Source organism: Terrapene carolina, unplaced genomic scaffold (genome assembly GCF_002925995.2).
Source record: "Terrapene carolina triunguis isolate 2854851 unplaced genomic scaffold, T_m_triunguis-2.0 Scaffold49, whole genome shotgun sequence".
In the NCBI taxonomy this organism is placed as follows: Eukaryota; Metazoa; Chordata; order Testudines; family Emydidae; genus Terrapene; species Terrapene triunguis.
In genome coordinates this window covers 4,299,066-4,370,702 of record NW_020664400.1, presented here as the reverse complement: position 1 = coordinate 4,370,702, position 71,637 = coordinate 4,299,066, and the positions used below count along the sequence as shown (strand labels likewise).

Sequence of the window (71,637 nt, the reverse complement as noted above, 5' to 3'; positions counted from 1 at the left end):
GATTATGATTTCCAATGTGCATTACCTTGCATTTATCAACACTGAATTTTATCTGCCATTTCGTTGCCCAATCACCCAGTTTTGTGAGATCCCTTTGTAGCTCTTCACAGTTTGCTTTGGACTTAACTATCTTGAGTAGTTTTGTATCATCTGCAAACTTTGCCACCTCACCATTTACCCCTTTTTCCAGATGATTTATGCTCTGGTCTTGCCTCCTCTGCAGCGCTCTTCCTCCCCTACAATTAACCTGGTCCTGCACACATATATTCCAGCACGGTGTGTACCTTATCTAGTGCCCCATTAGCAACGATATGGGTGAAACCAGACAATTACAATGCTCTTGAATGAACTCACGCAGAAAAATGATAAAAAAGACAAATACACCATATCAGCCCTGGGCGAACACACGTAACAGAATGATCACTCCATAGCTGACCTTTCAGTCCTCGTCTTCAAAGGAAACATTCACAGCACCTTCAAAAGAGGAGCCTGGGAGCTCAAATTCATAACTTTGCTAGACACTAAAAACCATGGAGTTAATAAAGACACTGGATTTATGGCTTATTACAACAATCTGTAACCCACTAACCACCACCACCACCACGTTTTCTGTCCTGTACCTACAAGGATGTTAACAGGCCACTTCACCTTGAATGGTCCCTTAAAATATGTGCTCACTACTTCTTCTAAACAATCTGTTCCACCTTGTGTTTAGCTGTGACACTCTCGGTACCTTTCCCAGACCTTTCCCAGGGAGGGATAACTCAGTGGTTTGAACATTGGCCTGCTAAACCCAGGGTTGTGAGTTCAGTCCTTGAGGGGGCCATTTAGGGATCTGGGGCAAAAATCTGTCTGGGGATTGGTCCTGCTTTGAGCAGGGGGTTGGACTAGATGACCTCCTGAGGTCCCTTCCAACCCTGACATTCTATGAACCAAAGAAGAGCTCGGTGTGGCTCAAAAGCTTGTTTCTCTCACAACAGAAGCTTGTCCAATAAAAGATATTACTTCTCCCACCTTGTCAGTTAACCGCTGTTAGCATTGTTACTGATCCTTACAAGCACAGCAGTAGAAGGTGGTATCAATGGTTATAAGAAACATATTGCATTGTTGTACAACCCATAACAATTCACTAACCCTTTATTCTATTGCTGCTATTATTCTACTAGCCGAGCACCTCACCCTCTGAAATGCATTTGTCCTCCCAAACCCTTGTGGTACAGAGCAGTGCTGGTCTCCCCACTGAGCAGATGGGAACTGAGGCGTCACACAGGACATCTGTAGTGAAACAGGAAACTGAACCCAGGTCACCCAAACCCTAAGCTAGTTCCCAGACCACTGAGCCACCTGTCCTCACTGAGCCTTTTCTGAACTATTTATAACTAAATGGACTCTTAATATCAAGTATGACCACGACTGTGATTGTACCAAAGCACTGGACAATTGAGAGAGAGACAGGTGGGTCCTGGCTACATTACATTCAAACCATGTTTTAAGGAGATTGATTTTGTTGTGCAGATGGAGCTAAGCAGCACAGAGCCAGTCCAGCCCTATTCTCAGCCAATTCCACCCACACAACTCTCTAGCAAGGTTGTTAATTTGCAAGCTCTGACTGATCAAGACAAACTGGCATTGGCTGCTCGTTGAGCCCAAGGGCAGGGCACCACGGACCAGCACTTACAAATTAACACTTTCACCAATGTCACGTGCTGCACAGCCTCCCAGCACAGCTCGCTCGCACCAGGCTCACTGCTCGGGCGGGCGAGAACATGTACCTGAGAAATTCTCCTCGGTGGGTGAGAGCAGGACCCAGGTCCCTGCCCCAGGCAGGACTCTCTGGACACTCAGGGTTCAAGCAGTAGCTGCGGGGAAAGGACTCTGGTCTAGGAGGGAGCATGGCCCAGTGTAGACAGTCCCAATGGCTGGTCTGTGGAGCATCATAACTCCATGGAGCATTTGCTACTGGGATGCAGGGAGCTGACTGGTCATATTGTTCTGGCTCCTTCTCCTTGTTCCCAGCTGCTAAATCACATTAGAAAGAGCTCAATCAACCACTCCCCGAACGTTACCCATCAATGTCAGCAGTATGTCATTGCCACAAAGGAGCCCTGGAACAGGAACTGGAAGGAAAATGGCCCACAGGATGGGGAGTGGAAGGGCAAGGACATCCAGGAAAGGATAAAGAGGAGGAGAGGGAGGTGGTGGCAGGTGAGGGGGAACAGGAGGGAAGGCTGGGCCAGGCGAAGGGGAACAGGAAGGGAGGCAGGGCCAGGAGAAAGGGAGTAAGAGGAGAGGTGGGGCTGGGTGAGGGGGGATAGAAAGGGAGGAGAGGATGGGCAATAGGCAGCGGCAGATGACGGGGAACAGGAGGGGAGGATGGGCCAGCAAAGGGGAACAGGAGGGAAGGTGGGGCCAGGTGAGGGGGAGCAGGAAGGGAGGCTGGGCTAGGCGAGGGGAAACAGGAGGGGAGGTGGGGTCAGGTGAGGGGGAACAGGAGGGGAGATGGGGCCAGGAGGGGAGGAAAGGTGAGGTGGGACCAGATAAGGGGAACAGGAGGGGAGGCAGGGCCAGGTGAGGGGGAGCAGGAGGGGAGGCTGGGCCAGGTGAGGGGGAACAGAAAGGGAGGTGGGACCAGATGAGGGGAACAGGAGGAGAGGTGGGGCCAGGAGGGGAGGAAAGGTGGGGCCAGGGCTAAGGTGAATGGGAGGGCTCTGAGACAATGTCTGTTTTAAGATGTGGTCCATGCTATGAAAGAGTTGCAGAAAGCCTGGTGTGGTGCTCAGATCTTTGGATTAAACAGTTTGGGTTCTAGTCCCATCTCAGCCTCTGACTCATGATGCGACCTTGGGAAATCACTTAATAACTCTGTGTCTCGCTTTTCCCCTGTACAGTGTGGGTAATGATACTGCCCTGCCTTTTCAGGAGTGCTGTGCGGCTCCATTAATTAACGCTTGCACTGGGCTGGGCAGTCCACACCTGAAAGGCACGAGGCAAGTGCCATGCATTATTATTATCTCTGACACACATTCCAGAGCCAATGAATTCCTGGGGGGTTTGGCGAGTGCAGAGGTGGATGTTACACCCTGAAAGGAACAATCCTTGGACATGACAACAGCATTTGTATTGTACAGATCCTCCATTGGCCTAAGTATTGATCATCTTTAGCGTTGCCAACGGTGGACAGGATTTTAGCCCACTCTGGTCATCTCCTGTGGCATATCACTGAGCAGGCATATCGCTGGGAGACCTCCAGGGAAACGCCGAACCAATGCATTGGGACAGGGCTAGAGGACATTGTGGTACAAGAGGCCATGGTAGATCTAGATAGATGGCCTGCAAGATCTACCGGGTCTCTGCCATACAAAGAGCACATATCCCCAGGACAAGCTCATGACGTCTCTACTAATTCTATCGCAGCGGCCACCTCCAGCTAGCTGACATCTCCCATAATAGCACTGATCTAGGCACTCGTCTGGTCCTCCGTAGCATAATATCCAAGCTCCCCACAATAGCCCCATTGCCCAGAGAAACTGATGGACATTACACAGGGCTCCTGAGTCCCTTAGCAACACCTGAACTGTCAGATCAACCTTCCACTTCAGGGATGCGCCTGAACTCCTGCCCCTGCTGCTCCTGGCTTGGCCTCAGTTCCATCCCCATCCAACCAAGGTCTGCCAATGGCTCCGCACCAAAGACCTTCCCTGACTGGCTCCAGCCGGCCTCAGACCCAGCAGCCTTGGTGCTCACGCACATTCGCAGAGGGTGGGAGGGCAGTCATGGATAAATGGAGACTGGGGGCCCAGCCGCAGCTTCAGAAGGAGCTAAATGGCTGACTTTGTCCAGGGCCCTGCTGGGACCCTAAGAGCCTCTCAGTGCTCAGTGGCAAAGGGTTCACTGCCATGTTACAGCAACTCCTATCGAGCCTGACAAACTCATGACACCTAACACATTGCTGTCATTAGGTTTATCAATCATGCGAGATTTCATATGAAAGCTGGTGATGCATTGGTCGTTAATATCATTGTGAAATGTCTGTATTAACACTATCTGAGGAATTGTGGATTCTCACTGATATTATGCTTTAATGTCTATAACCAAACAAAGGGAGAAACAGGTTATCTTCCAGACAAGAGGTAGGCCAGCTCTCTCCCCGTCTCTAATGTAAAGTGAGCAGGGTGATGCCAGAGACAGTGGGCAGTTCATTTGCATCGGAGATAAACCGAAGAGACAAATTAACATGAGGATGTGAAATCAGCAAAGGAAAACAGTGGAGTCTGAATCCACGGGGTCTGGTGACAAAGACAGTAGCTTTGGGGAATATAAAGAGAATCAAAAGGGCATGTTGGTGATCCATCCCTGAGGAGAGAAAGAGGCCAGTGCTCTCTGTATCTTTGAATGGTGGATCCCCTGTCATGTGGGTGGGTGACGCAGAAGGTAAGAAACGCATCTTAGCCATGAATTGTAGCCTGGTAAGTTTTAGTCACTTAGAAGTGTGTTATACTTTTGTTGTATTTGGAATCATTTCTGTCTCTATTATTCTTGCATAGTATCAAGGCCAGCTCCAGGGTTTTGGCCGCCCCAAGCCGCAAAAAAAAAAAAAAAAAAAAAAAAAAAGCCGCGATCACAATTGCGATCTGCGGCGGCAATTCGGCAGGAGGTCCTTCGCTCCTAGGCGAAGTGAGGGACCGTCTGCCGAATTGCCGCCGAATACCTGGACGTGCCGCCCCTCTCCGGAGCGGCCGCCTCAAGCACCTGCTTGACAAGCTGGTGCCTGGAGCCGACCCTGCATAGTATCAGCTAAATCTCAGTTCTTGGTTAATAGACTTCTCTTTGTTTTACCATAAGTATAGCTCAGTGTTTTATATTAAGCAGAGTGTGTACACTGTCTCTTTAGAGACAGCAGACTTGGTAATTTCTGTGAGTCTCCACTCATCAGGGGCCAGATACTGCAGGGAGATGCTTCTGGGGAGTTCGGGAACTGATGTGCACCAAAGATTAAACTGAGAAGCAAAGTTAGGACTAGCAGAGTCCTGAGGAATCTGTGGGGCTGGTCAGCAGCTCAGAGTTACAGAGAGTTGTCACTCAGGGTAGCACCACAGATCCCTTTCATGCCGAGGCAGAGAGGTAACCAGGTGACTTATAGTTCTGGACACCCTGAAAAAGCATCACATAAGAACATAAGAACATACGAACAGCCATACTGGGTCAGACCAAAGGTCCATCTAGTCCAGTATCCTGTCTACCGACAGTGACCAATGCCAGGTGCGCCAGAGGGAATGAACAGAACAGGTAATCAGCAAGTGATCCATCCCCTGTTGATCATTCCCAGCTTCTGGCAAACAGAGACTAGGGACACCATTCCTGCCCATCCTGGTTAATAGCCATTGATGGACCTATCCTCCATGAATGTATCTAGTTCTTTTTTGAACCCTGTTATAGTCTTGGCCTTCACAACATCCTCTGGCAAAGAGTTCCACAAGTTGACTGTGCATTGTGTGAAGAAATACTTCCTTTTGTTTGTTTTAAACCTGCTGCCTATTAATTTCATTTGGTGACCCCTAGTTCTTTCTTCTGTTATGAGAAGGAGTAAATAACACTTCCTTATTTACTTTCTCTATACCAGTCATGACTTTATACACCTCAATCATATCCCCTCTTAGTCATCTCTTTTCCAAGCTGAAAAGTCCCAGTCTTGTTAATCTCTCCTCAAACGGAAGCCGTTCCGTACCCCTAATCATTTTTGTTGCCCTTTTCTGAACCTTTTCCAATTCCAATATATCTTTTTTGAGATGGGACGACCACATCTGTACGCAGTACTCAATATGTGGGCGTACCATGGATTTATACAGAGGTAATATGATATTTTCTGTCTTATCTATCCCTTTCCTAATGAGTCCCAACATTCTGTTTGCTTTTTTGACTGCTGCTGCACATCGACTGAATGTTCTCAGAGAACTCTCCACAATGACTCCAAGATCACACTTGCAAAACCCAGCACCAGCTCTGCCTGATTCATAGCCTTTAAGACAAGACGGGACCATTAGCAAATCCAGTCTGAGCTCCTGCATAGCCCAGGTGTTATGGTGCAGGTGCTGCACCTGGGATTGCCCTCCATGAACTCTCTTTCAAAGGGACAGCTAAACTTTTCCCAGAGTTCAGCCCCGTGGCTCAGCCCACTTTAGACTGTATCACCAGGCTACCACCCCCTGCCCGATTCACCAGCTGTACCTCAGCCAAGTCCACTCGGTCTGGGTCTGGTTATAGAGCCCTCTCTGGGAGCTTGGACCCGTATGAAATGCAGTGACTCAGGACAGTCTGTGCCAGAACAAGCATGATTTAACGGTTCATAGAAACTTACCAAGTAGAGAGACCCAGGGTTAAAACAATAAATGCCTCTCGGCGTATTTCCTCTTACCTAACTCTGAATGTTTCCTAGCAAGTTTGAGAGGCACTGGCTTATTCCAGAGCCCAGAGTCCTTTTCTGAGGCTGAGGATCAGCAGCTACGCTGTGTCTCCCAGAAACCCTCTGTCTGTTTGCCAGGCCGCTTTTATCAGAACCAAGCTCTTTGTTTTCAGATCTATTAACCCCCCTGGCTGGTGCTTGTCAGCTGTGGAGTGTAGACATCTGGCTCAGGCTGGAATCCTGGCGCTGGATCCCCATGAAGAAGGAGAGTCCCTAGCCCGAATGTCTACACCGCAATTTTACAGCCCCACAGCCCAAGCTCCTGGAGCCCAAATCAGCTGACGTGGGCAGCTGCAGGTGTTTCATCCCAGTGTGGACATAGTGTCCTGCCAGGATTGATCCTGCTTTGAGCAGGGGGTTGGACTAGATACCTCCTGAGGTCCCTTCCAACCCTGAGATTCTATGATCTCTCCCCATCCCCTGCACTGCCAGCCAGAGCTGAGGGGAGGTCAGACTTCAAAGGCAATGACAACTGCATAGTCTGGCTGAGTACTGATAATAGGACTTATCTGAAACCTAAGTGCAGCCAGTCCTGGCAGAAATTAACTCTTTGGTCATCACGTAGCAAGCAATGCAACAACCATCAAATACACATGGACATGGAATATTCCTAAAGGGAACACAGACAGCTCCCTGTTGGTCACAACTGGCCAGAGAATTTCACCCAGTTAGCCTTTGTGTTTGACTAAAGCATCTTCCAGAAAGCCAGACAGTCTGGATCTGAAGCCTTCAAGAGATGGAGAATCCACCACTTTCCTGGTAGCTTGTTCCAGTGCTTAATCACCCTCCCTGTTAAAAATGGGTGAGTGCTTTTCATTTGAATTGATCTGAGGGCCAGCCAGTGGTTCCTCTCCTGCCTTTCTCAGCAAGCTTAAAGAGCCCTTTAGTGCCCAGGATTTTCTCCCCATTAAAGTAATTATACACCATGATCAAGTCACCCCTCAATCTTTTTTCATAAACTAAACCCATTGAGTGCTTTAAGTCTCTCCCTCTAAGGCAATTTCTCCAGCCTTCAAATCGTTTTTGTGGCTTTTCTCTGCACCCTCTCCGATCTGTCAGTGTCCTTTTTGAAATGTGGACACCAGAACAGGATGCAGTTTCCCAGTATCAGTCCCCCCAGTGCTGTCCTCCTCCGCCCCTGGTTTATATCCAAGGATTGCACTAGCTCTGTTTGCCACAACATCGCCCTGGCAGGTCATACAATGAGTGGCTTGTCCATTTATAACCCCTAACTCCTTTTCCATCCCTGCCTTCCAGGGTACAGCCCCACTCTGTAGGCATGGCCTGCCTTCCGTTACTACATGTCTGACCTTGCATTAGGCTATATAAAAACACATTTTCTTTGAATGGTCCCAGTCCACCAGGTGATCCAGATCGCCCTGTAAGACTGCCCTGTCCTCAGCACTATTTACCACACCACCAATCTTTGTGTCAGCTGCAAATTTTATCAGGCGCATTTTCAGATCATAGATGAAAACACTGACTCCCCTAGGCATAGAACCAAGCTCTGCAGAACCCCATTAAAAATATCCCCGTTCAGTGACAATTCCCCATACACTGCTTTTGGTTGAGATCAGCCAGTTCTTAATCCATGCAAGGTGTGCTCTATTGATGCTGTGTAGTGACAGTATGAGAATGACAATGTTGTGCCTCACTAAGTCAAACATCTTACCAAAGTGTAGGTACAGTACAGCTACGCAACTACCATTATCAGCCAAACTCACGAGCTCATCAGAAATGAAATCAGGGTTGACTTCACAAGACCTATTTTCCATAAAACGATGTTGATTGGCATTAATTATATCCCCATCCTTTAATTCTTTTTTGAGTGAATCCCATATTAGCTTTTCTATTATTTTTCCCAGGATTGAGTTCTGGCTAACTGGCTTATAAGTTCATGGGCCATTCCACTCGCCCTTCTTAAATACAGGCCCAGCGTTAGCATTCTTTCAATCTTCTGGGATTACCCCAGTTTTATTAAAAAGTAACAACAGCAGGCCAGAGATCTCCTCGGCCAACTCTTGCAGGACTCTTTAACTCTCTGATGGCCCCGGAAGTGTCCTCTCCACAGCAGGGAGTTTGTGCTGCCACTGCCCATGACTGGGGGATAATTCAAGGATTTGACTCAAGTGCAGGATTGAGGGATATGGCTGCAGGTGCAGGAATATGGTGCTACTGCTGCGCGTGCTGTACTGGAGATAAACAGTTCACTCTTCCAGGCGGGGCTGAGACACATTGGCAGGGGCAGTGTGGGATATGCATGGATCTAGGAATGTAGGCCTTTGCCCTCTGGGGCTTCCGATCAGGCACCCATCCCGAGCACAAAACTCACCTACAAACAAATCAGCACACAGGGCATGAGCCACCCAGCCAGCCTGGAGACATCCCGTGGGACCAGCCACGGCATTCAGATCGGAGCCACCAGCCAAGTGTTCCAGCTGCTAATTATCAGCACCTCCCACCCATGTGGCTGCAGCATGAGACGTACTGGGAGCCTCCTAATTCTGCCTCTGTGTGCCTTTTGCACTGAGAGCCAAAGGTCTTTAATTGCTCTGCTTTAAGGTGGGGAAACCACGGTGACCTGGCATGATACAGGCAAGAAGCCAAAATACCCTGCTGAGGATTGACTTTAGAGGGGAGGTGATGACGCCCAGCTCCTGCCCATTCCCACTGAAACATACATCTTGTCTAGAGCTTGGCACGCGGTGGGAACCTCTGGTGGGTCTCAGCCAGTTCCTAGCAAACACAGGGGTTTACCAAGGACACCACCTCAGCTGGGGCATTCGCATCCAGGGGATCGGTTTGGTCAATCATACAAATAGGAGCCACAGTGAGATTTGCTCCCAGATCCAAGTCTGAACTGAGCCAGAGCCCAGGTTTTGTTTTCAACCCATATGGAGCTTCTCCACCATTAACACTTAAAAGTCCTGCTGGCTGGCAGCTGTGGGGTAGCTTCTGTGCGATGAGTTTTCTGGGTCTCAGTCCAGTGCCTGGTGGACGTGTGTCCTCATCTCTAAAGCCGCCACCACAGTGGGCATTGATTTAACCCCACGATGTGTGCTCAGCTGAGAGGCCAAGCACTGAACTGCGTGTCCCTTTTGCAGGGGGGCTGGAACAATTTGTACAGTGGGGGTGCTGAGAGACATTGAACCAAACTGTAAACCCTGGATATGATGAAAACCACTTCCAGTCAGTGGGTGAGGCAGCCCCCCCCCCAACCCCCGAAGTTCCAGCACCTCTGCCCTCTTGCTCCCCTTTAGTTAGGAGCAGGGCACAGGAGTGGGACACTGCCCGTACTCTGTGAGCAGACAGCCAAGCCAGACTGTTTCATCAGCCAGTCTATAGCACCTAACCCATAGAACGATCCCCAAAATGCCCCAAGCAAACAATCAAAGTATTAATATACGGCACAAACCCCGCTGTCCCTGCCTGTAATTATCCCCACACTGCATGTGAGCAGCCACTGTGCCCGCATGAGTCTCCAGGGGTGGGATAGAAATCAACAGGCTCCTCCCAAGCTCAACACTTTGAGCCAAAAGATCGCCTCTCCCGAGCGGAGCCAGCCATTGTCACCATGGGCAAATCCCTTCCCCCACCAGCTGCTTCTGCAGGGGTGGAATTCTCCTGAGCTCCATGGCTGAAAGGGGCTGTGTTGTATTATTATTGGGGTGGTGTGACCCCTGAACCCCTCAATGCCAGCTAGAAAGGGGGTTACAAGAATATCCTGATCATGTATGTATATTCTGGTTCACCAAAGAATGTTGTGTGCCGTCTTAAATGGAAACCAGAGCCACACTGGTCATTACTAGCATTGTGAAATGTATATGCAGATACTGTGTAAGGAGTTACGTATGGGTACTGGAAATATGTTCTTAGCGTCTGCATCAAGGCAGACTCAACAAGCAGGTTTTCTGCCAGACAGAAGATGTTTATTCTCCTATCCCTCTGGCGTGTAAATGAAGCACTGTACATTAACACAATGGAGAGTCACTGGGATACAAAATCAACAGGGAGCCAGCACTCCGGAGAATCAGACACGGTGGTGGGTCGGGGGGCGGAGGGGTTAGTCTGACTCTGGGAACAGACAATGAACTTTGGGGCAATATAAGGAGAAGGCAAGGACAACCCCTCTTTATCCTCCACCTAGAAAGTAAGCGGGCAGTGCGATTACATTCATGACAATGGGATTACAACCAGCCTTAGCTGAAATGTTGCAAAAGACATTTGGGATGAGATGAACTTCTTTACATAGAAGATTGGCCTGTTAAGTCTCTAGACTGTGTGTTATTATTTTGTTAGACTGTGTGTTATTATTTTGTTTTATATGTAGCCCTCTAGTTTCCATGATCCTCACTCACTAGCTCTTGAATCTTTGGTAATAAACTTATTCTTGTTGTCACTATTAATATATCTCAGTGCTGTGATATTAAGCAAGATGCTGATTCTGAGCTGAATCAGACAGGCGGATGTGTACACTGGTCCATTCCTGGTATTTCTGTGAGAGTTCAGGGGATAAAGGGCTGGCCACAACAGGGAAATGCTTCAAAGAGGCTCAGGGATTGCACCTATTGTTAACCTGCAAGGCAAAGCAAGGGCTGGCAGAGCCCAGAGGAGAGTGCCCGGGTGGCTAATGGGCTGGTGGAGTCAGGGAGCTGACACCCAGTTAAGCACAAGCACGACTCCCTCTCGCTGGACTCATGGGGATAACAAGGTAACTCACAGTCCTGGGCACCCCATGAGCCATCAGTGGCGGCAAATTTATATTGTGTGCACTAGGAGGTGGGCTGAGATCCACCAAACTCATCACCCGTCACCGAAAAGTCTTTGGATGTAAACTGTTTTCAGTCCCTACTAATCGGTGTTAGACTCAAGATGGCAGCCAGGAAGCAAGATGCTCCCTAGCCTGTTACTAACCACCGAGGTCATCCACGGTCTCCACAGTGCTGGCTCTGCACACACACAGCTGAACTTCCACACATGCAAAAACCCAGGGGAGATGAAAAATTTCAGGTGTTTTTTAGCGGCTGGTTAGAGACACATTAGAAAATGTGACTCTGGCTGGTCTGCTGGCAACAGAAATGTAAATACTTCTCTACTGCCTAGAGAGATTATAATCCTCATGATCCTTCAGCCCCCACGTCCAGTGCCTTTAACATCACTTAGAACAATAGGCAGCATGTCAAGAAACTGAGAGGCCCCAAGAGCAGAGCAATGGGGAGACAGAACACAGGCCCTGTCACAGACCCCCAGGTCTGGTGCTGCCCCCACACTGTCCCTTCCCCCGAGGCCCCACTCCCAAGCTACCTCTTCCCCCCAGAACCCTGCTTGCTCCTCTCTGCCCCCACCCCCTGTCACTCACTCTTACAGCTGGTAAAAAGTGGGGGACCATGGCCCCCTATCCCCCTGTTCTGGTGCCCTTGCTCTGAAATAGTCCCTGGGAGGACCCCGTTCAGTGTGTCAGCCCCCTTAGGGTCAAACTCTCTCACTGGGGTAAGCCCTTTGGCTTCACAACCTCCTGGGACCGACTCTCGGAGCCTTCAGCATGCCATGTCACGCCATGAGTTCCCTGCAGTGAGTCCACCTGGATCGGACACCAGAGGGAGACTTGCACGTTGAAAGGGAGCAATGCACCCCCAGTTTCCTTAATCTGGAGTGACTTTTGGTCAGCGTTGGAACAGCAGTCGGGATTATTAGATGTTTGGAGCACAGCATAGAAAGACCTCAGTTACCATGGCGAATAGCAGGGCACAGCATGGTCCATCTGGGTCAGTCCCCAAGTCCAGAAACCTCCTTGCTTCCAGCAGCTCCACCTGGCCTCCTCCTCAGCCCTTTGTTCTCCAGCTGCTCATACCCAGCTGGCTTGTTGCAGAGGCTCGGCCATCCAGAGTCATCATTTGCTAGGTACCAAATGTCCAAGCAATTGTCTTCTGGGACTTTCCATGGGAATAGGTGGCCCAGGCCCCAGGCAGCCAAGCATCAGGCGCGCTTGGATTTCTGGGTCTCTGCACATGCCCCCAACATCACTCTGCGCTAGCTCAGCCATGATTGGGCAGGGTGCAGGGTTCACGGGCTGAAATCTAAGACCTGGGCTATAAGCAGGTCCAACTAGGTGACCTAATGGTCCCCCAAGTACAACAAATAACTTCTACCCCCACCACCATGGCGCACACCCCCAAAGGGATGCTGACCTGGCCACTGGCACCTCTCATGGAGACAGGAATTTCCTAGCCCAGAGCTTCCCAAACTGCTCTCCACATCTTTGGCATCTGACTGACTGTCCCAGCTCCCTTTCGTTCCTGGTGCTACCCAACTCCCCAGCCAGCAAGGTGATCGCTCACGCACAGTGTGTGCAAGGTCATGCTCGGAGGAGGAGGACACCATTCTGAGAACAAAACAGCATCCTCCGTGCAGCAAAAGTGCCGGAACATGGCCCTGGCTCCAGGGACAGACCCCCGCATAACCCACAACTAGGGGTATCATATTTTCCCAAAGGGGAAACAGGATATCCCCAGGCCGGCCTGAGCTCTCCCCCCTGACCCCCCCCCATGGGCCTGGCCCAAGCCCTCCCTGCCTCCCACCCACACAGGGCCAGGCTGAGGTCCCCCTCACAACTGGCACCTGGGGCTGGCCTGAGGGCACACACACACACACCTGGCGTGCCGGCAGGCCTCCGAGCCCCCATGCTGCCCGTAAGCCCCCTCCCACCTCCATGGCCCCCTTTCTATCCAAGTGCGTGGCTGGTGGTCTGAGCCCCCCCACTGTCTACGGGGCTGGTAGTCCAAGCCCACCTGCCACCTGCTCACGGGACCCCCCGAGGCTCCCTGCCCTCCTGCACGTGGGACGGGGCGGCTGGCCCAAGCGGCTCTCCCTAGCCCTCCATCCAGCACAGGACCCCACCCCACCTGTTCCTCTGTGCCCTGCTAGGGGTCCCACCCCACTTGTTTGACAAAACTGGGCCATTGTCCCCTTTGCTCTTGCCAACTGATGACGAGTTGGGACGGCCGGGACAGGGTCTAATAAAGGGACTGTCCTGGCCAAAACAGGATGTATGGTCACCCTACCCACAGCAGCCCCCCAGGGGCCTGGGGTCCCCACTTTGGGAACCACTGCCCTAGTCAATGTAGGGGACCCATTCTGCAGGAGTGACTAAGAGCATCAGGATCAGGTTCCTAATCAGCTGCCTAAAGGCGTGTGGGTGGGGGAATTGGCCGGCAACCCGGTGTGGGGGAAGAACACAGCCACACGCTGGCTAGGAGGGAGGACTCGGTTGTTATCCTGCATGTCCATGTGCGCTGGCTCCCGCCCCCACAGGTGCTGCAGCAATGGGAACCATGGGCCTGTTCCACACCACGGCTCCAGGGAGCAGCCCCAGCAACAGACTCCTGGGCTCCTGGCCAGCAGTTCAAGGCCCCCAGGGGTAGCAGCTGCTTTGGAGCTGGTGATTGTAGCATTTACCTTGGCATGATGATGATGAGTTTTTTAATTACAGGCCCAGGCCGTGGTTTTCACTTGCTAGGCCTGGTGGGAAAAGCAGGGGAGTCACCTTTACTGGGGCGGGTTTAAATCAAGCAAAGCAAAACAACCTGAGTCATTCCAACCTCCACTTACCGTATATCCCCAGGTGTCTCACTGGGCCTCAGCCCCCGCCCCTGCTGCCAACGTGGCCACTCCCATTCTGTGGCACACACACTGGAGGGAGGGAAGGAGGAGGCCGTCGGAAGCTGACAAGGGGCATGGGCAGGTAGGCAGGGCCAAGGTGGCTTCGAGAGGAACCCACCCAAGTCAAATGGCCTTGCAGCAGATATTGAAGACAATATGTTCTCTGATGACCAGCCTTAGGGAGGGAGTTTCACACAGAGGGTCGAAACCCTTCATGGCCTCCAGGTGAAACCTGGAGAGACGGGGCAACGTCACCGTGGGGCTGGAGAGGGATGAGAGGACACAGCAGTTCCATGCCGCAGAGAGGAAAATTCCCGGTGCAGGGGGACTGGTTTCTACCTGAAAGTGATTTAGTCATTTATTTCAAAAGACTTGTCAGCAAAGACTTGAAAATGGCCTGATTATATTGTGTTATTTTGACAAATAAAATATGCAGAATTTTAAATGATTGTGTGCATACTTTTTAGGCACTGAATTCCCCCCAGAGTAAGAGACACCCGGGCCTGTTGTGTTCCACCCACCCCACCCTTGCAGCGCTCTGGCAGGATGCTCAGTGAAAACACACTCACCTAATGGGAAGGAGAGTTTGCATCATCAGGGCAAACTCTCATTGGCGGGGTGTACCCTGAGGGCATGACACAAATCTTAATGGCTTCCAAGGAGTTCTTTCCCACACCACAGATATATGGTCCCTTCACATGTACACTAACAATCAGCTTAAAGAGATACCATGGTGCTGGATGCCATAGATAGATAGCTAATGTCACTTCCTATAGGCCTTATCTTCACTACTACGAAAGCTGTGTTTTTTACCTTGTGTAACTAACACACATGAGCTGTTCCAAGGGGCAAACACAATGGAGCCAAGGCCCACAAGATAAACTAGGAAAGATTCACCGGCATAGGGCTGACCTCAGCTGTTTAGACCAGAGTGAGGGACTGGCAGCCGGGACTCCTGAGGTCTGTTCCCAGCTCTGGGAGAAGAGTGGGGATCTAGTGTATATGGGGGGTGGAGACAGGCAATCATGGCTGCTGGGTTCGGCCACTGACTTGCTGTGTGACTTTGGAGACTGTGCCTCGGTTTCCCCTTCTATAAAATGAGGATAATGACCCTGGCCCACCACGCTGTGGCACTGGGGGGTACCCCGGTACAAGCTGCCTTTGCCCTCACCCATTTCTTTGTCTGCATTTCAATTCAGAAATGATTGAAACTGACTAAATCCATTTTTTCTGTATCCCAACCAAATCGTTTACATCTTCAGGGCTGGGGGGAGAGGCAGGGGCCCCTTGAATTGCCCTCTCAAGCTGCCATGAACCCAGTGAAGGAGCCATAAGGACAGGCTCGGGGGGGGGAGGGCGGGGGGAGGGAGCAGCACTCAGCACGCTGCGGACAGGCTGACTCAGTGCATGGGGGACAGAACCCCCCCGGCTCCCTCGCTTCCCTTCCTCTCTGTTTGCCTCCTCTGTGCCTCCTCCCTGCTGCTGCCCCAGTTTGGGTGAATGTGGGGCAGGCAGCTGGGCCCCAGCCAGAGGTGTCCGATGCTCCAGCCGTGCCGCCTCCCAGCCTCTTCCTGTCCCCAGGCACCAGGGCACAAGCCTCCCTCTGGCCTCACGGGCTGCAGCCCCGGCCTCACGCCAAGGGGGCGGGGTGGGGGTGTCGGGCCTGGCTGGAGACCCAGGGGATTCCTGGCCTCTGCAGGGTGAATGCTGGGGATCTGGATGCAGCTGATTTGGCTGTGATGGGCTGTGGGGGGAGGATCAGGAGGGCACAGCCTGTGCCCAAGCCAGAGGGCAGGGTCAGCCCCCACACAGGCCAGATCTGCCGGCTGACAAGGCCTTTCAGGAGAGTCCGTGCGGCGGGAGCAGGGAGGGGCACCTCAGGGCAGGGAGCCTGGGCTGCGTTGTGTGCCGTGGAGGCTCAGGCTGTAGGTGCTCCCCCAAAGCAGCTAGGCCTGAGGGAAGAGGCAGCTCAGAGCCTCAGTGTGCTTCACAGGTGTTCATCGCTCCTCCTCCTGACACTGCCCCTGCTGACCTCCCCCCCAGAACAGCCGCCCGCCCAGAGTGTGGGGGGAGGAGGGGCGGCCACCCGGCCCGCTTCTCCCAGGATCGGCCCTTTTCTGACACACCTGTCCCAGAAAACCTGCCCAGGTGCTCAGTTTCTGTACCTCAGCTGCGGCAGCCCTAGGGCGGGGTCAGCCAGGACAGTCCAGAAGTGCCACTGCAAGGGGATGGACCCGGGAACAAAATGCTGCTGTGCAGGAGGCCGATCTGAACGGTCAGCCCGTTGTTCCTCCGCAGCACGCTGCGCACTGACACCTGCCCTCAGACTGTCCATGGGCAGCTCGGGACTCCGGGAGCTGAGACGGGCGCAGGAGACATTGGCAAGGGGAGGCCGCCCCGTGCGCCAGGTGGGGTGGGGAGAAACAGACTGTGACTCATGGCTACTCCCAGCTCTCACCGTGGGTCTGCAGCTCAGCTTGTCCCTGGGGAATGCACCACCGCACACAACCACGAGGGCCCTGCCATGGCTACACCACAGCAGCGTAGCTCTGCTGGCATCACCCCATGATGTAGACACAGCCTGCCGCGACAGAAGGGGGCTGTCCATCAGTGTGGGAACACCCACTCCCAGAGCGACTGTAGCTAGGTCCAAGGAAGCCTTCTTCCATCAACCTAACTGTGTCTACACCGGGGTTAGATCAACACAGCTACGGCACTCGGGGGGGGTGGATTGTCTACATCGGGATTAGGTCGGCATAGCGACAGTGCTGATGGGGGTGGATTGTCTACACCGGGATTAGGTTGGCATAGCGACAGTGCTGACAGGGGTGGAGTGGCTATCCCAAGGGTTAGGTCGGCATAGTGACAGTGCTGATGGGGGTGGAGTGGCTACCCCAAGGTTAGGTCGGCATAGCGACAGCGCTGATGGGGGTGGATTGACTACACCGGGTTTAGGTCAGCATGGCTACGGCACGGTAGTTATCAACGGTTTGCTGTCCAACTGGGAGGGCGTCTCTAGTGGCATGCCAAAGGGGTCAGTCCCGGATCTGGTACTATCCAATATTTTTATTAATGACTTGGATAATGGAGTAATGAGTTTGCTTACTAAATTTGCAGATGAGACCAAGCTGGGAGGGGTTGCAAGCACAAGGCAGGTTTAACATTCAAAATCACCTTGACAACTTGGTGAATTGGTCTGAATTCAACAAGATGAAATTCAATACAGACAAAGGCAAAGTCCTTCACATAGGGAGGAAGAATCAAATGCACCGCTATGAAACGGGGACTAACTGGGCGAGGCCGTCGTACTGCAGAGAAGGATCTGGGGGTTAGAGTGGATCACAAAATGAAAACAAGTCAACAATGTGTGATGTAGCTGTGAAAAAAAGCTACTGTCATTCTGGGGTGTATTAACAGGCACGTTGTATGTAAGCCACAAGAGGCAATTGTCCCGCTCTATTCAGCATTGGTGAGGCCTCAGCTGGAGTCCTGTGTCCAATCCTGAGCACCACAATCTAGGAAGGATGTGGACAAAGTGGAGAGAGTCCAGAGGAGAGCAACAGAATGATCTAAGGTTTAGAAAACCTGCCCTGTGAGGAAAAGGTTACAAAAAACTGGGCACGTTTAGTCCCGAGAAAAGCAGACTGAAGGGGGACCTGAGAACAGTCTTCCAATACGTTAAGGGCTGTTATAAAGAAGACACGGATCAATTGTTCTCTATGTCCACTGGATGTAGGACTAGAAGCAATGGGCTTAATCTGCAGCAAGGGAGATTTAGGATAGATATTGGGAAAGCTTTCTAACTCTACAGGGAGTTAAGCTCTGGAACAGGCTTCCAAGGGAGGTTGTAGAATCTCCTCGTCATTGGAAGCTTTTGAAAACAAGTCGGACAAACGTCTGTCAGGGCTGGTCTAGGTTGACTGGATGACTTCTCGAGGTCCCGTCCAGCCTGACAATTCTATGATTCTGTAGCTATGGCGCTCAGATAGATGGATTTTTCACACTCCAGAGCTCCATTGCTGTGGCGACTTAAATTTTAAGTGCAGACCAGGCCTAAGACCACTACTCTCAGACCCAAGTGAGGTGGCCCTAGTTCCCACTGGGAGTGAGGGCCAGGGGCATTCCATATCTCTCATCTAGATCCCGCTGCATGGGGAATCCCTGAGCAGCTCAGACAGGGTACCTTCGCCCCAACCTCCCATCCTCTTGCCCCATAGGCCTGGCAGCAAGCTGCAGCCATCTGGTGTGTGCCCATGAGGAAGATGGATGGGCAAAGCCCCCTGTTTGGACTGGAGTCAGCCCAGTGACTCCACAGCCAGGGTCGCCTAGCCAAAAAGCCTGGGAAGTGAAAAGATAAGACATTTTAAATTGCTAGTGATCTGAAGGGGGCTGGCAGGATCACAGAGGTGGGGAATGGGATCTGGGGCCTTTCCCCTCTAGGGGGCACTGACTGTGATCCAGCCCCAGGAATGGGGATTGGTTGGCTCATGGGATGGGGAATGGGATCAGGGCCTTGCCCCTCTGGGGCACTGGCTCTGCTCTGGCCCCAGATGAAGGGACTGGCTGGCTCTAGAGGGATCAGGAGAATGGACTGCAGGGCCATTTTAAATAGCAGGAACAGATAACTTCCTGACAGCTGTTTGGTGGCCTGCATGAAATGAGTTTGGTGGGCCTCAGTTCTTTCCCCACAATCGGTATTAGTTGGCCTTGCACTGGCAGCATCAGCAGGGAAGCCCAGGAATGAATGGAGCTTGACGACTGACACCCGTCTCAGCCCTAGAAATGGGGGTTCATTACACAGAGTGGAGGACAGGCATGTGCACTGTAACATCCGTCCCGGTGTTTACATGGTGCTCGGCACTGCAGTGTCTGGCATACCCCAAGAAAGCAAACCAGCCGATCTTACTGAGGAGAGGGGTCACCCTTGTCCCTTCCATGGGATTTCATTGGCTCTCCAGGCTGTGGGCTAATGTCTTTCCGGGTTAATCTCTGCAGCTCTCCACAGCTTGCTGGGCTGCCCACACCCACCCGAGCCCTCCTGATCATGGGCACCTGAGCAGTGCTGCTCCCTTTGGCTGGCTGGCTTGGCCCTTAGAGACACGAGGGCTTTGTTTTCCTCTCTACGTCCAGCGCTGGCTCCTGATCTTCCATGGACCATTGGTGCCTGACCCATCCCTTCATGCACCAACAAGTTGATATCACCCTTCAGTCCAGCCTTCCCACCCCCACAAACCCTGGCCTGTCCCTTTGCTTCCTATCACCCCCAGTGCCCTCCTCCTACCCCCTTGATTCCCAGCATCCTCGTGGCCTGGATTTCCCACCAGTGTGGGACTGTGCAGCACCCTGAGTCTAGCAAGATGGCTCTCCTGGGATGAGCGGTTCCTGGAGCCCACCCCCCTTACACAGCTAGAGGGCAGGGCTGGAGGTGGGGCGTGCGGCTGCCCAGGCAGGACCTTTGCACCTGACCGGTAAGTAGCAGTTCCGGGCCCCCTGTGGAAATACATTCAGCTCAGAGCAGGATCGTTACATGCTGACGTAGTGACAGGATAGTGGGCAACACTGGCCTGGCCCAGCTCTTCTGCCCATCACAAACTGGTGTGCAGGGAGGCGGGGGCTGATTCTGATCTTGCCAGGCTGTCTGACATTCCTGCAGCCCAGATCTAGCCCAGCCCCACACACAGGGAGCTGAAGGGTGGCAGTGCCCCAGCACCCCACGTGCCAGCCGCCAGCCCGGAACACAAGGAGCAGGAGCCTGGGTGAGGACGAGCTGGCAGGGACGTGATGGCCAGGGCTCAGTACCGGGGCGAGGCGCCCTACTCCTCCCCCCACCCCCCCACTGGGCGAGGCCGCTCATGGCACTGCAGGTGACTGGGCGTCCCACTTTGGGGCAGAGAGTGGGAGAGGACAGGGCGAGGCCAGCCTGGGAACGGGGCACTGCTCCACTCAGTCAGAGGGAGAGGAAAACAAGCCAGCAACACCACACCCAGATCTGCACCCAGCCGGGCCTCGGGGGGCAAAGCGCCCTGCAGAGGGGCCCAGTTGGCCTAGATCAGCCCCACTGCCCAAGAAACCTGCCCAGCCCGGCCAAGGAGGATCCCTACCTACTCAGGCCCCCAACTGTGGGTCAGCCCCACACTGAGCTGGGGCAGTGCAATCTGCCCAGGGCCATGACTGGCATGTGGGGGGCAGGAGGAGCGAGGCTGTCCTGTTCTTCCTCCTCCTGACCATGGGGGCAGGGGTGGTCATTGAGAGGAGCTCCCCCCCCACGCATGATCCTGGGGGTGGGTCTGAAAGTTGGGCCAGCGGGGGAGGGGAGAACAGCCAGCAAAGCGGGGCTGGCGCCAGTATCCAATTGCCCCCCTGCCCTTGCTCTGCAGCAGCTCAGCAAGGCTCGTCCGCCCAGCCCGGTGGGGCAGGGGAGATACCGGCCTGACCCCCAGATCCCTGGGGTCAGTCGCTGTGCTCAGGCAGGAGCTGCCAGTGCCTCCCAGACCAGTCCGACGGCACCTGAGCACCTGCAGCACTCCCAGCCCTCGCCTCTGCCTGGGGACGCTCCCAGGTGGTGCGAACTGTCAGGCAGGTTCCCAGCTGCAGCAAACCAGCCGGCTCCCTCCCCAGCCCCGTGCCACTAGCAAGGACAAGTCTGAGCTCAGCCGGCCACACAGGAACCCGAGACTAGGCCAGGCACCGCCCAGTGAACTGGCCAGAGCTCATTAGGGCAGCAGTGCTGGGCCAGGAGGCTGCTCGGCAGGCCAGGTGCCATGCGCTCTGCTGCCAGGGCAGGAGGGGGCCCCATGCAGTGGCATAGCCAGGTTCTAAGAGGAGGGGGAGCAAACATAAAAAAGGTGCGCCCCTTGGCTCCTCCTCTGGCCACGCCCCCCTTGGCTCCTCCTCCGGCCGCCCCGCCCCCCCCCCCCCCCCCCCCCCCCCCCCCCCCCCCCCCCCCCCCCCCTGGCCCCCCCCGCCGTGCCACCCCCGCGGCCCCCCCTCGCTCCTCCGGTCGCGCCCGCCGCTCCCCCATGGCTGCCGGCCATGCTGCGGGCCACCAGCCTGCGCGCCCCCCCCCCCGCCTCGCTCCTCCGGCCGCACCCACCGCCCCCCCATTGGCTGCCGCCGTCCGCCATGCTGCGCCCTCCCTCTCTCCTCCGGCTGTGCCGCCCCCTCCCCATGGCTCCTCCAGGCATGCTGCCCCCCTTGCCTGCAGGAGCCCAGCGCCGGCCCGGCAGGCCAAGCTTCAGAGCGGAGCTTGGGCCCCGCCCGCTGGCGCCATGGTAACCCCTAACTAAGGCGCGGCTTTTGGAAAATGTGCTGAGGGGAAGCGGCTGCTTCCCCTGCACTCTGCTAGATACGCTACTGGCCCCATGGAAGCCCACAACAGGGGTTTGGAGTAACTATGAGCCTAGGAAATGAGCCGAAATCAGGACTCCTGGGTGCTATTCCTGCCTCTGCTACTGATGCAGTGTGACCGTGTACAAGTCCCGCCACCGCTTTGTGCCTCGGTTTCCCCAGCTGTACAGTGAGGATGGTGCAGACCTGCATCCTGGGATGGGAGCGTTAATGCCACTTATCCAGCCTGAATCTGGCAATCAGGAGCCGCTGCTGGCGGGACACTCCGGAACCAGCTGAGCTCTGCCCACCAAGATATGGGATTTCCTCATGCGTAAGCCCTGCTGACTCTGACCCTGTACCCCCCGCAGCGGGGAGGCCCTGGCTCATCAGGGCCAGGCTAAACATTGCTGACTGGAGAGGTTCAATGCGCTGAGTTCCTGTGCTTGGGAGCCAGGAGTCAGCCTGCAAGCTCACGCTAAAGACCAGCAGCATCTGTGACCTGGGCCTGTGGCTCCAGTACCTCCTCCCACCCGCACTGGTTTAACTCCCCAGGGGAGAAAGTAGAGCAGAGCTCCAGTGGAACCTTTCAGCCGGACGCCCTGGACCTTATGGCCAATAACACCCCTGGCCACCCGGCTGCTGCCGCCAGCCCCATGGGGCTCTGTTGCAGCGGGGCTGTGTGTATCTTGGGTTACGTGGATGGCTCTGCTGGGGGAGGGGGTGTCTGTCCCCACACCTAGCAGGGGCCCAGGCCCTGGCTCCAGCACTCAGGCCATCATTTTCTAATGGGGTGGGGAAGGAGGAATTCTCTTCTCCTTTATTGGCAACCTGCAGCCATGGACCACAGGACTTGCTAGCCCTGTTAACCCTTGTGCTGCTGAGCACCAGTGGTGACCTTAAAGGGCCAGCGCCTCGTGTCAGCTGGAGGCGAGCAGTGGGGTGTTTGCACATTACAGAGGGGGTCCGGGGCTGGAAGGGAAGGGTGGGGGGGTTGTTATAGATCGGCCAGGCTGTTAACAGCTTCAGCCTGGACTGTAACCCCTCAGCCGTGGTCCCACAGCACCTCCACAACTGCAGGGCTGTGACATCAGGCAGATGGAGGCGCAGAGTAAGCCAGGGGGGAGAAATGGACACAGGAGTCCTGACCCCCAGTCTCTCCTTCCTGATCCATGACTAGACCTCTGGAGCACAGACCTCCCGTCACCTGCCCTCCCCATGGACCACACTCCTTAGCAGCCCTCCCTGGATTCTCACTCCCCTCCCACAGGCAGAAATAGCGCCTAGGCAGGCCCTGCTCTAACCATAGACACCACTGCCATAGCAATAAGTACATGGGAAAGTTGGGTTCTCCCCCTCCCCAGGGCCTGAGGTCAGGATTCCTGGTGGGGTGGAGGAGAGTTGGAGGAGCCAGGAGAGCTGGCTAGCAGCCTCACTGCTGAGTTCCTCCAGCAGGCAGGGGGTCCCTTCTCCCAGCATGCCTGCAGGAGAATCCCAGGGAATGGAGCCCCGGCCCTGACGCGGTACTACCCCTGCAGCTCGCTGGCAGCACGGAGACAGCTGCCCCTGGCGGGGTGGGGGAACAGCTGCAGCCATTGTTCTGGGCACAGCCCCTGCCGTTAGGTCTAGGGTGACCATATTTTCCCAAAGGGAAAATGGCATCCCGCGCAGGGCCGGCCCGAAGCCCCCTGCCACCTGCCCGCATGGGAGCTGCTCTCCTGAGCCCTCCCTCTGTTCCGCTCAGGGCTGGCGATGCCACTCTCCAACCTCCACCTGCACGTTCCTCTGCGCCCCGCTAGGGTTTGCACCCCACTTTTTTTGCAAAACTGGGCATTTGTCCTGTTGGCTCTCACCAACGGATGATCAGTTTTGCCTAAAAAGTCGGGACGGCCGGGACAGGGCTTAAAAAAGGGACTGTCCCAGCCAAAGCGGGACGTATGGTCACCCTAATTAGGTGATGCACCACCCCGGAGAGGCCACTAACCCCCTTCTGCGCAGGCAGGAGCCAATCCCCCCTCATGTCCTGGCGGGACATTCTCTCCCCTGTCACCTTTCTAAGGGACAGCTGCATCCTGGGCCCTCCAAAGCCAAATGCACCTCCTGGCTGCAGCCAGCCCCTGGGGGCTCAAGGCCTTGGCATAGCCCCAGAGAAGGGCAGACGCCCGTCCCCATCCCCCGACCCTGCGGGGATAGCCCCCTTTCAATCCCGCCACTGGCTCCCAGCTAAGATGTTGGCAGTTCACACCCACTGCGCGACTGTTCTTTGTCTGTTCTCTCTCTGTTACAAATGTACATCTCATTGCCAGTCTGGATTTGTCTAGCTTCAGCTTCAGCTTCCAGCTGTTGGGTCGTGTTAGACTTTTCTCTGCTAGGCCGAAGAGCCCATCATTAAGTATTTGTTCCCCATGTAGGTATTTATAGACTGTGATCAGGTCACCCCTTGACCTTCTCTTTGTTAAGCCAAATACATGGAGCTCCTGGAGTCTGTCACTCTCAGGCAGGTTTTCTAATCCTTTAATCATTTTCGTGGCTCTTCTCTGACCCCTCTCCAATTTGTCAACATCCTGCTTGAATTGTGGGCACCAGAACTGGACACGGGATTCCAGCAATGATGGCAGCAGTGCCAAATACAGAGGGGAAATTACCTCTCTGCTCATACTCAATATTGCCCTGTTTATGCAGCCCAGGATCACAGTAACTCTTTTGGGAACAGCTTCACACTGGGAGCTCATGTTCAGCAGCTTATCCACCATGACCCCCCAAATCTTTTCTGAGACACGGCTTCCCAAGACAGAGTCCCCCAGCCTGTAGGTCTGGCTTATTTCTTTGTTACTAGATGTATAACTTTATTAAAATGCATATTGCATGCTTGTGCCCAGCTTACCGAGTGATCCAGACCACGCTGTAGCAGTGACCTGTCCTCTTCACTATTTATCACTCCCCAAGTTTTGTGACATCTGCAAACTTTATCAGGGATGAGTTTATGTTTTCTTGCATATCATTGATAAAAATGAGCATAGGGCCGAGAATTGAGCCCACCAGAAACACCCCTAATTCCCCATTTACATTTTGAGAACAATCTGTTACCCAGTTTTTAATCCACGTAGCGTATGTATCTTTCTAGCAGAGGCCAGGGACTGCCCAAAGACCAGAGGGGGTTGGTGAGCTGGGTAGGGTCAGTTGCATTGGGGCAGTATGATTACAGCAGGAGTTTGCACAAATGTGGCTGCCTGTCTGGAGTTACACTAGGGCAAGGAAAGACCCATTTCCAGTACCAGGAGCCAAGCAGCCCCCTCTCCAATTCAGGGGGAGCTGAGGGTGCTGCCCTGCCCAGCACTGTCAGACTCCTCCTCCACCACAGATTCCCAGAAGGGCCCATTACATCCTCCAACCTGGCCCTGCCTAGCAGGGCAGAGAACCACCCCCGTCCCCATCTCACGGCTCATTTTGGAGCACTCGCCCCTGGGAACTTTCCACCAGCTTCCCCAAGGTGATGGGAAATTGTCACTTCTTATGTTGGACATTTCTGTGTCCCAAAACCCCGAGGCAGCAGAGCAGGTAAGCCTGTGCTTAGCGTCAGCATAGGCCTCTGAGGCAGGCCCCTGGATTTCAGCGGCCCACCCGTCTGTCATGTATTCTCATTTAGCAATGTGCGGGGGGCAGGGGACACAGCGCCCTAACCACTCCTCATATCCCCCGGCTTGAGCCTCCGGGTTCAGAGAAAAAAGGTCCCCTTTAGCTTAAGCACAGAATTCATCGCACAGAGCTTCTCCTTCAAAAAGGCACTAGGGCTCGGTCAGCAAAGACCAGCCGTTTTCACCACCCCAATGAACTAGAGAGGCCTTAGAAGGACTTTAAACAGGCTTGTCCGTGGTGCCGTCTCTGGTGATTGTTACGGTTTTTCTCAAAGGCCTGGCTGCTTGTGACTTTCGGGAGCATGTTGTCTGCTCTTCCCTAGCTTGGTCACATGTGACACTCCCAAGGGGACCTGGGATGGACCTAGGACAGACCGGGGCAACCCCCCCGGGCCCCACGCTTTGGGGGGCCCCATGCTTTGGGACACAGGGTCCAGGGCAGCCTGGGGGACTAGTGGGGGGCCTGGTACCAGCGGCAGCAGTGAGCGACCCTGCCCCAACCCGCCCCACTCCGCTCCGCCCCGCCGGCTCCTGGCGTCACTCGGGGGAGGGGGCAGAAGCCGGAAAGAGGCAGGGTGGGGGCTTTGGGGAAGGGGTGAAATGGGGGTGGGGAGGGAGTGGAGCAGGGGCAGGAAGAGGTGGGGCAGGGGTTGGGGGAAGGGGTGGAGTGGGGGCGGGGCCTGGGCCAGAGGTGCTCACACCACCTGCCCTTAGCATGAAGGAGGCTTGTCTGGGCCTGCTGTGGATCAGCTCCCTGAACCCACCAGCCTCTGGCAGCACAAGTACAGGCCTGGTGCTGGCTGGTGAATGGCTCCCTGCCCCTGGCCCCTGGGCCTTCGCCAAGTGGTCCCTGCAGGGTCCAGACCTCTAGCCACTGGGCTGGCTAGAAATCCCGGGCTGGCTAGAAACACCCTCCAAGTTCACTCTCTGTGCTCCTTTGTGCTCGCCTCTGTGCTCCTTTCCTGCTGCCTTCACATCTCTCCCTTGGCCTCCATGTAAACAGCCCACAATGCTTCATTTCATTCCCGGCAGAGAGGTCTGACAGAAAACCTGCTTCCACCTCTGCTGGTGACTCAGACCTTGATGCAGCCGCTCCGAATACATCTTCGGTATCACACACAGGATCCGTTCGTACTTTTCGCGGCGCTGTTGATGGCGGCCAGTGTGACACAGCTCACCCACCGTTCCACAATGCACCTGCTACAATCAGAGTGTGTCTGTCTCCCCCCTGCCGGGGCAATGAGAGGTTCTGGGTCACAGGGTGTGAGACCCTAAAGCTCCAGCTTGGCTGTACTGTCCACACACAAACAGTTACAGTTGCTGCTTCCCATCTGAATGGCACAAGTGAAAGCTCCTCACAATAGGCTGTCCCTGTGCAAAGCCACAAACACTGGGGCCAGATGCTGAGCCCCAGACGACAGGCTCCGCTCCTGATACCTGCCAAGTGTTCTTAACAATGCTCAGCAGATGGTGCAGGGACAGGGGCAGGGGCAGGGGGTGCAGCTTGGAGCAGAGAAGAAAGCCTTGTCTCGGGCCCTGCTTATACTGGGAAGTGTCTCTGGTTTCACTGTAAAATCACTCTAATCCACTGGGTGCAAAACCCTGGTGCAGACACAGCAGCAGGGATTAAACTGATTTAAGTGCATCTACATTAGGAGGTTTCAGTAGTTGAACTAAATCAGGGTTTAAAGTGAATTTTAATGAAACCAGCATAGCTTTCCCTTACAGACCAGGGGGAACATTTTCAGATGCAACTAAGTCTTATTCTCAGACATGATTTAGGCTCACGTTTGAAAATGGGACGTAGGCGCTTTTGAAAGTTTTACCTAATATCCCGAGTTGAAGTTGGGCCCTCAATGCCATCCCACACGGGCACGACCAGCACCCTGCATTCTAACTGTCGCACTCAAGTCCTTTGTTAGAGCCGAGAACACAGCTTGGTTTAGAAACCACAACAGCACACAGAGGAAATGTAACCTGCCCACGTCCCCTCCCCACCATTGTTCGCCTTCCTGTTTCCATTGCTCAGCAGCTGTGCCCTGAGACGCTAAGGCTCTCAACCTTGTCATATTACTCATTTGTGCCATGACCCGTCGACCTTCAGACGTAGATCACAGCAGGGTAGATGCCACCTCTGCACTGCAACCCCCTGGGACTCTTCTGGGCCACTCCCAGAGGCTGCCTACAAGCATCTGCTGGGGGGAAAGGGGAAGTGCCTGTCTGTCAAGAGGGATGCCCGATGTTCTTGTAGTCCGGTGTGTACCACCAGGGTCTGTCCATGACAAAACGTTGAGCTGCAAGCCGTGGGAGTTGGGATCTCCCCACAGAATGGAAACAGCTGGAGTGCCCCCAAATTAGACCAAGAATTACTGGGGAGAGGACTTCACATCTCTCCCTTGGCCTCCATGTAAACAGCCCACAATGCTTCGTTTCATTCCCGGCAGAGAGGTCGGACAGAAAACCTGCTTCCACCTTGTCATAACTATAAAGGGAAGGGTAACAGCCCTCCTGTGTACAATACTATAAAATCCCTCCTGGCCAGAGACTCCAAAATCCTTTTACCTGTAAAGGGTTAAGAAGCTCAGGTAACCTGGCTGACACCTGACCCAAAGGACCAATAAGGGGACAAGATACTTTCAAATCTTGGTGGGGGGAAGGCTTTTGTTTGTGCTCTTTGTTTTGGGGGGAGTTCGCTCTTGGGACTGAGAGGGACCAGACATCAATCCAGGCTCTCCAAATCTTTCTGAACAAGTCTCTCATATTTTAAACTTGTAAGTACAGCCAGGCAAGGCGTGTTAATTTTATCTTTTATCTAATTTTATCCCCAAGCCTGGGGAAGGAGTAAAGGGGAGCTGAAATCAAACTAGCTCCACCTTTGATCCTGTAGAAACGGCTTCATCACTGGAGGCCCGGTGCCCCCTGCCCCACTGGGGCACATGGCCCTGTCTCCTCCCACCCCACCTTCCATCCGTGTGGCTCTCCTCGCTGGCTAACCTGCCTCCCCCACCCAGTCTGCTTCCTTAGACATCTTCCCCTGCATCACAGGCTGTGCTACCTACTATGGAGCGGCGAGGAAGAACATTTGGGTAAAAAAAAAGCCCTGGCTAATGTGCTACTCTCTCCAAAGTGCGCCTGGCTTTAGCCAAGTATTTAATTAGCCTCCACCAACGTCTTTTCCTCGCCTGCAGATTATAGTGATCTCAGCCTGAGAGCCCTGGAATGCGATTCCGAGGACATGCTCAGTTGAGGCGTAATGACATAGATTTGATGTGCAAAAGACTGAGCGCATGGAATGGATTTTATAACACGATTGAGCTGATTGTGAATGATTGTGTGACGACAGTTGCCTGGGCGCACACACGTAGATATAATGCTCTGGAAATCTTGTTTAGTGACATTTTTCCTTTTGGAATCAACTTTTCCAGGTTGGTCTGGTGACTTCCTGCTACGCAGAGTTGGCAACACTGGCCCCTGTGCTGACTAGAGGAGCTGGGAAAGTTCACGCACCATTTGCCGTCCTGGAACCCTCTGCAGCAGCAAGGAAATGTGGGCCGGTCCCCAAATACCTGCAGTGTGGCTCTGCCACCTGCTGGAGTAGCCGTGGCACAGCCGTGACAAATGTATAAAGTAACATTCTAGGCACACGGGACAACACAGGGCACTTTGGTTAAATGAGCCAGAGATGGCGACCTGGACATTGTAGTAGTGGGAGGAACCTCGCACTTGTTGCTTCCCTTATAAAAGTTTTATTAGAAATGAATTTGGAGCTAGCTTTGTGGGGAGCCCCTGAGCCATAGAGTACCCGAGGTCTGCCTTTTAAAGCTCCCCCTTCCCCCACCATGCAGTGTACCCAGTCCTTTCCCTAGTCAGCTGCCCATCCTGGAACAAGGCACTTTGTGGTTCAGGTTGGTAGCATCCCAGGTAGCCTGAAGGCAGCAGCATAGCCCTTAGGGCACCGGTGCCTCTCAGAGAAGAGCTTTTGGCTTTTCAGAAAGGGAAGAAATGGGGACTGGGGCCAGGGATGAGGGGTTTGAGGTGCAGGGTTTCCAGGTTGGGGGGGGGTCAGGGCTAGGGCAGGGGATTGGGGCACAGGGTTGGGGTGCAGACTTACCTCCAGCGCCTCAGTCAGCAGCACAGCGCGGGTGCAGAGGCAGGCTTCCCGCCTGTCCTGGCATCACGGACTGCGCTGCGCCCCGGAAGCGGCCAGCAGCAGGTCCCACTCCTGGTTGCTTCCAGGACCCTGAACTGCATTACACTAGATTTGGTACATCTTTGCTCGAAGGGCACACTATAACTATATACATGTATTTAAGCAATTATATAGCTTAATATTTTCCAATTCTTATTAACTGTACATTTCTAGTATGTTAGAAAATAGGGAATGAGCTATGGCTTGTTTACTCGCTTACTTGGCTGGTCTGTGCTTTACCCTTCAGTTCTCGGTGCTACCCTAAGGACTGCCTAGGCTGGGTTCCAGTTGATTAATAAACCCAGTTCTGACAACGCCTTAACTGTTTGCTCATGATTTGTGCCAAGCTGCCTGTAAAATTTATTTTTATTAAACAAAACCTTCAGTGTGTTTCCATGAGCGGGAAAGTAAGTTTCCATGGCGGGTGGAGTCATAAATATCCATAATTTGAGCCAATCTGAGCTGAAGTAGGAAGCAGCTCTAAAATTGGCATATATCTCAGTGAACAATCCTGAGGAGATACATGATGGTGTATCCTGGAGGCAGAGGTTGGGTCCCAATGCCTGTGATGACTTTGCCAGTCTCTTGTTCCCACCAGCACAGCCCTGGGATCCGCCCCAGGATCCAGCCCTTAATACAGAATATGACCTATTGTGCCATAGTTATAAAGCTTGACCTTAAAAGTTAGATGCTTTCCCCGATTCATTCTTTATCTAGAAAACTTTAACTCAAAGTTTTTGATAGAGGCTCATGGACTCAGCATATTTATTTTTTATTTAAATGTTTTAAGAGATTATAATAAATTTAGGCCTTAGCATATTTTGTATTAAATTCAAAATTCATTTTGAACAGGTTATTTTTAGAAAACCTTAACTTAATTTAAATTAAAAAAAACCCAACCATTTTAATTCACGCTGCCCAGTGGTTTGAGGGCAGCAAGGGGGGTGTTGGAACTCCACCCCCCGGGTTCCAAAAAGAGAACTTCCCCAGGACAGCTGTCAAGCGACTCTGCAGAGTTTTGAAGGATGGGTGCTGGCTTGCCAGCAGAATGTTTATTATCTGAATGGTTGAAATGATGAAAGATCACAACCAAAACACCATCCAGGGAATAAATGTGTCCAGTAAGCCTATGGGTTCCCCTAGGATGCCTGTCAACCAGCCAAGTTGCATTCCCTTCCCTAGGGGAAGATGTGGCAGACATGGCAATTCCCTGCCATAGCGCTGTGAGATATTACGGTAAGTTTATGTATCACTGTGGGCCTGGGATTGTAATTCCTGGGGGAGGGAATCCACAGGGCTCCAGGAACTAAGGGGGTTGAGAGTATCACAGTGTGATCCACAGGGTTGGCGCTACACACCCAGCGTTGGAACAGTCTCTAGGCAGAACACTTGAGTGTGCCAAATCCCCGAGAGGTCTCGCTCTTCCTCCAGGGTAAGCCATGAGGCTTCACTGCCTGCTTAAGCTGGACCTCCAGCACTCCTGTTTCACACCATGAGCTCCAGTCAGTGAGTTTAGCTGAGATAGACCCTGGTGGAGACTTGTCCACTCCTCAGGGACTAATGCACCTCGCCTAGCAGTTGCAGCAACACTCACATAGCGTTGTCAGAACTGGGTTTATTAATCAACTGGAATCCAGCCTAGGCAGTCCTTAGGGTAGCACCGAGAACTGAAGGGTAAAGCATAGACCATTCTGGTCAGCCCACAGCCCAGCCAAGGTGTAGTGAACCACATTGTTCAAGCTCTGTGCATCTCTCAGTCTGACTTCCTTAGTCAGACTCCAGCTGAGAGCCTGGATTCCTTCCAGCACCCCGCTCTTATCCCCCACCTCCCATCCTTTGTTCTCCAGCTGAGGAATGTTGCTCAGCCTCCCTCCTGAGAGGTGGTGAAAATCCATCTGCCTCTGGCTCCTTGTTTGCTAGGTGCCAGTGTCCTGCTGATTGGCTTTGCCATTGTCTTCATAGATTCTCCACTAAGATGGGGTCTGGCTCAGCCAGTCTTTTTCCAATGACCCATTTAGGGCATGTCTGCACCACAATCTTAAATTGACCTGTTAGGTCGATTTACAGCCTCCTTCTGTCGGTGCTGCTTCCACTGTGGGTGTGGGTGGCTGAGATCCAGGTCTCTCCGCTCTGCGCAGCTCCTCAGTGGGAGTCCGTTTCCCTCCCCTTCCCCTATATCTCCCTGCTCCCAGCCAGGAGCGGGTGGGCAGCTGCCCGGGGCTTCTTGCATCTGATGGAAAGCAGGGAGCAAAGAGCCTGGGGGCCAGCCAGACTCTCAGGCGGGAGCCATAACCCTGGGGGCAGCAGGGCTCCCAGCAGAGAGCCCAGGTGGCAACCCAAGCCGGGATACTAGGTGGCAGCCCTGCTTGGATCTGGACAAACTGGAGAAAAGGTCTGAAATCGATAGAATGAAATAAAATAAAGGACAAATGCAAAGTACTCCACTTTGGAAGGAACAATCAGTTGCACACATACAAAATGGGAAATGACTGCCTAGGAAGGAGTACTGTGGAAAAGGATCTGGGGGTCATAGTGGACCTCAAGCTAAATAAAAGTCAACAGTGTAACATGGTTGCAAAAAAAGCAAACATTCTGGGATGTATTAGCAAGAGTGTTGTAAGCAAGACACGAGAAGCAATTCTTCTGCTCTACTCCGCACTGATTAGGCCTCAACTGGAGTACTCAGGAAAGATGTGGACAAATTGGAGAAAGTCCAGAGAAGAGCAATAAATAAATATATGATTAAAGGTCTAGAAAACATGACCTATGAGGGAAGATTGAAAATACTGGGTTTGTTTAGTCTGGAAAAGAGAAGACAGAGGGGACAGGATAACAGTTTTCAAGTATGTAAAAGGTTGTTACAAGGAGGAGGAAAAATTGTTTTTCTTAACCTCTGAGGATAGGACAAGAAGGAATGGGCTTAAATTGCAGCAAGGGCGGTTTAGGTTGGACATTAGGAAAAAGTTCCTAACTGTCAGGGTGGTTAAGCGTAGACTGTCAGTCCTTCATCAATTAAGACTGAGCCGATCACAACACACCTTCCAATCTTCTCTCGCTCTGGCCATCCTTCGCCATGCTTGTCCATATCTCCTTGCTAAGAAATCATCCCACCTCTTTGGAGGCCGACCACGTGGCCGTTTCAGTTCTCGCGGATACCACTCAGATATAGCTGCAGTCCATCTGTTGTCACTGAGTCGGGTCACATGTCCCACCCACCACATTTTGCTGAGCCTGCTTTCCGTTAAGCACTGGAATAAATTGCCCAGGGAGGTTGTGGTCTCCATCATTGGAGATTTTTAAGAGCGGACCAGACAAATACATGTCAGGAATGGTCTAGATAATATTTAGTCCTGCTATGTGTAAGGGACTGGACTAGATGACCTCTTGAGGTCCCTTACAGTCCTAGGATTCAACCTGGATTTATTTTTTGAATAAATAGCCTGTGTTTAAACTGACTCAAGGCCTTCTTTCTGATCCAGCAAAAGGGCAGGACATTCTGCCCAAGGGGCCCCAACCCTTCTAGAAGAGTTGGAAAGTTTGACACCGACCAGAGCCCTTGTGGAGATGGGGGGGGGGAGGGAATTTCCAGTAAGCTTATTAGCATGTGTATAGGTTCTTTATTGTTTTTCATGTTTTCTCGGTAGTTTTTACCTTAAGAATAAGTCTACTTGCTTAGAGACAGCCCTGTGGTAACTTGTCTGGGGCAATTTTGCGGTTTACAGCCTCTGATGAGAAAAGCAATGCAGGCCTGCTTAGGCCATCTGGCTTTCTGTAGAATGCAGTGTAGGCAGGGAACTGTGCTGGCTGGAAAAACCCCACTCAGGAGGGAGAGATAGTCAGGTCTCTGCCCAAGAGGGGACAGCTGGGGAGCTGGGACCCTAGAATGGGTACCCTTCCAGATCCTGGAGAGGGAATATAGGTGCAGTTGCCCTGAACTGACACCACCCACCTGGCATGCAAGAACATGTGCCATCCACGTACGAGGCTGTATCTAGAACTCCTGGCAAGCGGGGTGAACCAATTGCTGTTGTTCCCCATGCTCACGTGTCCTGCCATGGAGGACACATTCCCCGTCCTCAGCTGGGCCCTGCATACCTTTGAGAAACAGCTGGCCAGAGCCAGAGGCGACTGACTCCTTCCAGCTGCTCTCAGAGGCATGGTGAGAGCTCTGCTCTGCCAACCCCATCACCAGCTCTACACTCCCCCTCTCAGCCCAAGGACGCTGCAACTCCATTGGGGTTTGCCCCAGTGTAAGTTTATTCACACATCCGTTTTCATAGAAATGCCCGGTTTGAGTGAAGCTGTAACAAATCCAGAGTGACTATGTTAATGGACCCCAATAGTCACAAACAGGAACTGAGGAGCCAGGAGGCCTCCAACACACAGCAGCCCTCGATTGCACTCAGCTGAGGGTCGAGCCCCCTCCCACTCACACACTGTACGACGCGGTAGCCAGGCCCTTGAAGGAAAGGGAAGGTGGGAAGAGTTGCTTTTTGGCACCACAGCAGGATCTGTTTGTGGGAGCCAACCTGGCTCATGCTATCTGTCCTACATGGGACTTCAAACTGCATGTTATAAGGGAGTGGGGTGGGGGAACCTGACCACTGGGGGCTATTAGCACAGAATTCTGTTTCCTCTGGGACCAGGTATATCCCAAACGGGAAGTGGCAGAAAGCTCTGGCCCTAGCCCCGCAACTCCTGCACTGAGAGGGGAGCCCTACTAGGCAAGTGCCATAAGCAGCAGCTCCCTACAGCACAGGAGAATTCATGGAGTCCTTCCCTGTAATGGTGCAGTTAGGGCTGTTAAAGCATGAGGCTTCAGCCCCCTGGAAGAGCATTTGGACTGTGTGGCGCCCCCCCCCGGGTGGGGACTGGACACGGGGAGAAGCCCCTCTCCCAAGCTCTGCTTATCACGAGGAGAACCAGGCTGAAACACACTGGCTAGTACACTCTGGGTAACAAGAAATACACAGGACAGGGAGCGCTCTTGGTCTCTCCTCTAGATCCAAACCAGGACTACATTGCAGAACGGGAACCTCTGGGGTGAACACATGCAATTAGCCTGACCCAATATGCAGTTCGGTCATTGCTACAAGAGCTTATTCATTTGTTAAGGTTTAACCATTTTCCTAGATTGCTCCAGACCCCTCCCTACCAAAGCAAGTGCTGCCAGTGACCCTCACCCTGGCTACATCCTGACAGCTTCCCCTCTCCCAACACAAGGGAAGCTGGGTAGGGGCCATGATTGCAGGAGTGTGTCTGATCCAACAAGACAGAGGTGCGGCTAACTCAGCACAAGAGGCAGCAGCCGGCAGTTTTCTGTTCTCTTGTTAGTTATGGTGGCACAGGCATTCACAGCAGCAGGAGCTGTGCCCTCCCAGGGAAAAATCAAAATAAAAAGCCACTGAGGTAAGAAGGTAGCTGAACCAGGCCTCCTAATCCATGCTCCCTGCCCAAGCGATACCAAGGCCCTCTCCCACGCCAGCCCGCAGAGCTACAGGTAGTAATGCAGCCAAAAGTCCTTCATTCTTCCCACCAGGAAACCACAGGCAAAAATATGGTGACAGGTGCAGCGGTGCTGGTTCCCCAAGAGGCATCATCCTGTTTCAGTGGGCAACACTGAGCACGGCCACACCCCTGCCAGGCACGGCTCTCCACTTCCAGCTGAGGCCAGGGCAGCTCCAGGGGAAAGGCACTTGGCCAGCAGAGGAACACTCCTCTCATGTGGCAGAGGCACACTGCAGTACACACTTAGTGTCACTGAACACAGATCCCACCCCCCTGCCCCCACCCGCGTGACCCGTTCAGGGCTGGCTGCAGACCAGCACACCAACCCTGTGGCTAAGGTTCTCTGCACACCGCCCCGGACACTGCAGAGCTGAACTGCCCTGGAGCTTCAGGAGCCAGTGGCATCTGTGCCCAACACTAGCTCAAAGGGGAGGGGGGAAGGAGGGAGAGATGTTGTCCATACTGTGACAGAGACTAGGTGTTTTTCTAGGACATCCCCTCACCAGGGACAAACCACCAGCACAGAGAGGATATTACACAATGTTGTGTTTCAATGGCCAGGCCTCGCTCGGAACAAGGCTCACACAGGGGAGAGACCCCTCTCCCCACATGCAGCAGAAGACAGAGGCGAGGAGGGGTTTGGAGTCAAAGGAGAATAGCTGAACTAGGGTCCAGTGGCTACACTGACATCACAGCACCCCATCGGCCCTGCTGCGTGGATCCAGGAGCAGAGGCTAGGGTACTGAAGCAGGAGGCACAACCAGCCCTTAGGCGTACTCGAGCTGCGCAGGGCTGTGGGTGTCTTCGCTCTTGTGCTCTGCACCAGGCATGCTCGCCTTCCCCTCACCGCTGCTGCTGCTGTTCTCAATGGGTTTGGCAGAGATGTAGTCCCGCACTTCGATCTCCATTCGCTTCGCTTTCAGAGCTGCTGTGTGCAGTTTCTCCAGGAAGTCTGGCATGCCTGGCAGGAAAGGCAGTGACAGTGAGTACCAAGGAAGTGCAGGGAGGGGACATCTGGACTGCTCCAGAAACAGGCTCAGACCTCAACACAAACAGCCGCCAAAACAATCCATCCAGTGTGTAGCACACAAAGTGAGCATCCATCCCCGCAAAACCTAGGCGCCTCAATGCCCCCTGACTAATTAAGAGGCAGGAATAAGTGTGGGAGCCAGGAACTCCCAACTCGATCACTGACACACTGATCTCGAGGCACAGTGAGGTGAGGTGACTTGCCGAGTTTCCTCCTCTACAGCAGGGCCAACGGGGCGGCGAGGGAAAGCACACACAAGAACACTCACAGGAAGGTGTATGCAGAGATGCCATCAAATCAAGGAGGACTTGATGGGGCAGTAAACTTCCTATTCTGTTCTATGTGAAGCTAGAGTAAGGTTGCCCAACACTTTCCATTACAAGACCCTCTTTTCAGTTGCGTATAAATCTGCCAAACATTAACACTTTGGGTTGAAATTTCTCATGACAGGTGTCTGCCTCCGGCTGAATTTGTCTGGGAAGTTTCAGCTAAACTGTTCAGTCATTTCGGAGGAGGAGGTTAGTTAAAACAGTCTTCCAAACATTTCATGGAGGAGCTCTGCCCATGCTTTGCAGCAGGGTCTTGAAATTTGGCTGGGGAGATGCTGTGGTGTTAGGGATGTGACTTGTGCTGTCCCTGTGAAAAATTAATCCAAATTTGGCCAAATCGCAAGCATCTGAAGAAGTCTCAGTTTGCACTTTAGAGACTTGAGAAGTTCACTAAATCACCCTAGATTCCATCTGCACTGAACCGCTCCATCCCCTCACAACCCCTATGTGTCATCCCCAAGTGAGTCTGCTCCATCCTGGGGCTGATCTGGACTTGCCCTGCAATTGCTCCTCCTGACTGTTGCTATGCCACTGGAAACTAGGGCAGGGAGCCTGTCTCTCCTTTGCTGAGGGCTCCCCCTTCTGGTACCCAGGAAATAGACGAGTGAGAAAATGGTGGTGGGGTTATGGGAACCAGAGGGTGCGAAGGAGCAGAGGGGGAACAAGCAGGCTGGGGTACAGGAACAGAATGGTCTATAGCCACTAGAGTATACCTCCCCAAAACCTGGTATCAAACCATGGAGTTCTCAGGCTCCAGACTCCTCTGCTGTCAGCAAATTTCTGTGAAACCACTGGCAAAGTGCCATCCCCCTTTAGCACAGGTCCACGTGGAGTAAGAGGTAGTAATTGTACTGTTCCCCTCTGCCAGCTCAAGTGGGAGAGGGCTGGGTTTGCAAAGGGCTGAATCCTGCTGATGGCCCATGGGCAGGTCAGTCTGATTCTACAGTGAGAGAAGTTGTTTCTTCAGCCTTTTTTTTTTTTTTTAATTTGGAAGTTACTTCCCAAAAAAGCTACACTGAAAGAATGTGAAAGATGCAAAGTCAAGCACTCAACAGTTAGGAAATGACAGAATTAAAGCAACCAAAGAATAATAGAATATCAGGGTTGGAAGGGACCTAAGGAGGTCATCTAGTCCAACCCCCTGCTCAAAGCAGGACCAATCCCCAACTAAATCATCCCAGCCAGGGCTTTGTCAAGCCTGACCTTAAAAACCTCTAAGGAAGGAGATTCCACCACCTCCCTAGGTAACCTATTCCAGTGCTTCACCAGCCTCCTAGTGAAAAAGTTTTTCCTAATATCCAACCTAAACCTCCCCCACTACAACTTGAAACCATTACTCCTTGTTCTGTCATCTCTATGGATAGTAATTTCATGCTCTAATAAGAATATAACATTAGGGATCTATTATCGACCACCTGACCAGGACAGTGATAGTAATGATGAAATGCTAAGGGAAATTAGAGAGGCTATCAAAATTAAGAACTCAATAATAGTGGGTGATTTCAATTATCCCCATATTGCCTGGGAACATGTCACCTCAGGACGAAATGCAGAGACAAAAATTTCTCGATACTTGAAATGACTGCTTCTTGGAGCAGCTAGTACGGGAACCCACAAGGGAGAGGCAACTCTTGATTTAGTCCTGAGTGGAGGGCAGGAGCTGGTCCAAGAGGTAACTATAACCGGACCGCTTGGAAATAGTGACCATAATATAATAACATTTAACATCCCTGTGGTGGGAAGAACACCTCAACAGCCCAACACTGTGGCATTTAATTTCAAAAAGGGGAACTATGCAAAAGTGAGGGGGTTAGTTAAATAGAAATTAAAAGGTACAGTGACTAAAGTGAAATCCCCGCAAGCTACATGGACACTTTTTAAAGACACCATAATAGAGGCCCAACTTAAATGTATACCCCAAATTAAAAAACACAGTAAAAGAACTAAAAGAGCCACCGTGGCTTAACCACCATGTAAAAAGCAGTGAGAGATAAAAAGGCATCTTTTAAAAAGTGGAAGTCAAATCCTAGTGAGGTAAATAGAAAGGAACATAAACACTGCCAAATTAAGTGTAAAAATGTAATAAGAAAAGCCAAAGAGGAGTTTGAAGAACGGCTAGCCAAAAACTCAAAAGGTAATAAAATGTTTTTTTAAAGTACATCAGAAGCAGGAAGCCTGCTAAACAACCAGTGGGGCCCCTGGACGATCGAGATACAAAAAGGAGTGCTTAAAGACAATAAAGTGATTGCGGAGAAACTAAATGGATTCTTTGCTTCAGTCTTCATGGCTGAGGATGTTAGGGAGATTCCCAAACCTGAGCCGGCTTTTGTAGGTGACAAATTGGAGGAATTGTCACAGACTGAGGTGTCACTAGAGGAGATTTTGGAATTAATTGATAAACGTAACAGTAACAAGTCACCGGGACCAGATGGCATTCACCCAAGAGTTCTGAAAGAACTCAAATGTGAAGTTGCGGAACTATTAACTAGGGTTTGTAACCTGTCCTTTAAATCGGCTTCTGTACCCAATGACTGGAAGATAGTTAATGTAATGCCAATATTTAAAAAAGGCTCTAGAGGTGATCCCAGCAATTACAGACCGGTAAGTCTAACGTCAGTACCGGGCAAATTAGTTGAAACAATAGTAAAGAATAAAATTGTCAGAGACATAGAAGAACATAAATGTTGGGCAAAAGTCAACATGATTTCTGTAAAGGGAAATCGTGTCTTACTAATCTAATAGAGTTCTTTGAAGGGGTCAAACAAACATGTGGACAAGGGGGATCCAATAGACAGTGTACTTAGATTTCCAGAAAGCCTTTGACAAGGTCCCTCACCAAAGGCTCTTATGTAAATTAAGTTGTCATGGGATAAGAGGGAAGGCCCTTTCATGGATTGAGAACAGGGAACCAAGGGTAGGAATAAATGGTAAATTTGCAGAATGGAGAGGGGTAACAAGTGGTGTCCCCCAAGGGTCAGTCCTAGGACCAATCCTATTCAACTTATTCATAAATGATCTGGAGAAAGGGGTAAACAGTGAGGTGGCAAAGTTCGCAGATGATAGTAAACTGCTCAAGATAGTTAAGATCAAAGCAGACTGTGAAGAACTTCAAAAAGATCTCACAAAACTAAGTGATTGGGCAACAAAATGGCAAATGAAATTTAATGTGGATAAATGTAAAGTAATGCACATTGAAAGAAATAATCCCAACTATACATACAATATGATGGGGGCTAATTTAGCTACAATGAATCAAGATCTTGGAATCATCGTGGATAGTTTTCTGAAGACGTCCACGCAGCGTGCAGCGACGGTCAAAAAAGCAAACAGGATGTTAGGAATCATTAAAAAGGGGATAGAAAATAAGACAGTATCTTATTGCCCTTGTATAAATCCATTGTACACCCACATTTGAATACTGCGTACAGATGTGGTCTCATCTCAAAAAAGATATACTGGCATAAGAAAAGGTTCAGAGAAGGGCAACTAAAATGATTAGGGGTTTGGAACGGGTCCCATATGAGGAGAGATTAAAGAGGCTAGGACTTTTCAGCTTGGAAAAGAGGAGACTAAGGGGGGATATGATAGAGGTATATAAAATCATGAGTGATGTAGAGAAAGTAAATAAGGAAAAGTTATTTACTTGTTCCCATAATACAAGAACTAGGGGCCACCAAATCAAATTAATGGGCAGCAGGTTTAAAATAAAGGGAAGTTCTTCACACAGCGCACAGTCAACTTGTGGAACTCCTAGCCTGAGGAGGTTGTGAAGGCTAGGACTATAACAGGGTATAAAAGAGAACTGGATAAATTCATGGAGGTTAAGTCCGTTAATGGATATTAGCCAGGATGGGTAAGGAAGGGTGTCCTTAGCCTCGGTTTGTCAGAGGGTGGAGATGGATGGCAGGAGAGAGATCACTTGATCATTGCCTGTTGGGTTCACTCCCTCTGGGGCACCTGGCATTGGCCACTGTCGGCCGACAGGATACTGGGCTAGATGGACCTTTGGTCTGACCCAGTACAGCCATTCTTATGTACCACTGAGAACAGTCTAGATCCATCCTCTTTGGAACCCCCTTTCAGGTAGTTGAAAGCAGCTATCAAATCCCCCCTCATTCTTCTCTTCTGCAGAAAAAACAATCCCAGTTCCCTCAGCCTCTCCTCTTAAGGCATGTGCTCCAGCCCCCTAATCATTTTTGTTGCCCTCCACTGGACTCCTTCCAATTTTTCCACATCCTTCTTGTAGTGGGGTGCCCAAAACTGGACAGTACTCCAGATGAGGCCTCAACAATGCCAAATAGAGGGGAATGATCACATCCCTCGATCTGCTGGCAATGCCCCTACTTATAGAACCCAAAATGCCGTTAGCCTTCTTGGCAACAAGGGCACACTGTTGACTCATATCCAGGTTCTCGTCCACTGTAACCCCTAGGTCCTTTTCTGCAGAACTGCTGCCTAGCCATTCGGTCCCTAGTCTGTAGGGGTGCATGGGATTCTGCCGTCCTAAGTGCAGGACTCTGCACTTGTCCTTGTTGAACCTCATCAGGTTTCTTTTGGCTCAATCCTCTAATTTGTCTAGGTTCCTCTGTATCCTACCCCTACCCTCCAGCGTATCTACCACTCCTCCCAGTTTAGTGTCATCTGCAAACTTGCTGAGGGTGCAGTGCACGCCATCCTCCAGATCATTAATGAAGATATTGAACAAAACCGGCCCCAGGACTGACCCTTGGGGCACTCTGCTTGATACCAGCTGCCAACCAGACATGGAGCCATTGATCACTACCCGTTGAGCCCGATGATCTAGCCACCTTTCTATCCACCTTATAGTCCATTCATCCAGCCCATACTTCTTTAGCTTGCCGACAAGAATACTGTGGGAGACCGTATCAAAAGCTTTGCTAAAGTCAAGGAATAACACGTCCACTGCTTTCCCCTCATCCACAGAGCCAGTTATCTCCTCATAGAAGGCAATTAGGTTAGTCAGGCATAACTTGCCCTTGGTGAATCCATGCTGACTGTTCCTGATCACTTTCCTCTCTAAGTGCTTCAGAATTGATTCCTTGAGGACCTGCTCCATGATTTTTCCAGGACTGAGGTGAGGCTGACTGGCCTGTAGTTCCCAGATCCTCCTCCTTCCCTTTTTTAAAGATGGGCACTACATTAGCCTTTTTCCAGTCATCCGGGACCTCCCCTGATCACCATGAGTTTTCAAAGATAATGGCCAATGGCTCTGCAATCACATCCACCAACTCATTTAGCACCCTCGGATGCAGCGCATCCGGCCCCATGGATTTGTGCTCATCCAGCTTTTCTAAATAGCTTTTCTAAACCTTCATTTGCCCCCTTGTGTGTCTGTATTAGGATTGTTTTTGGTTACATGATCACATACTATTTTTTCCCAGAGCACCCAGACCTTGTGCTCTGGGAATGAATCAGGGTTGTGTAGTGACAGAGGCTGTCTGTAGGACCTCTGCCTCACTTGTTGCAAAAGTCAGGTGGTGTGTGTTTACTCCTCCTTTTCTGGGTGCTAGGAGACACATAGGTCCAGATGGGCAGAACTGCAATGGAAGTGGAGCAGAGTTGTTCTTTGATCAGACAGAGGGCTATAAAAATGCTAAGTATTTCGGGGGGGGGGGGGGGGGGAAAAAAAAAAAAAAACCAACCCTTAGGTATCACAAGCTGGGCACCCAAAATTAGTGAACACTTGGCAATTTTGGTCTTATTCTGTGCTGCAGCTGCAAAAATGGGCATACCAGCATCACCTACTCTCACAAGGGGGTGGTGAAGGCACACTCATTAACGTTTGTGAAACACTCAAATACTACAGTAAGAGCACCATAGAAACAGCCAGGAGGAAATTCCAAGTCCTGGGTCCATCCAGTGCAGGTTTTGGATGGTGTGTGGTAAGCAAAGCCTGAGGGCATATATTGAATGAGGGGGATCAAGAGAAACATTGAACTGAAGGAGATGGGTACCGTGGGGAAATAGTATTTAATTACATGATCTCATTTTATTATAGTGCAGATGCTTGCTATTTGATGGGAAGCCACCATAGGGAGTGGATGCCAGACCTGCTCTGCTTACTGTAGCCCATGCTGCTGAGAAGATGCGCTGCCATGGTCTGCAGATGACGTCAGTAGAGGTTCTCAACCTAATAGACCTTGGTGTAAGCAGGACCCAGCTGGTGGCAAGGTGTTTTCAATTAAGGTCCTTGTCTCTAGCACTCCCTCATGCTGGTGGTCTGAAAGAGCCCAAGCTTTAGAGCATCCATTTTACACAGGCTTTCGGGCCTATGTGGATAGAGTCTGGGGGTGCGAAACTAAAGACCTTTAATTGGCAGTGGGTTGATTAAGCTACTGAACGGATGGATTGTGTCTCAGAGGTTCTGAGCAGAGCAGAGCGTTCGGGGATAAGTCACCTGTTGCAGAGCCCTTCCACTCCAATCCCAGGAGCAGGCAGCTTCTATGTTTTCACCCACTCTCAAGGGGAGACATTCGAGTGCTCTGAGGGTCATCCTGGGAGGCGTTTCAGAGGGGATGAGAGTTTGTTCAGCTTCTTCCTGATCTTACAAGTAGTGATTTTTTTAATGGCAAGTTCCAGTCTGTGGGTCTCAACCTTGGCAGTGTGCCTTTAACTGCCCCTGGGGTGGGCAGATCACCTGGTGCGAGGGGGAAGGAACGCCATTCCAGAGTGCAAGGATTGGAGGTACAAAGGCCACGATGGGAAAGTAGGTAAATCCCCTCAAGTGTCAGACAGACAAGAAGTCACGGACAAGCTTCCCAAGTCCCATTTCCCCTTGATTGCTGGTCAAGGGAAATCAGTGAGAATCGGCACCGCTGGGCAGCTCTCCTATACAGTTATCTTTCTCAGGCTCTTCAAACTGAAGCCCCTGCATAGTGCACCCCCCCCCGCCATAGGGATAGAGAAACCAACAGAAAAGTCTGAGGCTCTTCACCACGCATTCCCCAGATCCCCCATGCCAGATCTCTAGTTTGTGTACTGAAGTCTGTCTGTAGTCCCCCAAAAGAGGAGGTCTATCTGACCAACACAGGCAAGGTTCTCCACAAAACACCCTCCCACTGCTTTCATTCCAGAAACAAGGAGGCCAGAGGGCTCATGCTGCTCAAAGGAGCCAGACTCCCAAACCAGAATAGGGATGTAAGTATCGTTTAAAAAGCTAACTGGTTAACTGATTAAATGGAGAGGGGCCCGCAGGGCTGGGGCTGCTCTGGCTGGCGCGACGGGCCTGCAGCTGCACCGGCCCGCCAAGGGCTGGGGGTTAACGGTTAGGCTGGGTTAACTGGTAAGACTAATGCTTACTGGTTAACCGGTTACTATTTTACATCCCTACACCATAGCGAAGGGTTAGAGCCAGCAACTCACCACTAGAGACCATCCAGCTGACACAGTAGCGCGGGAACACTGTCTGTGGATTGTCGCTGTACGTCAGCAGGTAATCAAAGCCGTTCTGCAAGAGAAATAAGTTTAGTGATACCTGACCTGTCACAGGAACCTCTCAGCAACCAGGGCTGATCTTACAAAGCCACTACCTAAACGGGGCAGATAAAGCCCCCATCTCAGCCAGCCTCCAGTGCTGAATGACTCACAGGAAGGTGTTTTAGTTGCACAACACTATACCACACAGGGAACTTTCTTCCTGGCTACCACTTATAACCAGGAAGCATGAGGATTGAAAGCAAATGCATCAGAATCCTGACTAGAGTCTCTGCAGATACTATTGGCATTATATGTTTTAAGTCTGAAACATTTTCCTCCTCCAGTCTCTCTTCAATTGGGGTAAGAGAAGGCTGACATGCAGTGCTTTGATGGAGACCCACAAAAACACGAAGACAGACACGAGATGGAGGAAGCAAGCACAGGGCTCAGAGTATGAAAATCATCAGATTTAACCCCAGCTTCAAGTGTCTTGAGTTGCTTCATTTTTCCATATGAACCCATATGATGACAGCATATTTAGTCAGCTCCTTCCCAGGAGAGCTGAGGGTTAGTTTGTGAAGTGTTAAACGTGTCATTTACCCTGACCACGCTACAAAACCCTGAGCAGGAGGATCTGAGAGAGGCAGCAGATATGTATTGTTCTAAAGGCTTCTTAACAGCAATAAAATTAGAGATATTAGGTTCAGAAATAAGAGCATAAAATACAAATGGGAGGGAATTACTCTCAAATCTTGGTTCCAATCAGCTAGCTGCTACACAGGTTGACCAGCCAGAGTCTAAGGGGCAGATCTAGGCTGCTGTGTATTCTGCTAAGACCACATAAAAGCTACTCCCAGGTGGTTGAAGCACAAGGGTCAAGATTTCCAAGAGTGACTAGTGATTTTGGGTGAGACTCCTTAAAGGGGCCTGATTTTCAGAGGGTGTGTGCTCAGCACTTAGGAGGAGTCTCAATTTGGGCACCCAAAAACCTGTCATTTTCAAAAGTAACAGAACAGAACACAACACTTTGAAAAAGTGCCCGTGTTATGCAGGTCAGAGGACATGATCACAGTGGTCTCTTCTGGCCTTGGAATCTATGAAAATCTTGGCTAAGCTGTCACCTTTGACTTTGGGTACTTAGCTCAATAGCAAAACCAAGGTGACACCAAGGAAGTCACAGCTTTGTGGCTGTGACCCAGGAATCTCTTGGTGCCAACTGGCAAGGAGGATACAGAAATCTCTTGAGTCTGGAATGTACATGGTAGCTCACCAAGAGAGCATCATGTAATAAAAGCCTATGTCACTCTGGTCATCAATGTAATTGTAAAATGTATGTATACATAACTCCTTGCACAGTATCCATATATACTGAAAATATGTTCTCAAAGAATAGCTAGGCACCGGTCACCAACAAAAGGTGAAAAACAAGTTTTCTGTCAGACAAGAGATGTTTACCTGTCTGCTTAAATGCAAATTAAGAATTGAATGTTTTACAATGAGCCACCTATCACCAATCTGAACTGAATGCTAATGAAGGATTGTAAGAAATGTCAAAAAGAAACTAACAGGGAGAGAGAGAGAGAGAGAGAGAGAATACACACCCCATCTATAGGTGCATATCACAGGTTTGTTCTACTGTATTTGGGGGACAAAGACGACACTTCCTAGGTGACAGATTCCAGCATAAGTGCACAGCGAATTTGCTTCATGAAAGTGGGATCTCAGCTAGGTTTGGCTGAAAAAGCTGGAGAGAAATTTGAGCGAAAAGCTTCTTTAGACAAGACAGTAACTTAAGTTTAGTCTTCAGAAAGAATATTATTTTTATATGTAACCATTTTCCCAAAATTTTTACTCAGTATCACTTGATTCTCTGTTCTTTATTCTTGTTTTCACTATAAATATAACTCAGTCCTGCGGTGTTAAGCTAAGAGCTGAGTTGAATCTGACAAGCTGGTGTGTCCTGTTGCTTTGGGAATTCGGAGAGTGTCCAGTGGATAAGGGGCTGGACACTGCAGGGAACACTTGGAGCACTCGGGTTGGTGCGTGCCTATTGCTACCTGTACATACAGCACAAGACTTGCGGGGTCCAGAAGGCTGTACTTGTGCTGCCAGAGGCTGGTGGTTTCAGCGAGCACAGACAAGACTTCCTTATGCTAAAAGCAGGCAATTGTGCAGGGCCTCACAATCCTGGGTCCCGTCAGAGTGGTTTCTTGTCATTAGGGCTAGGCGAATCCACACAGCTCTCCCCTTGATACTTAGAGCTGGTATCCCTGGTGCAGCTGCTGCAGACCACAGAGCTTTAGACAGCACATTCAGTTACCACCTTTCAGAAGAGCTACTGTCCTGACTCGGGTTCCACTGGGGAGGCCTTAACGACAGGTGACTGTTCCCCTGGTTTTCCAGACTGGCCAGGAACTCACCTCATCAAATGTCTTGTGTGGTCGGATAACCATCTGGGATTCATAGGTTCGGACCCGCACAAACTCGGGATCTTCTGGGATGCCTGGGTGCTCCACCGCTCTGGAATATATGCAAGATGGGAAAGGGTATTTATAACCCCTCCTGAGGTTAGCTTCAGACCTGGGTCTAAATGGACAGATGCTGACAGCCTGTACTAGTCATCACATATGATAAAATATAGACTCTCTCCGCAACGGTGAGAACCCAAGCTATTCTCAGAGAGCCTCTTGACATTTTGCAGTCATTTAGAGAGGCTCCAACAGGCCATTTATAGTAATACCTAACTCATAGTGTTTTACAAAAGAGGGCAATATCATCCCCATTTTACTAATGGGGAAACTGAGGCAGGGACATGAAGTGACTTGCCCAAGTTCACACAGGCAGTCTGTGGAAGAACAGGAAACTGACCTGCCCTATTATCCACCCTGCCTCCCCTGCCATTGATAAGGCATTTTAAAATAGTGTCTGTGTGTATATGAACCAGGTATCGCTACATATGTAACACACCAGATAGCCCTCTCCAGTATTCTCTCCTAACCCAGTGGTATCCAGACACTGGGCTCTTCCTCACCACGCTAGATATGACAGAAGGGCTTCTGACAAGGGACCTGAGAAGCCCCGGCCTTTCCAATTTTGGAGCCACATCCCCCTGTGAAGCTCTCAATCTTTCCTCCACTACTGGATCAAGAACATCGCTCATCCTTCAGCCAGCAGAGCAGAGGCGTCCATGGACTGCTGGGCAGGAGGCTCGCGCAGCCATAGCAGAATCCGAGCACCAGGCTTGGGCCTTGTGCTCAGCCAGTTCCAGATTCCTTCATGCTCTCCTCCCACAAACATCACACTCACTCTCTCCTAAGCCTGAAAGGACCTTCTCACTCCTCTTCAACTGTCTCGTCAAAGCCCACTTCCTCCAAACAAGCTCCCCCACATCAACATAACGAAGAAGTGGAACACGATGCACACAGTGCAAAACGAAGAGTGACCTCTTGATCTGTAAGCATCTAAACTTCCCTCACTCCCATGCCCTTGTCTGCCATCAAACCTAGATTGGACGTGCCTCAGGGCAGGGACCATGTTTGACGGTCTATGCAGCAAACGTCAATAGCACTGTATAAAAGCAGGATGGTACAGAGCCATGTAATTAGAGACTATATGCTAGGGCATAAGCATAAGAGACTGAATTAAGGCTGCACTGAGGCTCTAATGGAAACACTCTTCTGCCCATTCCCTGCCCTGCACCCAAGTTTGAACCTTTCTGCACTGTCCCCCTCCCAGGCCTGTCCTTACCCATGGCTCCTTGTCTCGGTCTATTCTCCTCACCTCCTCCAGACTCTATCCCCAGTCTCCTTGCGCAGCTATTCACAGTTCTCCCCAGGCCCATCTTCTCCCCCCCTACAGCCTCCAGTCCCTCCCCACCCTCCCACATATTTCTCATTCCCACTGGCCCACAGTCCCCCTCCCTGGATTTCTCATTCAGTCTCCTCCCTGCAGTCCCAGTCCCCACCCCTGTGCCAGCCTCCAGTCCCAGTCTGTTCCCCACCTTCACTTCAAAGCTTCTTGCTCCAGCCTACTTCCTTCCCCCCCAGGTCCAGCTCTTCCCCTCTCCCCACCACATTTGCGTCATGTGGCTTACTCCTTCACACTGCCTGGGTGCTGGCACGAGGGTCATTGAAAGCTCAGGAGAGAGAGACTCCTTGCTCTCAGTTCTGGTGCCCAGCCCTACCCTGGCACAAAGCTGCCAATAACAGGGAAAGTCCAGCTCCACTCCCTCCAGCCCAGGGCTACTGGGTATTGCTTAGTCATACTGTGGAGATGGCAAACGTAGAGCCTGGTCAGCACTACAAGCTAGAGATGCTGGAGCATGCGCAGTGCACATCAAATCTTCAGATATTTTAGCTTACCAAAAAAATCAAAGAAGTCTCTCTCTACTGAGCATGTGTGAACTAAGATTTTTCAAAGAGTTACAACGTGGCCAAATTAGGGCAGATTTTCACAGGCTCCGGAAAAGGCACATCCCTGATATAAAGTCCACCCTTCCTGCCAGATTTCAAGTCCCTCTTCAAAGATGCAGGAGCACAAGAGCTTTTCAAAGAACAGGTCATCAGAATTTAATACTACAAAATGTTGTCCCCAAGCCTCATTCTCAGAAACAGCTGAACCAGCACGGTTTCTGAGGCAGACACCCAGCACAGCAAATTTGAAAACAAGGTCTTATACTGGGAAGTGTCAGACAAACTTAATGATTTATAGGCATGGCTGGCAGCAACTATAACAACTTACTGACCCAGGTAAAAGCATGGCAAAGGAGCAAGGCCTACAAAAGAAACAATGCCAATGCTATCTTTGTCAGAGTGACAGTGAGTCTAAGGACAACCCCATCCTCACACTATGGCGCAAGGTGTGGCAGGAATAGCTAGATTGCGTCAGTGATCCATACCGTGACACCAGCACCATCAGATTGTTTTCCCGGTCCACGTTGTACCGCCGAACATAAACGTAGTCCCGTGAATACATCGGGTACTAAAAGAACAAAAACATGCAAATCAGTCCCTTCTAACACCAGACAGGCCATAAGAAAGCAAGGGGGGGGTGAGAGAGGGAGGGAGGAGAAAGGAACACTCACCGGGAAGTGAGTTACCCAGTGAACCACCTCGGAGCCAGTGGTCAGGTCTCTCTCAACCACATCCAGTTTGATGACCAGTGAATCCCATTTCTTCCTGTACTCAGTGTCCAGCTATGGAACAAGGGAAGAACATATATGACAACTGTGTCATGGGGTGAAGCTGTAGCACGTTTCTTGTATCGTCGAGGTTATGGCTGGAGGAGGTACCCCTCTTCCCCACCCTATAAAGGCAGACAAATGAGCAGTTCCTTATACTGTGGAAAAGCCAAGCTCTACCCACCAAAAATAAACACTGCTTTTGGGAGCCAGGCAGTATTACAGGAAGTTATGACCCCTAAGATACTCTTGCTGGGAAGAAACACACAGTGGAGGGGATGGCTACTGCAGCAGGGACACAGGGCTTTATAGCTTTCCCCCTCTATAACGTTGCTTTGGGAAGCAGACGCTCTCGAGGGTGACCGGGGATAGAAGGCCCTAGAGGCAGACTTGAGAGGCCTACGACAGACCATCACACAGAAAAAGTTGTAGGCAAATACTAGAATCTTCTTGGTGACCCACTCTCATTCCACTCTCACAGAAAAATGGTAAAAAAAACACTGCATCACTTGTAGACAAATACTTTTCACAAAATGATCACTCCATATCTCACCTCTCAGTCCTTGTCCTCAAAGAAAACCTGCACAACGCCTTCAAAATACGAGCTTGGGATCTTAAATTCATAACTTTACTAGACATTAAAAAAAATCACAGTCTGAAGACATACATTGGATTTATGGTTTATTACAACAAGCTGTAATCCACTAACCCCCCCACCCCTTTTGTTCTGTGAATGCAGAGGTGTTAACAGGCCACTTCACTTTGAATTGTTTCTTACAATCTGTGTTAACTACTTATGCTAAACAATCTGTCCCACCCTGTATTTAACTGTGACACTAATCCCTGGTCTACACTAGTTAGGTCGATGTAAGGCAACTTACGTCAATCTAAGGCCTTGTCTACACTACAGAGTAGTGTCAACAAAACTTATGTCTATGATCAAAAAGTGCTTTAAACAACATCGCTATTGCACATTCCCACTACACTCCCTCTGTCAGCAGAGCAAGTCCACACTTGGCGCTCTCGCACTGTGCTGCTCGCCACCTTCTGCAGCTAGGACTTGTGGGAAGGTGGAGTGGATCGCAGCTCATCATGGGTGTGGGCGCAACGTCCCATAATGCATTATTTTGTGTCTCAGTATTCCCATGGTCTTCTGACAGTATTTTGCAGCATTTTTCAACAGCCCCTGTTTACTGTTGCGGTCATGTGGTTATGAACACATCGGCTGTTGGCTGTCTTGTCAATTTCACAGCTCCTCTGGATGCTCTCCCGCTGACATGGTTACTGCCGTTCATTGAGCTGCTTTTATTACGTTGACGGGAGAGCTCTCTCCCATCGGCATAATGCAGCTACACGAGCGCCCTTACAGCGGCACAGCTGCATCGGTACAGCTGTGCTGCTGAACGCTTGTAAGTGTGGAAATGGCCTCAGTCGATGCAGTGCCAGTGTAGACACTGAGTTGCTTGCATTGATTGTTGCTGCCTTTCAGAAGCTGTTCCACAATGCCCCACACTGATAGTTAAATCGGTGCAAGCGCTCCTGGTGAAGATGCGCACCGCTGACACAAGGAGCGTAGTGTGGACATGCAAAAGCAGTTTAATTACTGTGGTAGCTGTAAGTCAATGTAACCTCGGGTCAACTTCACTTTGTACCTTTCCCAGACCTAAAGAAGAGCTCTGTGCAGCTCAAAAGCATCTCTCGTTCACCAACAGAAGTTGGTCCAAAAAAAGATATTACTTCCCTCACCTTGTTTCTCTAATCCTAGGTTGTGCCAGCAGTGAGGTGGGATATGAGAGCAGTGTGGGTTTAAGGAAGGGTTTGGCAGCATTAACAATTGCAACTCTGGATAGTCTTGCTAGCCATATAAAATGTCCAATCCTTTTTTGAATCTTGCTGAGTTTCTGGCCTCAACATCCTATGACAGCAGGTTTCACAGTCTAATTATGCATTACATGGAAAAGCATCTTTTATCCAGAATTCATGTCTCCTGAATCCAAATGCCATGCCCTATCTGCTGGACCAGGATGGCTACCATGGAGGAAAATAGAGTCTCAACTAGTTTAAGCAGCTCTATTTTGCCAAGTATTTTTGATTCACCAGAAGAGACATACCAGGTAATAAATGTGAAGAGGGAGCATGAGGTTCATACGAGGGATTTACTTAATGACGGATCCTAAAGAGATTACCAGCCAAACAGGGCATAAAGCTAACAGGAGGTGAGCAGAAGCTGTATACATCTGTAAAGCCAAATAGGCCCACTGCCAGGTGCACTACAGGTGGATTGTTAATACAGAGCAAATCATCCCCCGGTGGGCATCACAACAAAGAAAGCCCTGGGACCTGCATGCAGTGGCTGCCACTTCTCTGCGGATGGTATGTTAAGTGCTGTGGGTAGAGAGTTGTATTTTATTTCCAACACATCATGCATCCTGGAATTAGAGAGATGGGCCCAGAAACACTCACCTGCACATTGAAGAACTGCCTGGGAGTCACATCTGTATATGTCCCAAACACTGCAATAAAGGGAAAGTCTTGAGACCACAGGTATAAGCCAGTTTGTATCTCAGTTCAGTGGGATCACATGGGAAAGGTCTTTTCCAGAAGCTGCTATCAGGGCTGGAATCACACTACAGAGAGGAGGAGAGGCCGTGACCGGAAAGAGGGACAATATGGGGGAGGATAGAGAATTCCAGTGAGAAGCTGGGAGAGGGAGCAGCGTGATGTCAGGAGAGGAAGAAGGAAGTAGGTTTTAGGACAGGCCACGCTGAATTTCTGCTCAGCATTTGAGAGCCAGGCACACCGCGCAGCATCTGAACAGGCATCATACCATGACTGACAACACACATGGTTAGGCAAGGGGGATGGAGGAATTACCTCTGTACTGATACAGGTGGGTCCCTTCTATTGGACGCCTCCACAGCTTGAAGTGTTTCTTGTCCATCACCATCTCCCAGGGATGCTCCTCGCGAGTGGCTGTTATATCCACATGGGTTTTGGGACCCAGCTTCTGGTGCTCTCCCCCGCTGCCATGGAACAGCCTGGAGACTTCCTCCATGTGCTTCATCTCCTCTGCAGACCTGGGGTGGGAACAGAGGAAAGACTGTGCTAGTCAGTGCCAAGGCCCTGCTACAGAAGAGGCCAGGACCACCTAGTATTTTGCTACATACACAGCCTACGAGGCCAGCAAAGCATTTTCTGGCTTCATTTATCCCAGCAGCAGCCATGTTACAATAGGATTCCCCAAAGGTGCCAGCAATGGGCCCCACACTCCCTGGCCAAGGAAACAAAACTCAGAGAAGCCAGGCCGGGAACGGGACAGCAGCTCCACTGTATACTCTTTCCTTCTCTCTGGTAAGGGCTCTTCATGCTGCCCACTAGGCTCGGCAGGAATCCAAGTGAAAGCATTGATGGGGATTGCAAAGATCTTTTCTTGGGGAGGGGAGGAGAGAAGGGAAAAGGGGGCACAGTGGGGCAGCCATTAATGCCAGCGCTGCTCTTTAGGAAGCCAAACTGCCCGTGGAGGGGGAGGCAACTGCAAAGGAGCCTGGTCCTTGTACAGATGGACTGAAGCTTTCCACAAGATCAGAAACACTTTCCCCTCGAGAAGAATAGACTCAGCAAGCAGTATTTCCTAGCATTCTCTACGCCAGGGGGGTGGGCCACCAAACTATTTGGCCTGAGGGCCGCATCGGGTTTCGGAAGTTGTATGGAGGGCCGGCTGTGCCTCCTCAAACAGCCAGGCGTGGCCCAGTCCGTCCGTCCGCCCCCGGACTCCCCCCCCCCAGCCGCCCCCCCCATCCCGGACACCCCCCCCGACTCCCTGTCCCGACACACCCCTGTAACCCCTACCCCGACTGCCACCCCGCTGTTCCATCCAACCACTCCTCTCATTCTTGACTGCCCCATCCAACCACCCCTTCTCCCTGTCCCCTGACTGCCCCCCACCACCCCATCCAACCCCCCCTCCTTCCTGACTGTCCCCTGGTACCCCTGCCCCCATTCAACCCGTTCCCTGCCCTCTGACTGCCCTACCCCCATCCACAGCCCCGCCGCGACCACTCCCCCGAACTCCCCTGCTATCTATCCAACCCCACCCCACTCCCCCACTCCCTTACCGCGCTGCCTGGAGCACTGGTGGCTGGCGGAGTCAGCCACGCCCCTGCACAGCACAGAGACCGGGTCAGGCCGGGCTCTGCAGCTGCGCTGCCCCAGGAGCTCGCAGCCCCACTGCCCAGAGCATTGTGCCGGCAGCGCAGTGAGCTGAGGCTGTGGGGGAGGGGGAACAGCAGGGGAGGGGCTGGAGGCTAGCCTCCTGGGCCAGGAGCCGGGCAGGAGGGGCCTGAGGGCCAGATGTGGCCCGAGGACCGTAGTTTGCCCACCTCTGCTCTATGCATTTTTTGTCCCTCAAGCAGGGTGAGAGCCCCTATATATCATGTACAGAGATGGTTCAAAAGTTCAGAGGTGGAAGTCAGACTTCACTGGGAGCTCAAATGGATCATTCAGCTCTTGTAAATGAAGCTTCCAGTAAAAAGCTACAGAGTTGCCCTGGATTTGAGGGTTTATATAGCCCAGAATGTGATTAAGCTAATTGCAACCATATTATATGCATTCAGCCATCCTGAATTAATGAAATAGACCACTACATAGTTAAGGGTTAATTTGGAGACAGGTATTCAGAAGCAAGGTCATATCTAGCTGGCAGTTTCTGCTAATCAGAATGGGAGGAAGGGACAAACAAACAACTGAGACCGAAAAGCTCGAATCTAGACGGCTCTGATATTAAAAGCTTATTGAAAAAGTTAGGAAAAGTGATGATCCAGTTGGGGTCATTATGACCTGTGTGTTTTGTAGAAGTTAGTTATAAAAGATTAGTGAATAGAGTGTACTTTGGAGCAGTCCTCTGAAGACATCTTGAGAAATGTTTTTCCTGACACCCTTTCTCCCCAGTGGGTGAGCAACTGGCCACTGCGAACCTGCTGTTAGTTACATCTGAGATGTTCTAAACCTATTGGTTATGTGCTTAAATCTGATAAACTGCAGTTTTAGATAAAGCACACTTACTTGCATGAATCTTATCAGCTGGAATTGCTGTGTTCCTGTTGATTTATTCCTAACACTTCCTGGAGTGAAATAGTTAAGTTGTCCCTGTTGGGGGTTCTGAAAACCCCAGGTAACAGCAGAGGTAGCCAGCAGTTATCCCTAGTAAACGGATGATAGAATAGATTGCTCATGTGCAAGGAATGAATTGCTAAAGGAAAAAGACTTGCCAAGGGAAAGAAGCTCTTTGGAACAAGGTGAAACTTCGGGACTAACCCATTCCTAATGATGACACTTGCAGCATTGAACTAGGGCCAGGGTGCTCACTAAGCCAGAGAAGTGTAGCTGTCCAAGAAAATCTAGGACAGACTGTGCCTGTTCTATTAGTATGATGTTTAGCCTTGTGTGACGTTATTGACATAAACTGGGACCACATAGATCATTGTTGCAACCAAAGTCCTGTAGTGGCACCCAAATCTTGTATAAAGGGGGTCGAATGGGGTGTCTAAGACAAGGTTATGGTTTACTGGTTATCATTATGCTGTCTATATGTGTGTATCAGTTTTGTAGTTGAAGTTATGAATATTGGCTCTATACTGTCTGTATGGCAAACTTATGCTATGCTTCTGGGTGACATCCCAGACAAGCTGGGATTAGCTCTGCCTAGCCTGATTGATGGCCCATTAAGGACCATCAGCTATACAATGGACCCATTGAGAGAAGGCCAATATGCCTTCAGACTCAGCAAAGTATGCAGGGACTGGCCCATGTGACTCCAGACTCCATTTTGCTGTAATTTTCCACAGTAAGAACAAAGAGGTGTTCTTACACCTGGAAAAGACTATATAAGGCTGATGCCTCATCTCCATTTGGTCTTCAATCCTGCTTCATACCTCTGGAGGAACTTTGCTACAAGCTGAAGCTTTGAACAAAGGACTGAGGACCCATCCCAGCGGGGGATGTATTCCAGAGACTTGATTTGAACCTGCGGTTTATTCTATCGCTGCTGCAAGCCTGAACCAAGAACTTGGCCATTACTGTATGTAATTGATTCCATTTAACCAATTCTAACTCTCATCTCTATCTTTTTCCTTTTATCAATAAACCTTTAGATTTTAGATTCTAAAGGATTGGCAACAGCGTGATTTGTGGGTAAGATCTGATTTGTATATTGACCTGGGTCTGGGGCTTGGTCCTTTGGGATCAGGAGAACCTTTTTCTTTTACTTGGGTATTGGTTTTCATAACCATTTGTCCCCATAATGAGAAGCACTGGTGGTGATACTGGGAAACTGGAGTGTCTAAGGAGATTGCTTGTGAGACTTGCGGTTAGCCAGTGGGGTGAGACCGAAGTCCTCTTAGTCTGGCTGGTTTGGTTTGCCTTAGAGGTGGAAAAAACCCCAGCCTTGGACTGTAACTGCCTTTTTTGAGCAATTTGTCCTGAGTTGGCACTCTCAGTTGGGTTCCGCATTGTCACACCTTGTAAAAACGGAGACCCCATAAGATCCCACAGTGCAGCAAAGAACTAATCCCCACTGTGACACTGTACCCCACATTCACCATAGTAATACGATGATATAATCATGTAGCACCTTGTACAAAGTATGCCTTGTAAGGTATCATTCTTGACCTGTTGAACATTAATATCCTGTTGGACTGTATGTGAAGTTATACAGTTTTGATAGGTAAGTGAAAACACCCACAGTTAGCCTTTCAGGTACAACAATGAAGAAGCTAGACAGTGCTGATGGCTCATCAACAAAGACAATGGACCATGGAAGAGCTGAGCCTTTCTGTGAATGTTTCAGCCGGCCTATAAGTAATGGCTGCTGTGACTGAGCAAGGCACGCAAGGACATGTGACCAGACCACATGATACTGAGCTCCATTTTGGTACTTGTATTCTTCCACAAACTGGGCTGGAAGCTTAGCTTGAAGCAAAGGGTTCCCGCCAGATGAAGAGATTATATAAGGTGGGGAGTGACATCATGATTTGTCTTCACTCCCCCATAACTCAACGCCTGAAAGATGTTCTGAAAGACAAAGGACTTGGACCGGGGAGGGGAACCCAGGCTGCACAGCAATTGCAGTCTGTGCCTTAAGAATCTGCAGGCCTGCTTGTATCAGTCAGGCTGAGAAACTGCTAATTCAAATCCTATCAATCTAGTATGTCAGGCTCAGTTCATTTTTGTTTATTCGCTAGGTAACCTGCTTTGATCTGTTTGCTATCACTTAAAATTCATCTCTCTGTAGTTAATAAACTTGTTTTATATTTTATCACAACCAGTGTGTCTTTAAATTAAGTTCCTGGGAAAATCTCAGCTTGGTTAACACAGGCATGTTGTGCATATCTTCCCCACAGCGAGGGGAAAGCAAACTATATTAATGAGCTTGCATTGTACAGATCCCTGTGCAGTGCAAGATGGTATAATACTGGGTTTATACTCCAGCAAGGGTGCAAGGCTGGGGAGCTGGGAAATGGCTGCTGTCTTGTCTGTCTGTCCTTGAGTGGCTTAGATAAAGCACTCAGGTATCTCAGTTGGGTGTGTGGTGCCACCTGCTGTCGTGCTGGGTGATAACAGGGCCTGGAGAGGCTGGCTGAATCACAAGAGGAGCAGTGTGAGAGTGCCAGCCCAGCTGGAAGGTTAAGGGGCACAGCTGTTCCCACGGGCTCCTAGATTGCACCTCAGGGGTGACAACCCGTCACACCCACACTTGACCATTTTTTATATATATTTTGGATTTGTCTCCACACATCCTATTTTAGAGGATGGATTTGTTTGCAAAAGTACACATGAACCTGTACAATGACCAGAGACGTGAAGCTAAAATAGCAGATGAGAATTTGATGGCTCCCTGCTTCCCATATCACAATCTGTCCCATACCACCACCACACTTTTCAAGCAATAGCCCTGTACATAACCGATGTAGTTCCAGAGTTAAGTACTTGGGCTGTTCAGTAACTAACAGCCAAACTGATTACTGAAACACTACAGAGCTAGGTCGTTGCAAGGCAGCTTACGTTGGCCTAACTCTGTAAGCGTTTACACTAAAATGTCGCTCCCGCTGATATAACGCACCTGCTACGCCGACTTAATAACTACTCCTCCTTGAGAGGGGTAGCACTTAGGTCGACGGAGTTAGGACACTGCATTATTTACATGGACTTTAGTGGCAACCAGGTGTCCCACAATGCCCCGCCATGACTGCTCTGGTCACCGTTTTGAACTCTGCTGCCCGGTGGCTAGATATATAAGCCCTGCACATTTTTGAAATTCTATTTCCTGTTTGCTCAGCGTGGAGAACTCACCTAGCAACTGTGCAGCTGACCATGCTGGCTCCACGCTCCTGCCTGGAGTACACAGGAGGTGGTGGGTCTGTGAGAAGAGGCTATGCAGGCACAGCTCCAATCCAGCTGCAGAAATGTCGATATCTACAAGCAGATTGCTTGGGGCATGGGGGAGAAGGGCTACAAGAGGGACCTGCAGCAGTGCTGTGTGAAAGCCAAGGAGCTGCAGCAGGCATACCAGAAGGGAAAGGAGGCTAACAATCTCTCTGGTACGGAGCCACAGATATGGCGCTTTTACAAAAAGCTGCATGCCATCCTCGGCAGAGACCCCACAACCACCCTGGATACTTCGGGGGAGCTGGAGTCCCAGGCCCCCTAAGTGAACAGAAAGGTGGTGTTAGGGGAGAGAGAGGAGGAGGAAGAGTAGGGGGGCAGGCGACCAGGGGATCCAGTGGCGTGATTAGCCAGGACCTCTTTCTGACACTGGAGCAGTAGAGCCAGTCTCTGCAGTCCAGCACTGGCGAGCCTGATACAGGGGAAGGAACTGCTGATAAGTATGCAGTTTGCTTCGACATTGCAGGGACACATCTGTTCATTTACTCTTCTTTAATCATGCTAGAAGAAAATGAGATCGTGACTCTGCCTGTGTTGGTTATCTGCTTCTCATTCCCCTGTACATTTAGGCAGAGGGGGCCCTGCAGAACAGTTTGCTCATGTGCACCGGGATGTCCTGCAAATCCTCCATGGAGATCCTGAAGGTAATCTGCATTCCTCTGCCAAAGGTTTCTGGGGAGGGCTGCTTTATTTCTTCCGCCACGTTAGGACACTTTCCCATGCCACTCAGCAATTACTTCAGCAGGCACAATTGCAGCACCCAGGCTAGCAGCATACGGGGCCCAGTTTGCAGCCAGACTTGTGCAGAAGCGGTTCCCTTTCAGCTAAAATCACCACCGCCTGTGGAAAACTGTGTCAGTATTCAGTTCAGTTGCCCTATCTGCATATACTCTTGCCCATGAGCTACCCCCGGCTTACTGTCTCAACTCGCCCTCTCCCCCGGACCATACTCACCATGGCTGGGACTGCTGCCATGGTCTAGGAATCCCAAGCAGAAGTCAGTGCTTGTAACTTGTGTGGATGAAAGGGAGTGAGTTCAGTATGCCAACTTTCCATTTAGTTTGTGAATACACTCACAATAGTACATCTGTGCACTGTATCTTTTGCAGCTGGAAATGTGGCCTGCAGGGTCTCTTCATGAGACTCCATCCACGCCAGCGGCACGGCTCAGCCAGATAAGGAGGAGAAGAAAAAGGATTTGGGATGACCCGTTTCCAGAGATCCTGCAAGCCTCTGGTGCTTCAGCTGTCGAGCACATGGCCTGGAGGCTCACCCTCATGGACAGAACGGACAGGGGTAGTGTGGAGAGGAGAAAAGCACAAGAAAAGGAGAGAGATGTGCAGCAGGAGATGCTAGCACTGCAAGCAGTAAGCAGACATGCTGGAGACTCTTGTTGACCTTCAGATTCAACAGACCCATGCTCATCTCCCTCTGTAGCCCATAAAGAATTGCATTCCGGAACTCCCTACACAACCCTCCCTCCCCATTCCACGTGGCATCTGCGGCCACTGCACTACCCCTGACACTTCACCCTGGGTAAGAGTACAGATAATCAAAGCCACACATATGCCAACCCTCTCTCTCAGAGGTCAGTGTGTTTGTGAAATGAAAATGACTTTTCCCCTTTAGAGGTTCTTTTCCCTGTATTAATGAAGTTTCATTCAGTTATAAATATTTTGTTTGCATAGGTTTGAAATAAAAGTTTATGGAAACCTAATTCATCTTTATTAATTCACAGCATATGCTGGCTGGGGCCAACATCATTCACAGATAATAGCAATAGGTGCATTTGCAATGTTATATTAACACACACACACCCCCCCGCATTCATTACAAGGTTCATACTGGGGGGGGGGGGGGAAATGCCAGGCAGAGCACACTACAGCACACACACTACTCTGGGTCACTATTACAATGGTCTTTCAAAGCCTCCCTGAGCCATATAGCTCCCCATTGAGCTCTTCTTATAGCCCTGGTATCTGGCTGCTCAAAATCAGCAGACAGACGTTCCACCTCCACGGGAACGTTTCCCCCTTTGCTTCACAGATACTATGAAGCACACAGCAGGCAGCTATAACCATTGGGATTTTTTTTTTTTTTTAAATGAGGTCTAGTCTCGTGAGTAGACCGCGCCAGCTGCCTTTCAAACGGCAAAGGCACATTCAACTATCATTCTACACCTGCTGAGCCTGTAGCTGAAACACTCCTTGCTGCTGTCGAGGTGGATAGTTTGATGAGCCACACGAGTAAGAGGTAGTCTGGGTCTCCCAGGATCACTATTGGCATTTCAACATTCCCAACGGTAATCTTTTGGTCTCGAAAGAAAGTCCCTGGCTTGCAGCTTTCTGAACAGGCCTGTATTCTTAAATCGTGCATCATGCACCTTCCCTGACCAGCCTGCGTTGATATTGGTAAAATGTCCCCAGTGATCCACCAAACTTGCGATACCATAGAAAAGTAGCCCTTTCTGTTGATGTACTCTGTGGCAAGGTGGTCCAGTGCCAAAATAGGGATATGCATTCCATCTATTGCCTCCCTTCCCCTCCTGCCCCAAGTTTGGGAACCCCATTGCTGTAATACTATCCACTATATCCTGCACACTGCCCACAATCACAGTCCTTCATAGCAGAATGTGATTAATGGCCTTGCACACTTGTATCACAGCAACCCTCATGGTCTATTTCCCCAACACCAAATTGATTCTTGACCGATTGATAGCAATCTGTCATTGCAAGCTTCCACACAGCGATGTCACTTGCTTCTCCATTGTTAGTGCAGCTTTCATTTTGGTGTCACTACGCTGGAGGGCTGGGGCAAGCTCCACACACACTTCCAGGAATGTGGCCTTGTGCATTCAGAAGTTCTGCAGCCACTGTTCGTCACCCCATACCTGCACAATGATGCAATCCCAGTCAATGAGTGCTTGTTTCTCAGGCCCAGAACTGACGCTCCACCATCTGTGGCTGCTCCGTGAATGTTAACAATAACCTTGAATTGTATCTTTTTATGTCCCACAGCAATCTGACCTTCAAGGAATCGTCTTGTTCCCCATGACTTCTCTGGCAGCTCTGCAAATACTGAGGGTCGGACAAACTGTGCTTGGAACACTCATCACAATAGTGCAAAGCTGTGTCAGATTCATGCTTCTCACAGATATGGCGGACATATGGGGCTATTGAAAAGAAGCACAGAACATTATAGGATGCAGATAAAATTATGAGAGGGAGAAAATTGCCTCAAGGGACATTGGGAACATGGTTTCAATCAACCCTGCATGACTCGTTTGCCTCCATAAGGCATTGGAAACCCTTCCCAAAACACCCTGCACTAGGTGGTGGCAAGTTACACAGTGGGATAGCTACCCAAAATGCACTGCTCTTTGCATCGATGCAAGCGCTGCTAGTGAGGATGTGCACTGCTGACACAAAAAGCGTAATGTAGACATGCAAGAGTGATTTTAATTACTGCAGTGGCTGTATGTCAACGTACTTAGGTTGACTTAATTTTGCAGTGTAGACTTGCCCTAAGTCTCCTCATGTATTCATTATGCAGAAAGCCACCAGAAAGCTGCCCAGGCTGGCCCCTGCAAGTTGTCTTATTAGAGCCAGCAGTAGGGGGATGGTGCTTCCCTGATGGCAGTGTCTATGGTAGCCAAATACACCTCTACCCCGATATAACGCTGTCCTCAGGAGCCAAAAAAAGTCTTACCGCGTTATAGGTGAAACCGCGTTATATCGAACTTGCTTTGATTCACCGGAATGTGCAGCCCTGCCCCCCCGGAGCACTGCTTTACCGCGTTATATCCGGATTCGTGTTATATCGGGGTAGAGGTGTACTACAGAAGTGTTTGTCTCTCTCTTATCTGCTAAAGTTGCACTAAGTGTTTAATTTTGGTACATTCATACTACTGCAGTTGTACAATAACACTTCCAAAGGTCCATTCACTGTACTGTGCAGCCAACCTTGCCATTTCCTTCAAGTACACACTAGGAGTCATTTCAGCTGCGTCTGCCATGCCAGTAGCTCACGAGCTGTCTGACTAATCCAGTCACTTCCTGCAAGTGAACCATTTTCACCCCTTAACTATGCTCAGAGCGGCTCTAAACCTGAGGTGACGTGGGCCCTATCAATGCCAACACTTGCACTGCTGCTACTAGTGCTACTACACCAGGGTGAAATGTTTGCAAAAAGCCCTAATGAAAACAAGGCCTAGGGTTCCTTGCACCTTCTTCTAAGGCAGTGGTCACCAACCCATTGATCACGAGCAACTGGTCGATCCTGGGGACTCCCCCAGTCGATTGCCATCTCCAGCAGTGTAGCGGGTCTGCTGCTAAGGCAGCTACCCTACCTGCTGTGGCGCAGCTCCACGCCATTCCTCACTCCAACATCAACTGGCAGCCAGCTCTGGGGTTTAACATCACATAGTGACATCAAACCTGTCCTGTACACTATACACTGGTTCAGGATCTTGGTCCTTATCTTCAAAGGCCGTAATAGTTTGGGAATGGGATAGTCACAATCAGATCATGACCATGGTCATCCTCTCCCTCCCATGGCACAGTAGCCCTGCACATTACAAGGAGAGAGGTAGTCTCCTGCACAATCTCAAAGACCAGTGCAAGACTATGGAACTCACTGCCACTTGATTTAACAACTATTGCAAGCCTCACTTCCCATTGTAAAAGCAAGGCACACACTGCCTGCTTTGACTAATAAAAGCATTGTGCAACACTCAATTTTCCCCTTGGGGAGAGGAGAGGAATGGAAAAGGCACCATGTGCGACAGAGGCCAGACACATGAATTTATGTACCTCTGGAAGATGCTCAGATTCCCCAGATGATTGGTGCGATACAAGTACCTAAGCAGAGCAGACACTACATATCAGTTTTGACAAAGGCGTCAACCCACGATTAATAAAGCATTAAAGACAGGAAACATAATTAATGCCAATCAACATGAGTTTATATAAAATAGATCACAAACTAACTTGATATCTTTTGATGAGATTACAAGTTTGGCTGAAAAAGGTTAGTGTTTATGGACCTTCTGTAAGGTGTTTGACTTGGTACTCCATGACACTTTGATTAAAAAGCTTGAATGATATAAAATTAACTTGACACAAATTAAATGGATTAAAAACTGCCTAACTGATAAGTCTCAAAATGTATCTAAATGGGGAATTGTCTTCAAAAGGATATATTTCCAGTAGAGTCCTGCAGGGATCAGTTCCTGCATGGTTTAACTAAATTTTTATCAATGACCTAGAAGAAAACAAAATTATCAGTGATAAAATTGGCAGATGACAAAACGTAGGGGAGAGGTAAGTAATGAAGACGACAGCTCACGGTTTCAGCGTTGCTTGGTAAACTGGGTGCAAGCAAACCATACACATTTTAATATGGCTAAATGTCAATGGAACATCTAGGAACAAAAAAATGTAGGCCACACTTACAGGACGGGGGACTATCCTGGGAAGCAACGACTAGCAAAATATTTGGGGGTCATGGTGGATAATCAGTTGAACGTGAGCTTCCAATCTTATGTGGTGGCCAGAAGAGCTAATGCAATCAACAAACAGGGGACTCTTGAGTAGGAGTAGACAGATTATTCCACTTCTGCATTTGGCACTGGTATGACTGCTGCTGGAATACTGTGTCCAGTTCTGGTGTCCACAGTTCAAGAAGGATGTTGACAAATTGGAGAGAAGAGCCACAAGAATGACGAAAGGATTAGAAAACCTGCCTTACAAGTGATAGTCTTGAAGAGCTCAGTATGTTTAGCTTAACAAAGAGAAGGTTAAGGGGTGATGTCATTAGTTTAAGTATCTACATGAGGAATGAATATTTGATAATGGGCTCTTCAGTCTAACAGAGAAAGGTATAACACGATACTCCAATGGCTGGAATTTGAAGCTAGACAAATACAGACTAGAAATAAGGTGTACATTTTAAATAGTGAAGGTAATTAACCAGTGGAACAATTCACCAAGAGTCGCAGTAGATTTTCAATCTCTGACAATTTTAAAATCAAGACAGGATGTTTTTCTAAGAGTTCTGCTCTAGAAATTAATTCAGGGAAGCTCTCTGGCCTGTGTTATACAGGAGGTCAGACTAGATGATCATAATGATCCCTCCTGGCTTGGAATCGATGAATCTTATTCAATTGAAGGGAGAGTTGTAGATAGGCAGGATGCAGTTACCCAGAACAAAGTTTAGCCAGGACAGCAGGGAGACTAAGTTGCCTTAAAAATTCCCTTTTCATTTGTTTTTTATTTTGGAGGGAGGGGAAAAGCCTGGCTGCAGTTTGTATTTCTATAATCATGTAAGTCACTTCTGACCTTGGCACCAGACTTCAGCAGGCACCTGGAACAGATAAAGAGTCCACAAAAGCAACTTGGCAGAATCAGTTTAGAAGGTTCTCAAACCAGGCCCCTCCCTCCCCAGATCACTGTTTGCCTTGTAGCAACCTGCAAAGGTCAATCAAAGTGCACAAATTACCAACGTGAGGCAGCTGCCTACATTCCCCTATACCGAACCTGTGCTAAAGTAACTTCTGGTTGGCAAATAAATGCTCTGGCTGCATTGCTAAGGTGCCCAGCAAACAGGACGCAGAATGAGCCAGTCCCTGTTGCAGCATTTACAACCTAAAAATAAACCCACGAGTACAGCAGACATGTAAATCTTACGAGCTTCCAAACAAAAATTCCAGGAGTTCTGCATTGCTTGGTTGGGAATTTCTGGTCCCCTGGTGGTGGGGGGAGGAGGGGGAGACACGACGACAAATTCCCTGGACAATTTTTGCAGACACTTTTCATCTATCACTCCATAGATAGTACCATCAGTGAAGCACTCATCTCCAGCATATAGTATTTCCTACAGCACATCCCACATGACCTGATGGGCAGCTAACTTGGGGCTAGTCAGGTTTCAAGACTTGATGCTTCAAGTATCTGAAGACTCAGCAGTGGAAGCTCCCAAGTATAGGGAGTCTACGGACTTACAATGCCCAACTTATATCAGATGCTTTTCAATTTTACTGCCCATTTTGCCCTTACGACACTTGATTTGACGCTCGATTTGCATAGTTTGCTTGAAATCACTTCCTGGTTGAGTTATACTGGTATTGAGATGGAAGGGGTCGCTTCTGATTGGCTTCGAGACAGCAGGGTAGCTTATTGACACTTGTTTTTGATTGGCTGAGCCCAGGACCGGGAGCCAATCAGAAAGCTTGAACAGTGATTGGCTGAGGCTTTCTTAGCCTGTGTTGCTGGAATTCTGAGCACGTATGTGAGTTTATATGTTTATTTGAATGCTGTTTACAAAATACAGTGTACAGTAAATACATTGATGTTCCAACATTAGTCATCTATAATTCATTTAGTACAAAAATCTGGGCTATCGTGGTGAAAATAGTGTATCAAGCCTTGGTTCAGCCCCTTCATACCATTGATTCCTATGAGAAAAGGAGTTTCAACTTAACACAATTCTGAGGAACGAATTGTGTCGTAAGTCTGAGGATTCCCTGTATGTAGCAGATGACGTCACTCTCACCATCTTTCACTCTGAATATAGATCAGATCATCTGTACGTCATGTTCATCTCCCTCCATTACATCCTCAGCTGTGGCTAAGGTCTGTCACTATTCCCAAACAGTCTATTTAGAAAAAGTATGCAAGAAGATAATCAGATGCTACTGTAGAGGGACAACATGGGGGGGAAGGGGAGTAGAAGGGAGGAGAAACATGATTTCTAATGAATATTCAGTACAGATCTACTTAAGTTTTTTTATATAACACCTCAACTCAGGCTCTTTTCCAGCCAGTCATTTATTCTCTATAAAAGGCCTCACATTCAGTACTAAGTTAGTATTAAAGGCGGAGTTCTAGAACCAAGGACACTCAGGACGAAGCCTGCCACTCTAGCCCACCAGTTCCCAAGTGACGGTCCACAGAGCACCTGCAAGAGGCACACAGAGGGAGGGTCTGCAGGCAGAAAGGGTGGGGAGGGGTCCCCACTTGCTCTGGCCCAGGGCCCCACAAATCTCTAATCTGCCTCTGCCTATAGAATTTGTAGTAATTTTGGATTGCTTGCTCATTTAAAAATAATTTTATATATAGCTTAGTGCTGTACTGTACACAGAATAAACCCCTATGTTCTTTACATTTCTTCCTAAAATGATAATCACTGCATATTGAGACCCTTAAATTGACCCTTTTCAGAAGTTGCCAAAGGATAACAGTCTTAAAATGCAACTACATTGTCCGAGATCTTTATTTAGATTTGATACTATAACGTCAGACACGCATTTAAATGTTTTAGATCAGTTACTAATGAATAGATCTTTATTTAAGCTGCTCTATAACTTCATGAGAAACGTGACAGTAAAACAGGATTATGCAGAGGAGCACATTCACATAACAGTATTCAACTGACAGAGGGCTGAGAGTTAAAATTGTAGCATTTGGAAGGGTACATGTAGGACCAGCTAGTAAAAGTGCAATCTCAGCACAGAACTAGAAGAGGGCTGCTGGGAGCCAAATAAAAAGTGCTTTGTTTTTTAATTTAAATCAGATTTTTATTTAAATCCAATGCAGTTTTCTTTTTTATAACATCAAATTTAATTTGAAATTTGTTTATATTAAGGTCTGAATTTATTATAATCATTTAAATAAAAATATTCGAATGGCACATGTTTGCTGCTGAAGTTTTAAAGAAAGTCAAACTACTGAGCTGGTGCAAGTCACTGGCTAAGCACTTGGAACCAGAGTTTGACGTGCTAACCCAGCTTTTGTCAGCAGTAGACTCTTCTGCACATGCAAAGTGAATGTTTGCTTCATTTCAGTTTATTCAAGTAGTTCAGGTCAATTAATAGTTGAAATCAGTTTCTCAACTTTGAATAGAGTTGAAAAAGCAAGAAAGCTTGTTCTCCTCTTCCAGTGCATGAATAAAAATGTGACATGAGGATGAGAAGTACAAGTTCTGAAATCTTGAAGGACATGGTGACCAGAAACAATTCCTTCATTTCATTTACTACAGATAATATTCCTTGGTTTAATAAACCAGTTACAGAAGACTATACTATGTTGCAAAAACAACAGGTTTTAATGGTTACCAATGAATGGGAATTAATCTTTCTTTAGGAAAAGAATTAAGATTTACAAATGCAAAAGAAGATTAAAATTGATTATTTAAATCCAGGTTCTCTTCTTGCTGAACCATGATTATAAATCACATTTGATTTAAGTCAATGCACCCTGATTCCCAGGTTCCTCTCCTGATTTTGTCAGCCTTCCTATTTGACCTCAATTTATCTGTAAAATGGGAATGACACATTCACACCATTGTCAAGTGCTTTGAGGTCTCAGATGAAAAAATCCCAGCTCTGTGCGTGCTGGTGGTTGAACAGCATTTCAGAAGTAGATACCATACAGTTAAATAAGCTAGTTTTTTAATCTGCTTTTTAAAGCTCCTACAATTCCCAGTTAAAATTAAGTGAAACAAACCCTGTGCAAGGAAGTCTGTATGCAGCTGATTTTATTGAAGAATTACTCCCCCACAACAAGAAAGGGCAGAGCCATTAGTAATTTTTACAGTACTAGAAACTGGCTTTAAAGGTGGCCTGCAAAGGAACCCCAAAAAAGGGTTTTTGCCCTGCCCACTACTCCGTTGTTTTGGCACTTCTTTACGATGTGAAAAAAACTTCAATTTCTTTCTACACTTAAAAATTCAGGTCTTGTCTACCTCATCTACAACAACTAGTAAAACGATGACATCACAGACCTCAAGCAACTGAACCATGATAGAGAGAAATGCAGATTTTTTTTTAAACAAACGCAAATAGCGTTGAACAACATATTCAACTCACTCTAGAGAGTTAAAAAGGAGATATGACTCCGAATTAATTTCTTTTTCCAAACACTCCCCATTTTAGTTCTAGGAAGCCTCTTGGGTCAATGGCAATCCATGATAAACCAATTCATTTGGGGAAATAAGAAACTCAAGGTTTAAGCAATCTACTTTACAAAGGGAGCCATGGTAATAGGGAGGCTTGGCTTAACCAGACATTAAGCATTATTATACCAAGCTAGTCACATTAAAAACTTGATGTACTGGCTAACAGTATCAAACTTGTGGAATCAAACTTCTCAAGATCCCCTGGATTAAAAAAACAAAACCTATATGCCAACAACAGCATATAAAATTTATTTGTATTAAATAAAATAACTTTAAACTTCTCTTATCAAAACATTTATGTATCCAAAACATGTTTCACATCGACAAAAAATCATTTATTAAACACAGGGATAAACTGTAGTTAGTGAATTAAACTGATTATTTTAGATTAGCCTGGGAAATTTTTCAAATATGCTTACGTGAAAGTCACTGGAGCCCAAGTCTCTCGAAAATGGAAGTCTCCTAAATTACTTAGGCTGACCTACTGTGCCACATTTATACAGCGTGACCTTAAAAGTTAGAATCAGGGGGAAAACACATCTGTCCTTATATAGAAAAGCCGCCTTTAACTCAAAGTTTTTGATAGAGGCTCATGGACTCAGCATATTTATTTTTTATTTAAATGTTAAGAAATTATAGTAAATTTAGGCCTTATCTGAATACAAAATATGTTATTTTCAACCGGTTTATTTTTAAAAAGAAAACAATTTAAACAAAATTTAAAAAAAATAAAAACAGATTTTTTTATTTAACAAAATAATGGATTTTTATCCACTCTGGTGGGAAATTTTGGTACTAGAAAAAACTTACTCATCAAGTCAGTTCTACAGAGAAGGAAAAAACATAACTACTTAGAAATGTGGTGGAACTTTCTGGAGTTTACTGGAGCAGTTTATTTCCTGCTACCACACCTGATAGTAGTTAAAAAACCACGTTTTTAAAACTAAGGAAGGGAAAAGCCCCTTCAACAATCAACATTAAACTAAATATTAAGATATTAAAATAAGGAAAATAGATATGAAGTAGAAGTAGAAAAGCTGACTATCACAGAGTTTTAATGAGCCAACAGGTTATGCATCTAAATGTAAAAAAAAAAAAAAAAAAGTGATAACAGAATTCAACTGACAAGACAGAAGAGGAAGACAGAGTAGAAAAGCATCAACCATAATGTGTGATTAATACCACAAAGCTGAAGAAAATGAGTGGTAGCTGGTCTCACCAATACAGCTTTAGGGACTTCCATAAGCTAATTTATAGTTGCGTATTTTTTTTAAACACACACACAAAGTTTCATGAGCTTTCTGATACAAAAGAATGGATCTGTTAATAAATATGAAAATGGATCTGTCTGTTAGATTCAGCCTCAGCCCTTCAATTAATTTTAAAAAGCCAAATCCCATAAATATTTAAGCATGTTAATAGCTACTGTACGGTCCCATGAGTAGCCTTGATGGTAAGCCTGATCCAACACCCATCTAAGTCAATGGAAACATTCTTATTACTTCACTGGGCATTGGATCAGGCCCCACCTGCCTACCTGTTTACAACATTGGGTCCTAAGAGAACTCATGATACACACTTGAGCCCGTCAAAAAGAAATAGGAAAAAACAGACAACATTCTCGGTATTTCAAATATATACAAAGCCATGAAGGGTTTTGTTTAACCTATAATAGATAAAGTAGCAAAGATGGGTGCAAATGCAAGGGTTATTTCACTTCTAAGAGTTTCTGTGATTTAATAGATTGCATAATATAATGTGTTTAACCTCTAAGAAAAGATGCAAACAAGTTTAAACATCTAGATAAGACGGCACCAAGACAGGAATAGCCTACAATCTCTGTACCTCCCTCAAATCCTTCATCCTACAGGCAGTTTCAAGCTAAAGTATGACATATCACCTCTCATCTGTGTTTCTGAGGCCCAACCAATCACAAAATCATTAATCAGATATTTAAAATATGAACTGCCACTACTCTTGTTATTAAATAATGGATATATTTTGGATCAGAGGCTAGAGATGGAAAGGCCCTAGCCAGCCATCTCACCCATCCATCACAGAATTATGGCCTTGATTTTCTAGTGCATTAAGACAGTGGCTCTTAACCTTTCCAGACAACTGTCCCCCTTTCAGGAGTCTGATTTGTCTTGTGTACCCCCAAGTTTCACCTCACTTAAAACCTACTTGCTTACAAAATCAGACATAAAAATACAAAAAAGTGTCACAGCACACTAGTACCAAAAATTTACTTCCTCATTTTTATCATAATTATAAAATAAACCAACTGGAATATAACTATTGTAACCACATTTCAGTGTATAGTATATAGAGCAGAATAAACAAGTCATTGTCTGACATTTTAGTTTGTACGGACTTCGCGAGCACTTTTAATGTGGCCTGTTGTAAAACTTGGCAAATCTCTAGGTCAGTTGATGGAGCCCCTGAAACGCCTCTGCACGGGGGGAACACTACATTAAGGTGCATTAATGCAGGGTTCCTGTTGATACTTATTTTAAGGAACATGAAATCACAGGTTCCTCTTCCCGATCGCTGTAACCCCACCCCCGGGACCAGGGGCTGCTAGTGCCCCGAGGGGACCCCCAGAAAGACCCACCTTCGCAACTCCTCCTCTTGGATCCGCTCCTCTTCCCACAGGAAGACCCCGGTGAAGGCGGCCATCAGCTTACAGGCGCTGGCGTGCCGGGACTGGAACCTGCGCCACAGGCCGCTGAAGAGGCTCCAGCGCGCCCGCTCCGAGTAGATGTTCCCGTAGAGCTGCCCGATCTGCTGGGCCCGCCGCACCCGCTGGCCGGTCACGTAGCTGCACTGACTGGCCAGGAGCGACAGGAGGCTCTTCGGGCCGGGGCATTTCCCGGGCTCCTTCTGGAACCAGCCCAGCAGCCACTGGTAGCGGCTCCGCAGGGCCGGCGCGGGCCCCGGCCGGCCCTCCCAGGGGGCCGAGCGGGCGCAGTAGGAATAGATGCTGGCGGGCGGCCTCCACTGCAGCGGGTGGAACATCCCGGCCGAGCCGCGCGGCGTCCTAGCGCGAGAGAGCAGCGCAGAGCCCGTTACCACGCGGCCTCCCCGGCTCCGCGCGGGCCCCTCGAGCCGGCGGGCCACGTCCGGCCGCCGTTACCAAGGCGCCCCGCAGCCGCCAAGCCCCGCCCGGGCAGGAACCCGCCCCCGCACCCACCGCCTCAGACCCGGCCCCAGCCCCGCCGCCTACCGAGAGGTTAACCGCTGGCGCGCGCCGCCCACCCCTCCCACGTGGGCCTGCCCGTCCGCCCCATTGGCCTCCCGCCGGCCGGCCCTGGCCGCCCATTGGTGCGCGGCGCCGTCTGTCTGTGGCGCACGCGCCAGCCCCTCCCCCGCCTAGCAGGCTAGAGGGCGCCGCCCCGCCTTGTGAGCCAGCGCGGGCGCCTTGGAGACGCAGGGGTCCTGCGCGGCAGCTCGTGGGCTGGCCAAGGAGCTGCCTGCGCCGGGGTGCCCCGTGGGTGACCTTCAACCCCCTGAGCTATGGAGCCAGGCCCCGGGGGGGCGAGCAGTGGCCAGAGTGGCTGAAAAATCAGCCAGCTTTTGCTAATGTGTCATAGACTCATAGAATATCAGGGTTGGAAGGGACCTCAGAAGGTCATCTAGTCCAACCCCCTGCTCAAAGCAGGACCAACCCCAACTAAATCATCCAATTTTTTTGGCCCACATCCCTAAATGGCCCCCTCAAGGATTGAACTCATAACCCTGGGTTTAGCAGGCCAATGCTCAAACCACTGAGCTATGTCCGATTTGGGTTCTAGGCAGGCAGCACATCTCCAGGTCAGGCCAGGCCAGCATGCTTCCATCCCCACAGAAGAGCATCTCCAAACACCACTGCCCCAGGTGGCCAGCAGCCAGTCCCCTCCTGAGCAGCTGGGGGTTCTTCTCCCTCCCCTCCTGCTGCTGCAGTCCTCTCTCACTGGCTCGCTTCCTCAAGCCCAGATGTCTCTGTATGCATCCTGTCACTGAAGTCCTCGTGGTCCTGGGTGCTTTGCAGATGAGCCGTCTTCTCCTACAAGTCTCTAGTCTGTCTCCTGAGAGACTCCACCAGCAGACATCAGTCCGGCTAGATGGTTCCTCCTGCCTGGCTTTCTTCAGCAGGCACATCCAGACTGCTTTCCTAGCAAGTCAAGACCAGGATCAGGGAGGAGGCCTCCAGGGTCAGGATCCCTGCCTGGGCCTGACACCCACAGAGGCAGGTAGAAGAAGAGCTAGTGGTAGGGTTACCAGATAGCAACTGTGAAAAAACGGGACGGGGTGGGGAGTATAAGTGCCTATATAAGAAAAAGTCCCCAAAAATGGGACATCTGGTCACCCTAGCTAGTGGCAGAGATGGCAATACACCCTTTTCCTCTCATTGTAGATTTTTCCTGCTGTGGTACCTATAAAAGTGCTAGAAAAATCACACTTCTGCCTTTCTCTGCAGGCAAACTCAACAGACCAATTTCTTTTGCCTGCT

General features: G+C 49.7%; 1 protein-coding gene across 1 annotated transcript; it reads right to left on the bottom strand.

The window, feature by feature from the left end:
* Positions 1 to 33,978: 33,978 nt before the first annotated feature.
* On the bottom strand, positions 33,979 to 70,265 carry LOC113407628 (stAR-related lipid transfer protein 7, mitochondrial-like). The gene is made up of 8 exons (XM_026656719.2): positions 69,760 to 70,265; positions 51,627 to 51,829; positions 51,216 to 51,265; positions 48,657 to 48,767; positions 48,471 to 48,553; positions 45,994 to 46,093; positions 43,520 to 43,604; positions 33,979 to 35,738 (listed from the first exon to the last, which is right to left on the bottom strand). Exons 1-8 carry the CDS (start codon positions 70,161 to 70,163, stop codon positions 35,545 to 35,547), a joined length of 1,230 nt encoding a protein of 409 aa, XP_026512504.1. The 5' UTR covers positions 70,164 to 70,265; the 3' UTR covers positions 33,979 to 35,544.
* Between the last annotated feature and the right edge of the window lie 1,372 nt (positions 70,266 to 71,637).

Excerpts from the sequence above, each read along its gene's own strand:
- LOC113407628 (XM_026656719.2), bottom strand. The coding sequence starts at position 70,163 with ATGTTCCACCCGCTGCAGTGGAGGCCGCCCGCCAGCATCTATTCCTAC. Across the intron at positions 51,830-69,759 it reads CAAGAGGAGGAGTTGCGAAG|GTCTGCAGAGGAGATGAAGC; the intron begins GTGGGTCTTTCT and ends TTCCCACCCCAG. Across the intron at positions 48,768-51,215 it reads GGCAGTTCTTCAATGTGCAG|CTGGACACTGAGTACAGGAA; the intron begins GTGAGTGTTTCT and ends CTTGTTCCATAG.